Here is a 72,089-nt window from a genome sequence, read left to right as displayed (position 1 = left end):
AGCAACTCACTGGTAGAAGGAGAGTCTTTCCAACAAATGGTGCTGAAGCAATTGAATAACCGTAGGTAAAAAGGAAAAAAAAAACAACCCTTCAATCTAAACCCTACATCTTATACAAAAAATAACAAAATGGACCATAGATGTAAAAGAGAGGTGCCTGGATGGTTCAGTCAGTTAAGTGTCAGACTCTTGGTTTTGGTTCAGGTAATGACCTCACAGTTTGTGAGTCTTCACTGACAGCATGAAGCCTGCTTGGGATTCCCTGTCTCCCTCTCTCTTTCTCCCGCTGTGTGTGCACATGTGTGTGTGTGTGTGTGTGTGTGTGTGTGCACGTGCTCTCAACATAAATAAACTTTAAAAAATGTAAATCAGGAGGCATCTTTGAGCTCACTGAGTAGACACCATTGCACTGAAAAAATTTATGGACAAGAAATTATCATTGAAATTAAATGGTGGCAGACATGTCCAAGGAATATTGCTGGACATGAATCTTGTGTGGAGATGGCACTAGTGGGCAACAGAACAATATTGGAATGGTGGTAATTCAAAGAAATAGTATTATTGTGTTAGAAGCTTTGGAACAAGTATAAACAATGTGTGTGTTTACCAGAAGAAACCAACTGCTTCCACATGTCCCCTTTCCATAGCACCTGTTTTACTACAACATAAAAATCAGGCTGTGCATTTTCATATTGAACTTTTTCATTAAATAAGTGTTCATAGTAGTAAAAAAAATGTAAATGATAAAACTATAAAATTGATCAGAGAAAACATAGGAGAAAATCATCAGGACCTATTTCTTGGTAAAGAGTTAATAGAAATGACACTTAAAAGCATGATCTATGGAGCCTGGGTAGCTCAGTTGGTTAAACATCCAATTTCGGTTCATGATCTTACAGTTTGTGAGTTTGAGCCCTGTGTTGGGCTCTGTGCTGACAGCTCAGAGCCTGGAGCCTTCTTTGGATTATGTGTCTCCCTCTCTCTGCCCCTCCCCTGCTAACGTTCTGTTTCAAAAATAAACATTAAAATTTTTTTTATTTTTTATTTTTATATTTTTATTTTTATTTATTTCTAGGAGAGAGAGACAGCATGAGCAGGGGAGGGTCAGAGAGAGAGGGAGTCTCAGATTGAAACAGGCTTCAGGCTCTGAGCTGGCAGTCAGCACAGAGCCCGACGCAGGGCTCGAACCCACGAACTGCGAGATCATGACCTAAGCGAAAGTTGGATGCTCAACCGACTAAGCCACCCAGGCGCCCCTAAAAATTTTTTTAAAACATGACCCATAAAAGACAAAAATTGATGAATTGGACTTCATCAAAATTAAAAACATTTGTTCTACAAAAGGCTCTGTTAAGATGAAAAAAACCAAACACAGTCCCTATCAAAATAACACCAGCATTCTTCACAGAGCTAGAACAAACAATCCTAAAATTTGTATGGAACCAGAAAAGACCCCAAATAGTCAAAGCAGTCTTAAAAAAGAAAACCATGGCACAAAGACAGATGCTCAGATCAATGGAACAGAATAGAGAACCCAGAAATGGATCCACAAACGTACAGCAACTAATCTTTGAAAAAGGAAGAAAGAATATCCAATGGACTAAAGACAGTTTCTTCAGCAAGTGGTGCTGGGAAAACTGGACAGTGACATGCAGAAAAATGAACTTGGACCACTTTCTTACACCATACACAAAGATAAACTCAAAATGGATGAAAGACCTAAAAGTAAAACAGGAAGCTATCAAAATCCTAGAGGAGAAAGCAGGCAAAAACCTCTTTGACCTCATCCTCAGCCACTTCTTACTCAACAAGTCTCCAGAAGCAAAGAAAACAAAAGAAAAAATGAACTATTGGGACCTCATCAAAATAAATAGCTTCTGCACAGTGAAGGAAACAGCAAAACTAAAAGGCAACCAACAGAATGAGAGAAGATATTTGCAAATGACAGATCAGATAAAGGGCTAGTATCCAACATCTATAAAGAACTCCTCAAACTCAACACCCAAAAAACAAATAATCCAGTGAAGAAATGGGCAAAAGACATGGACATTTCCCCAAAGAAGACATCCAAATGGCCAGTCAACACATGAAAAAATGCCCAACATCACTCATCATCAGGGAAATACAAATCAAAACTACAATGAGATACTACCTCACACCCATCAGAGTGGCTAAAATTAACAACTCAGGGAATGACTGAGGATGCGGAGAAAGAGGATCTCTTTTGCACTGGTGGTGGGAATGCAAACTGATGCAGCCACTTTGGAAAATAGTATAGAGGTTCCTCAAAAAACTAAAAATAGAACTACCCTATGAACCAGCAGTTGCACTACTAGATATTTATCCAAGGGATACAGGTGTGCTGTTTTAAAGGGGCACATGCACCCAATGCTTATAGCAGCACTATCAACAGTAGCCAAACTATGGAAAGAGCCTAAATGTCCATCAACGGATGAAGGGATATATATATATATATAATACTCCATTGTATACTCCATATACACACATACATACACAATGGAGTATTACTCAGAATCAAAAAGAATGAAATCTTGCCATTTGCACCATGTGGATGGAACTAGAGGGTATTATGCTAAATGAAATTAGAAAGACAAATACCATATGAGGACTTTTAAGACACAGAGCAGATGAACGTTAGGGAAGGGAAGCAAAAATAATATAAAAAGAAGGAGTGGGACAAAACATAAGAGACTCTTAAATACAGAAAACAAACTCAGGGTTGCTGAAGGGATTGTGGGAGGGGGAATGGGCTAAACGGATAAAGAGCATTAAGGAAGACATCTGTTGGGATGAACATAGTTTTATACGTAGGGGATGGATCATTGGAATCTACTCCTGAAATCATTATTGCACTATATGCTAACTAACTTGGATGTAAATTTTACAAATAATAAATACATAAACAAACACATGAGAAAACAAACTACAGGGGGCCTCCTGGGTGGCTCAGTCGGTTAAGTGTCTGACTTTGGCTCAGGTCATGATCTCACAGTTCGTGGGTTCAAGCCCCACATTGGGCTCTGAGCTGACAGCTAGCTCAGAGCCTGGAGCCTGCTTCAGATTCTGTGTGTGTCTCTCTCTCTGACCCTCCCCTGCTCATGCTGTCTCACTCTCAGAAAAAAATAAAACATTAAAAGAATTTTGAAAAAAAGAAAAACTACAGAATGAGAGGAAATATTTGCAACCCATTTGACAAAGGATCTGTCTCTAGAATATATAACTCCCAAAACTCAGCAGTTTCTTTTTGTTTGTTTATTTATTTTTGAGAGACAGCAAGAGTGAGCACACAAGTGGGGTAAGGGCAGAGAGAGAGAGAAGGAGATACAGTCTGAAGCAGGCCTCAGGCTCTGAGCTGTCAGCACAGAGCCTGATGTAGGGCTTGAACTCAACAACTGTGAGATCATGACCTGAGCCAAAGTCAGAGACTTAACTGACTGAGCCACCCAGGCACCCCTCAGAAGTTTCTTTTTTTTTTTAAAGTAAGCTCTATACCCAACATGGGGCTTGAACTCATGATTGAGATCAAGAGTCACATACTCTACTACTGACTGAGCCAACCAGGTACTCCTCAAGATTCAGCAGTGTAAAAACAAACAAAAAACAACAAAAAAATACAATTATAACATGGACAAAAGCTGTCCACAGACAGTTCACCAAAGAGGATATATGGATGGCAAATAATCATGTGAAAAGATGGTCAATATCATAGCCATTAGGGAAATGCAAACAACCAAACAAAAACTACAAAAAAACAAAAACAAAAACAAAAAAAAAAACCCCAAATTCCGCCACGTACCTATTGAAAAATTGTAAATTGGGAACCCTGGTGGCCCAGTTGGCTAAGTGTTCATCTCTCGGTTTTGGCTCAGGTTTTGTGAGTTTGAGCCCCACATGGGACTCTGCACTGATGGTGCAGAGCTTGCTTGGGATTTTCTCTCTCTCTGCCTCTCCCATACTCACACTGTCTCTGTCTCTTTCAAAGTAAGTAAATAAGCCTGAAAAAAAAAAAAAGTGAAAATAAAAAAGTGACAATCCTTGGTCATCTGATTGGCTCAGTCAGTGAAGCATGATTCTTGTTCTCAGGGTTGAATTTGAGCCCACACTGGGTATAGAGTTACTTTTTTATTTTATTTTACTTAGTTTTTAAAATGTTTTATTTATTTTTGAAAGAGAGAGAGAGACAGAGCACAAGTTGGGGAGGGGCAAAGAGAGAGGAAGACACAGAATCTGAAGCAGGCTCCAGGCTCTGAGCTGTCAGCACAGAACCCAATGCGGGGCTCAAACCCACAGACTGTGAGATCATGACCTGAACTGAAGTTGGTCACTCAACTAACTGAGCCACCCAGGTGCCCCTAGAGATTACTTTTTTAAAAAAGTAGTGACAATCTCAAATCTTGCCAAGAACGCAGAGAAGCCAAATCTCTTGTACTTGTTGGTGGGAATGTAAAATAACATAGCAACTCTGGGAAATAGTTTGGCAATTTCTCATAAAATTAAAAATATATTTACCATGCTGCTCATCAGTCACCATACCCCTGGGCATTTATCCCAGAGAAATGAAAACTTACGTCCACAAAAACTGATACCCAAATATTTATAGCAACTTTTATTTGTAATAGCCCCAAACTGGAAGCATTGCAAATGTCCTTCAAGAGATGAATGGGTTGAAAAAATTGGTATTCACAGCAATAAAAAGGAACAAACTATTGTTACATGTAACAACTTGGATGGAATTCAAGGGCATTGTCCTGTGGGTGTCTGTGGGACAACCCTTCTCAAAGGTTACATAGTATGATGTCATTTATATAACTTCTTGAAATGGCAAAATTGTAGTGATGAATAACAGAGTAGTGGTTTCCAAGGGTTAGCAACAGTTGTAGGAGGATGGAGGACACAGTATGATGATAAATAATATAAGGTTCTTTAGTGGTGATGAGACAGTCTGTATATTGAATGTAGTGGTGGTTACATGAATTATACAGGTGATAAAATTGTGCACACCTGCCCACCCCCCACCCCCCATGAGTGAATGTAATAACTGCTGAAATCTGAATAAGGTCTGAAGTTTAGTAGTAATGTACCAGTGTTGGTTTCTTAATTTTGAAAATGTACTATGATAGCATTAAGATGGTAACATTAGGGAAAACCGGAGGATGGATAAACAAGAAGTTGTCTGTACTCTGCAACTTTTCTGTGAATCTAATGTTACTCCAACATTAGAAGCTTATTTTTTCTTAAACTTTTGTTTATTTAAATAATCTCTATACCCAACATGGGTCTTGAATTCATGTCCCCAAGATCAAGAGACACATGCTCTTCTGACTAAGCCAGCCAGCTGCCTCTTATTTTTATTATTATTTTTTTTAATGTTTTACTTATTTCTGAGAGAGAGACAGCATGAGCAGTGGAGGGTCAGAGAGAGAGGGAGATACAGAATCTGAAACAGGCTCCAGGCTCTGAGCTAGCTGTCAGCACAGAGCCCAAGGCGGGGCTCAAACCCACCAACTGTGAGATCATGACCTGAGCCAAAGTCGGACACTTAACGGACTGAGCCACTTAGGTGCCCCTCTTATTTTTAAAAAAGAAAGAAAATTAAGAAAAAAGTTTTTAAAATATTTTTTAATGTTTACTTATTTATTTAGAGAGAGTGTGATTGGGAGAGAAGCAGAGAGAGAATCCCAAGCAGGCTCTGCACTGTCAATGTGAGGATTGAACCCATGAACTGTGAAATCAAGACCTAAGCTAAAATCAAGAGTTGGATGCTTAATAGACTGAGCCAATTAAAAGTCCCAAGGGGAAAAAGAATTTAATGTGACACCACTAGGATACCTACTAGAATGGCTAAAATTGGAAAATAGCAGGTAGGCAAGAGTATGGGATAATACTCTTTATTCTAGTGATTTCAGTCTTAGTTTTATACCCAGCAGAAATAGACACATTTGTTTAAAAAAAAAAGACATGCTCGAGAATGTTCATAGCAGCTTTATTCATAATAGCCCAAACTGAAATCAGGCTAAATACCTACTCACAGGATGAATAAGTTGCAGTATATTTGTATAATGTAATAGTATACAACAGTATGAAGGAACCACCTACTACATGCAACAATATAGATGAATCAAAAAAGACATAATGTTGAATCAAAGAAGCTAGACATAAAAGAACTACATAATATATTATTTCACTTATTTGAAGCTTAAAAGCAGCCAAAAAGAATCCATGGTGTCAGGATAATAGATGTTCTTGAGATGGTGGTAGAAGTTGCCAGAAGAAGGCCTGCATGCATGGGACTTCTGCAGTGCTGGTGATTTTCCAATTCTTGATTTCTTGCTATTTCTTGAGTGTGTTCAGTGTGTGAAAAGTAACAGCTGTACACATGATTTGTGCACTTTATGTAAATTACACAATAAAAACTTTCCCGAAGAGCAAACTGAGACACACTCAAAACATACTTCTTAAAAAAAACTAGAATTATGACTAGCAATACCAACTGCTGACAAGGATATGGAGTAACTAAATATTTCATTTACAGCTAGTGAAAATATCAATTAGTACAATCACATGAAAAGGTGTTTGGCAATATCTATTAAAGCTGCATACACACATATCCTATGCCCCAACAATACCAGCCGATTATATATATACCCAGCAGAAATATGTACAAATGTGTACATGTGTTCTCATAAGATAGGTACAAGAATGTTTATGGCAATATTGCTCAAACCAAAACAATCCAAATGTCCTTCAATGCTGTCGGAGCTGATTAAGAGCAGTTACAGCCCAAAGTTGCAGGGAAGTGAACTCCTGTTGTGGAATCCCTCTGTCAACGGGGAATAGGAGCCAGTGGATAGACATTCCAGTCTCCTGTTTCCCCATCCTTCAGAAAACTCTGATTATGTACCTAATCTCAATAATGCACCTTTATATTGACTTTTTCTTAAATGTCTCACTCTTCCACTTCCTCAGCAGTCATTTCCCACATAAACTACACCTAAGTGTTTCTCCCAGGGGGAGCCCCAACTTCAGTACTATTATATCTATGTATAGTTCACAAACAAACGACACTTATCTAAGGTGATAGAAGTCAAGATAGTGGTTACCTAGTGGGGTAACGGTTGGAGAGGGCATGAAGGTTGCTTCTGGGGTGCTGGTAATGTTTCATATCCTGATCAGGGTGGTGTTTAAACAAGCATGTTCATTTTCTAAGTCTTCATGAAGTTCTATGCTTAAAACACATGCATTTTATATATGTGTACTTTAATTTTAAAAAAATTTTAAAGAATGCAGGTGTTGAGGGGTTGGAGAGCAACTCATTAAGGGGAAAGTGGGCTTTGTAAGGGAAACTGGAGTTACAGGGACTGAAAAGTTAATTTAAATGAGTACATGCATCTTTCTTGGATAATGCACTCTGTCATCCTTGGCAATCAGACATGGATTATTAGGGATTTATTGGAGGCATAGGGAAAGGACTGTGAAATATTACAATGAAAGTAGGGCCACTAAAATTCACCTGCAAGAATACATCCCTTGGGACAGACCGAAGGCATTACAGCATTCCTCCAAGTGTGTTGTGCAGTCTGTTCTTCAGCCTTGCTTGGCACTCAGGCTGTTTGCAGGAGTGCCTTACCCAGAACTAACCTTTCTCCACTTTGCTTTTCCCCTTCCTGTTCAGTCATTCAGCCTATTTCTAAGTTTCAGACACAGTGAAACACTTGAGATACATTGGTGAACAGTAATAGATGTGGTTCTTCCTCTCACTGAGTGCCACTCTACTATGAAAGCCATATTAATCAAGAAATCATACACATTGATGAGTGTGACTGTAATTAGTGCTACAAAGATGAGATTTCTGGTTCTCTGAGAGCCAACTGGCCTAGTTAAGAAAGGCAGGGGAGGATTCTTGGAGGAAGCAATGCTTGAGTTGAACTCAAGGATAAGAGAAGTTAACTACGGACCCAAAATAGACAAAGGTGTAGAGGATGACCATGGGGAGTAAGAGGCACAAAAGAAAAGTTAGACAAAGAAGGTTAAGGGAGCATATGGTAGAGAGGCTGGACAGATGGGCAAGGGAAGACCACTTATGCCCATGTAGACTGTAAGAAGTTTTGTCATTAAGGCAAGTAAAGCCAGAAGGGCTTTAAAACCAAGATGTGCCATGATTATAGATGTGTTTCGAAAAGATCTCTCTGACTGTTGTGTGGAAGTGACTGGAAAGGGATCACAGGCGCTGTGGGTACAGGAGGGTATTTGCAGTAAACCAGAGGCAAGTTGATGGTAGCTTGGACTGGAATGATGGAAGGTGAAGATGGAGAGAAAATAAAACAGGATTGAATTGACATTTACAAGGTTCATGAGTTTTACTAGTAGCAATACAATATGGCATGTTATTTCTTGTTTCTAAACAGCATATGTAACCATGTACTTAATATCATCTGGATACAGGGTTATACATTTTGTTAAACTTGGTTATTTTTGCTTCACTAGCATATTTCTTGTTAGGGAAAGTGGTGTGTGGCCACGTTGCAACTGAATTAGGTCTAGGAGATTCTGAAGCTAAGTACAAATATTCCTCAAGGGGAGGATTGAAGATTGCCAAAAAAGCTGCAAAAGAGGTCAGAAGTGGGGAAATGTGGCTAGGAAACCACTGACATCCAACTGGCATTGTAAGGCAGGCAAGAAGAAAAATGAGTGTATAAAGGGCAGGCAGGAGGCTGCCATCTTGGGTGGGAAAAGTTAAAACAGGACTCCTTAGATACACCGAAGCTGAGACAAAGCCACCTAAGGTCCATAGAGAGCTAAGGAAAACAAACCTTTAAGCCATTTGTGTGAGACTGAAGACTCCTTCACAAAGTGAGGGACTGTGGTACAGGGTTAATATTTTAAAAGATGTGTATCCTTACGCTTCAGTGAGTGCTTAAGAGGACAAGACAGGTTAAACTTCAGAGAGGTAGTACTGCCATGTGCTTGACCCACAGGCCGAAAGGCAGATGGCAGGGCCCTGGGTATGTAGCCAGGTTGTTACTGGGTCCCACCAAGGGAATGAATCAGGACTGTTTGCCCAGGTGAGTGGGAATGAAAACACTGACAGCAAACACCAAAGCTAATCTCCACAGGCGGTCAAATAACAGTGAGCAACCGAGGATGCTTTTAGACTTCCCACAAGGAAGGAGATTCTACTAAGGACTGCTCCTCCTTCCAAAGAGAGTCTAGCTGGAAAAAGGCTGAGGGTCAGGCCAGGATGTAGGACTTGCTAAGGACAGAGCAGACCACTGCAGCATTTCTAGCAGTTAAGCAGACAGCTTTCTGGCAACTACACCCGAGCAGCTTCCAGGACCTTGTGACTGACCCAGCTGTGCTGCTACAGAACAATTGTGGAGTCCAGATAAAGTTCTGGGAAAATGGCAGGTTGGAAGAGGAAACTAATAAAATGTAGAATCATGGGTTCTGAGTATGGAGAGGAATACTGTGAATGAGGATGGGCTGGCAACTGGCTCTAGCTTATCTAGCAGACCACCTGGCTGCACTACAAGCCCTCTGGCTGGTTAAATCCGTCCAGGAGGGCCAAGAGGGTCTTTAGGTGTCTCATTCATACCTTTCAATAAAGCAAGTATCTTTTAGTGCAGGGGCAAAAAAAAGCAAAAAGTTAGGAGTCTCCAAGACTTTATAATCCACAGGAAGATTTTTTTAAGTCTGGATGGGAGCTAGTAAAGCTGTTAACCAAGCTGGAAATGGGCAGGGGCGGGGGTGAGTTCTTAGTCACTGAACTTGATAGTAGATTCTCAGGCTCAAACTTTTTTGGGTGTCACTTATGTCCCAAATTCATACCAGAAGCACAATACTGTGGTTTTTGAGTTTGCACAGGCCAACCTGTGTCACTGAACCCCTTTCACATTAATAGATCTTTTGGGAAAAGACCAAACCTTTTTTAAGGACACTTGCAATGACATTGCCAGGTGCTTCTAATGGACCTTGCAGGCATCAAGATATGGGGTCAAAATTGTATCATCAGAGCATTATCCTGACAAAAAAATGACTTTACAAGGTATTTGGAAAGCTTATGTTGCTTGAGAGAGAAAAAATAGTTTACAATAGTAACTCTGGGTTACCTAGGAAAAGCTAAGGGGCGCCTGGGTGGCTGTCAGTCAAACCTAGGAAAGCTAAGAAAAACAAGAGGGAGAGACAATATTCTTAGCCAGGTGTTTTTCAGTAAGATGTGTTCTGTTAGGTCTATGAACCCAACCTATTATGCAGTGTACAGAATTAAGAGAAAAATTGTAAGGGTATTTTTCCTTTCTTTAAAATTTAAGAAAGAGGTACTGACATCCTAAAGTCTGTCATCCTGTTTCAGAAACAGTCATTAGTTTTTTGGGATTCAGGATGTAAGCTCAAAGATGAAATGGTATCTTTAGGTTAGCCACAGGGCTAACATATTGGTCAATGCATTATAAAATAATTTCATTACAGAAAGTTATCTATTGGACAGTACAATAGTTTTAAGAATGGTGGATGGATAAAGTTGGGCTTACTTTGACACATTTTCTTGTAATAATCTCAGAAAACAAAAGAATCTCTCCACCCCCCGTCCCCGACCTTAGGTTTTCTCAACTTTTAGCCCTCCCTACCCAGACACTTCCTCCCTTTCAGTGCTTTCTATCTATACAAACTCTCACCCTTTTGCCACTTTTAAAAAAATAAAGTATTGCCACCATAGTTTCTTAAACCACTTAAGTCCCAACTACAGAGATTTAAATTGGCCTGGAATGCACACCTGGGCATTAGGACTTTAAAAAAGCTACCTTGCTAATTTGAATGCACAACCAAGGTTGAGATCCACCAACTATAATTATCTCAGTCAAAACTGTGAAAGGTCTGTAGGAGATATTTTGCATAAGCAAATCTTGGGCTTATATTCCTGTTTTTAACTGTTTTGTCTTTTTGCATCCACCCCATTACACTATCTCTTCTTTCTATTGTAGTTGACATAAGTGGTAGGGAGGGGCCCATGCTAGCTCCCAACAGGGCTTTAACTCCCAAGTCTATATAGGTTCTGCTTTTCAAAACTGGTACTTTCAAAAAGTTTTTGGATTAACTTGAAAGTTATTTATGCAACCAGATAGGTTTTGAGGCATTCTTTATTAGGACTAATTTGATTAACTAAAGTTCAAACATGGACTTTTCCATTTCTCCTAACTCTCCTCTCTAAACTTTTAGAATTCTGTTATCCCGGTCATGTATACATCTAAAATCTAGCTTTTTCTGTACAGTTTAGTTGGCCAGATTTTCACTTTATCCTAAGGTCTTTCCGAACCATATAATTCTCCAAAAATAATGCCCCCATAGTTCTCAAATACAGTATAAATGATACCTATTCTCTATGAGACACAACATTGACAAGGCAGGTGAGGTTGTCTATAGGTACTTACCCAGCCCATACTCTGCACATTGTATGTAGCTTATTTCCTGGTCTCTCACTTCTACTTCATATCTGTGTTCACTATTAACTGGCCACAACTCATCACAGTACCTTTCCCCCTTAATCTATTGAAAACTCAACTGAATTGCATTTTCTTGATCAATGTAATCTGAACTAGGGTCCAGAAACTCAAACCCCATTTGACAATGGTGCAACTGAATCCTTCCTTCTCCCAGGCCACAATGATGAGGCTTTCTGGTTCTCTTAAAACTAATATTCATTAGTTCATCAGTGGTCATTCAGTGCTGTCACAGGTCAGCCACATGTGATCGGAACTAAGTAGTTTTCAACTGATCTCATTAAATACAAAGCTATTTCCTATTTCAACTGCTTCTACAATATTCCATCTAAGTTACCTAAAACCATCAGTTATTTGTGAAGTATAGTCTCTCTTCAGTTCCATTTCTTTACTTAGCGTATCATACCCATGGGCCTTGCTTCCCGTGGCTGCTTATTCTTTTGAATAAATATACTGCTGCTGAGTCATCCAGTAGACTCCTTTATTGCTATCTTCTTGTTACCATATGGCTGGAATGATGCCCATTTTTCTATCCCTTCTTTCCATTACATTCTTAAAACTCATTTGTTTATTCTTTGGTTTCCAATTTACCATAATCCTGTGGTGGTTCTTTGCATTTTCCTATTGTTATGCCAAGTTCCCTCCGAAAAACAGAGCCTTTAAAACAAATGCTGAATAGTAATGATAATTCTTGCAGTTTTCAGATGACACTTGAAACTACCTTAGTCAACTCCAAAGAAGTTTCCCCATTAAAAATTGGGCATCGGGTTTCAAAGCCTACGTGGCTCACAGTCAGATAAGCGTCCAACTCTTGATTTCAGTCATGAGATAGAGCCCCACAGTGTGTGGAGCCTGCTTGGGATCCTCTCTCACCCTCATCTTTCCCCTGCGTGTTCTAAAAAAAAAATTAAAACTCTTAGCTTCCAAGCTATTTTTTATTTTTTACCCTTAATTTCTTGGTATATGGGGTGAGGGGTGGGGGAAGGGGAAGACATTATTCTGAATCTTATACCCAACAAATGCATCACCATATTTTACGGTTTTAAATCTTATTTCCACTGAATAGCTTAAGGCTCTGGTCTTTGAGATTGTCACTACCCAGAATTCCCTCTAAACAATTATCTGAGTCTGAAACTCAAGCTTTTCATCCTTACCGGCACTGCTTACCTTGCTTGCTCTGCCTCTATTTCTATTGAAACTACTCCAATCTTTTCCCCTGGAACCCAAGGTAAAGTAACAGTAACTATAACCCTTCATTAGAATCTGGAACGACAGTGGCCTCTTTTAAAAAAAGTTTGTAATATCTCTACTTAATCAGACTACTAAATGTAGAACTATTTCAATCCTGTTTCCTTTACTTTCCTATAGTTTTGGCCTGAGTCTGAATTTAAAAGTATTAAAAGAACAGAACTATGATTATAGAATTCTACAGTAATGTTCTTAGTTCCAAGAAGATAGGAGTATGAAATAATTCTTCCCTGTCAAGATAAACTAGAGATCTCTTGGCATTTTATCAGTAACTCTGTGTGTGTGTGTTTTCAAAACGCATATGACCATTTCTCTAAGCTTCCAACAGTTTCTTTCAGTATTTGATTTCACACGAAATTATAAAAGACACTTTTAGGCATGGCCTAACTGGTCTATTACCTTTTAAGTACTGATGGCTAACATTATAACCTTAAACAGGTTTTATTAACATCTTAGAATCCTGACCATTTCTTCTAAGCATCCAATTTATTGTTGGGAGTTACATGCAGAAAGTGATTTTCTTAACATGAAATCACATAGGTTCAGAAAATAGGGTGGGTAGAAGTATTTTTAACCAAATTAACACACAAAAGCTACTTTTGTACTGTGGATATTGGGTCGAAAGGTAGTCCATAGTTCAGCCTTCTTTTCTGCTTTATCACTTGTTACATAAAATGATTTATGGAGTTCTAATAAATAGGACAGGACTTCTGCTCCTAGTAAGTTGGATACAAATGCCTTTGCTGTATGCTATGAAACAGCAACTTTCCTGGGGATTAAAGGTTGTGTGAACTATAGTGGTCTAAACTAACCATGGTTTTGTCCTGCTCTGCTGGAAACTGAAGTATAAAACAAACTGGACCTTTCAGGATTAGGTAAGCATCACAAAACTAGAAGCTGTTTAACAAATGATCCTTAGAAGTTTGTGTGCCTAATAATTAGTATCATGACTAAAAATCACTGCAATTAATCATACTGGCGGGGGGGGGTGGTGCGTGCAAAAATTTATATGGATTAAACCAATTTAAAGTAAATTAAATATTCTCAGTAACCTTGGGTGGTTTTTATAAATACTACAGAAGAGAAGTAAAGAAAAGAGCTTTCCTATTTTAAGTTAACAGGCACAGACTCAATCCAGAAAGCAACTGGGACTATAACAAAATAATAAAATGGAAGAAAAAAGTTTCATTCTCCCAGAAATCTGGACATGTTTGAGTCTCATCTATTTAAGGACAAAATATAGCACACAACAAAAATCTCAAAAAGGGTGCCAAATGGACCACCAAAACATTAATGAAAAAAGCATAATGTAGTTCGCAAACCTTTTCATTGGGAAACAAGAGCCATTCTGCAAAAGAATCTCCACTCCACATCAAAGTAACTTGTCTCCTTAACATAATACCCACACCAGTGATACATCATTTGAGTAGTGTATGTGGTATGCATAATGACTATGTCTCAAAAATATATCTAGTACGTTCTAGGGGTTTTGTGGAGGCCGCTGTGAAACAAAGAATTGGAAGTAAACAGTTATAAACTACAAAAATAAAAAACCAGGTTCTCTTTTTCTCCAAATTCCTGGTTTAATAAGGACTTGTTTATTTTGAGAAAAAAGGGTCCCAAACATCAGGCTGTTCACAAAAATAACCCACAGTATCAACTTTAGAAAACAAATCTTAAAGACTATTACACTACTTATTTTTCTAGAGGATGCATTTGACATGCCAACTCTCATTCACAAAAATACATTGTTACATTTGTGTTGAACAGCCCCACATAAGCACTCTTGTGTGGGGTATAACACACATACCTCTAACTCAAAGCTGCCCTCAGATGCTACTCAACTAAAGCGATTGCCTTTGCAGTTAGGGAAGCAACTATGCAGCTCATGTATGAATGGAAATAACTGCACTCCCTGCATAACAAGAGATTATTTTGGAGACAGTTGATAAAAACCACACATCCTTTTTATTGTTAAGTCATAAAGAGGTATCAAAATTAAAAGCAAAAATTACAGGGTAAGACTTAACTATTAGGAGCGTCAAGGGAAGTGAAAATGGGACTAGGCGCAGGGCAATATGAATTAATGAACATGGGAAGGACAAGGATGGGGAGAACAGTGAGATGTGCTGAAGATACTAGGGAGAGGATCTGGTGAAAATTTTGATCTTAGACAAGCGCCTAGGTAAAGAAATAATGGGACAAGATTTCTAAACCCCACTATGTGCTTAAGAGTCATCCTCGCCATTGGCGCTGTCTCTGTCATCCTCTCCTTCCTCAGCCTCTTTTTCATCATCCTTGATCAACTCCAGCTGTGAGAAACAGACACAAATAGGATGGAGTTAGAGGCACTCCATGTGTCCCTGATCCCCCCTCCACCACCTCTTTCTTTCCTTTCCCGTGGTTTTCACCTGGTCATCCCCCCGATCTTCATTATCATCATCATCCAGTAGGTCCCCCTCCTCAGCAGAGTCATCTGCACCCCCCTCAGACTCCATCTTCACATTAGTCTCATCTTTCTTCAGGGAGCTGCTGCTCTGCTCCTCTTCTGACTTATCATTCTTCATCTCTACTGGGGATGAGAAGGACAAGTCTGTCTAGGGGCAAATAATGTCCACAGGATGTAGACAATCCCCACTAATGATCATAGAACTGCAGCACAAATCTAAATCCTCCCACACAAATGCCCTTCCCAATTCAAACTCCCCAAGTGTCATATTCAATCGCTTTATATCCCACTACTCCAACATATACCTCCAACTATCTTAGGTGACTAACCCAACTTTACACCCAACAAGCAGGAAATCCATTTACCTCCTTGTTTGCTTTGTTCTTTTTCAATTTTTTCCAGGCTTTCCAGTAGAGAATCCACTTTTTGCTTTATCTGGGTCAACTCCTTCTTAATGGTCTGAAGGTCATCGCCTTTCACTTTAATACAAACAAAACTCTAGATTAGAATCAACTGTACCAGACAGAAAGCTACCAGTTGCCAAACGCACCCCAGGTAAAAAAATAAGGCTGTAGCCAGTAGGAGATCACTGGAGAGAAATAGAGCCAGGACCAAGTAATGTGGACCCTCATTTTTTTAGCTAAAAACTAAATCTAATGTGCCTACTCCCTTAGCATCAGTATTCTACTTTAGGCCCACTAAGGACCCTCAATTATATTGAAAGCATCTTTTGTACTGTTTTACTGACTTAACACATTTCATATATTTATGTATGCTTAATTAGCTCCCTCAAGTCTAGTGACTTTTTTCAAATTAGCAAGGCCTTATAATTTATATAATTTACAGAAGGCAGCCTAAATTGGCCCCTTAATCACTACCTCTCCTCTTTCATTATTTTGATAATGTAGAACCATTTGTATGAAAACTAATTAGCTGCACTAATTTCCCTATTTCAACAAAAGAAAATAGCAGAATCCCAAAACTACAATAATACATACACTTTCCAGACTTGGAAGAGGATCCTCGCTGTCCACTCTTAGAATTGAAGCCACTTTTGCCTCTGCGTGAGGTGTTTCCTGATACACGCTGGCGTTTTGACGGAACTACAGCCCGAGCAATAGGAGGAGGAGGAGGAACACGTGCTGGGTAACTATACATCCTATGGGATAAAAGGAAAAAAGAATTCCTTCACAACTAAAATTAAGTCAGCAAGATCCAACAGTGACCTTACAAAAGAATTACCATTGTCTGTTTCTTTGTGTTAATTTCATTCAAAAGGCCAGTTAAAACCTTTCTTTGGTGATCTGAATGCAGCAGCTACTTCAAGATGCTACATATACATAAGCAGATCCGATGATAGCTGATTTACCTTAAGGGATGGACATTAAAGCTTCTTCTGTACTAGGGCAGTATTAATAAAGCATTGCTTTTTATAAAGAATAGTCTATATATTGATCTTGCTCTTTTCATGTTACAATACATAATTAAACAACATCTAGAACTCACAAAACAAACATAAAAACAATTCCAACTAAAGTACTCACAAGAAGAGAGTGCCATTACTGGAGTCTGCCAACAGTGGTTTATTTACTGTTAGCCAGATCCTTAATTTTTATTACCTACACAAGTATACAGATAAATCATTACTTCTAATTAGTGATAATAGACTGAACCACATAAAACTGCCAGATTAACCAGCTCTGGCCTCTAAAAACAAAAGCCATTCGAATGTGTTCACCGTGTATAAAATGCCATGATCAATTCTAACAACATTTAAAAAGAAGATATACTCATAGTTACAAAAGGATGGAGAATATGGTCTGTCTTATTTGCTATTCACTAGTGCCTAAATCCAACGGCCAGCATACATTCAGCTCTCAAATACAAACACTGGTTGCTCAACTGCTTCTTTCATTCGAGAAGTATGACCCTAAAATTAGTAAAGAGAAAATTCAAAGTACAACAAAAAGCTTCTTACGTGGGTATCCAGATGTTTTAGAAAATGTCTACATCCCATGTCATTTTTACAAGAAATTGTAGCAGCATAAGGTGAGACATAGCAGCAGGAATAAAAATCTTCTAATTCTAGTTCTGTACCTTTTTAGTAACTAACTTAATTTCAGGGCCATTTTTGATGAAAACCACCCACCAAGTGTGTTGCTCTGCCTAACTTCAAAAGTTTAAGGAGCAAATATGATGTATTAAAATCACATAATTCATATATGTGATAAGACTCTAATACAGTTCATTAGTGGCTAGTCTCTGAATTTCTAAGTTTCCAATCCTCCTGGTAGTGAAAACAATGATTTTATACCATCTCGCAGAGAATTCTCCTCTCCTCAACCCAATTTAATCTAAAATGTTTCTATTATATTTTAACACAGCAGTATTTTAGTTTTGCCCAGGAGTAGCTATGACAGGAACATTTTCCTAAATTAAGAAAGAGCACATGTACATTGTCAAACAAGAGCAGGCACAACTAAATTTTCACTTACGCAGTTTTTAGTCAAGACCATCCTTGGGACAAAGTAGTTACTGATTTGCCATGTGAAATGAAGAATGATGTGCTAAAGGTTACTGCAGTGCTCGTAATTCTTGTTTTAAGCTCTATTAAGAACACTCTTTTAAGGGCGCCTAGGTGGCTCAGTCGGTTGGCTTCGGCTCATCATGGCCTCATGGTTAGTAGGTCCAAGCAGCTCAGAGCCTGGAGCCTGCTTCACATTCTGTGTTTCCCTCTCTCTCTCTAGCCCTCCCCTGCTCATGCTCTGTCTCTCAAAAAGAGAAAGAAAAAAAAAATTAAAAAAAGAACACTTTTTTATTTGAGAGAGAGAGAACCTGAGAGAAGGGCAGGAGGAGAGAGAGAATCTTAAGGAGGCCCAACACATACTGGAGATTCTGACATAGGGCTCGATCTCAAAACCCTGGGATCATGTCCTGAACTGAAACTAAAAGTGGGATGGCTCAATTGACTGAGCCATTCAGGCGCCCCTCAAAGACTTTTATAGTTGAATTCCAGGAAATAAGAAACTATACGATATAGAAGGTAGGGAGGTATTAGTGCTTCTACAGAGGTTTTTCTTCAGTAGACAAATTTAAATGTTAATGTGCAAGATGACACTTTAAAAAGCAGTTTCAGAAAACGATGGGGGAGTTCATCCATTTTTGGGCATGAAATACCTACTGGCCCAATCCTGCTGGATTTAGAGATCCTAACCAACCCACTCACTGTTACAAGTCTCCAAACCAATGACCATACCATTTACCTTCTTTATACTTTACCACACTGGAAACCTAACAATTTCACCAACGTAGGTAAATCGTCATAATGAAAATAAGGCAAGAAATACAGTTCTGAAGTCAAACACTCCAGTTTACAGAAGATAAACTACTAGTGTTGAAGGGCTTTTAGTGCCATGGAACTTAACTGCTGCTCAAACAAAAATGAACTCTTGAAAAACTCAAAAGATTCCTCTAAAGAGGAAGTTGAAGTAGATCTTCCTTGTAAAATCTCAAAGTGCATGACTGAAAACAGGAGGAGAAAACCGTACCTACTATGATAACCCTTCAAGGTCAAAGGGATAGGAAATAGAAAGCTGTGTATGACAGCTTCAAAAACTAGCTACAACCATTCCCGCCCCCCCCCCAAGAAAACCTTTATTGATAAAGCCCAAAGTCATTAAAGTCTTCATGAAAGTTTCACTGTTACTAACGGAAAAAGCACTAAAAACACTAAGACAGTTATGACTGGCCCCTAAAGCAGCAATCTGGACATTAAGTGTTGGTATAAAATCTAGCCAGAATAAACAGGTAATTAAAATACCATTAAAAAAATTAAAACACTTCTGATTACATATAAGCTAGCTAATTATCTGCACAGTAAGAAAAAGGTTTGAACTCTGTCCAAATCTCTAAACAAAACACAACACATCACTTATTAAAAAATAAGTTTAGAGATGTCTGTCTGGGTGGCTCAGTCAGTTAAGTGACTCCTGATTTCGACTCAGGTCATAATCACAGTTCGTGAGTTCAAGCCCTGCTTTGGGTTCCGTGCTGGGACTCTCTCCCTCCCTCCTCTCTCAAAAATAAACTTTAAAAGTTTACAGAGGTGCCTGGGTGGCCAGTCAGTTAAGTGTCAGACTTTGGTTTCAGCTCAGGTCATGGACTCCCAGTTAGTTGAGATCAGGCCCCGTGTCCAGCCAGTTCTGTCCTGGCACCATGAAGCCTGCTTGGGATTCTCTCTGCCCCTCTCCTACTAGAGCTTGCTCTCTCATAATAAACAAACTTGAAGTAAATGTTAGTGTGTTAGTTTCTACTTAGAGTCATGGTGGGTACAGAGTTTGAGGTGAGTATCTTGTCATCAACTAGTAATTACTGGAACTAGGAAGGAAAAATCTCTTTTTGGCTTTTAAACTCTACACATAATATTTACTGTTGTGTCACATTATTTTCTATGATTGCCTCTAGATCTATCCCACAGACTACAGTTACTTCTATTTATTAATTGGGGTTTTGTTCATGTCACTTTCTTAAAATCATTCCTTTTGCACATCATGGATTTGTACATATTTCTCCCTATATTTCTCTAAATTAAAGCATGTTTTAAGGTGCCTGGCTAGCTCATTCAGTGGAACATGATTCTTGGGGTCATGACTTGGAGCTCCATATATGGTGTAGATTACTTAAAAAAAAAAGTTTCAATAGAGAACATTTCTCATAAATGAGCGGTCATGTTAGATTTGGTCCTGATTAGCTTAAATAGAATCTTAACAAGATTACTCTTGTTCCTGCCTTAGTGATTTTTAACCTTAATGTGAATAGGTACATTCATAGAATTTTAGCGATTTCAGAGATGCTTGCACATTCCAAAGCCCAAACCACATATGGTAGCCTATAAAATCAGAGGTAAGCAGGGAGAAACATCATCCTGAAATCCCACTAATATATAGTAATGAAGCAGAAGAAAATACCTCCTAACACTTGAAAGAAGTTTAACATTTTTTAAAATGTTTTATTTATTTCTGAGAGAGAGAACGTGAGCAGCGGAGGGTCAGAGAGGGAGACACAGAATCTGAAACAGGCTCCAGGCTCTGAGCTGTCAGCACAGAGCCCGACACGGGGCTGGAACCCACGAAGCACAAGATCATGACCTGAGCTGAAGCCGGACACTTAACTGACTGAGCCACCCAGGCTCCCTAATTTTTTTTAAACCTTTTTGGAGGCCTAAAATATCTGGCAGTTTTTTTTCCCCTGTTTTCCTAATTGATAGTTAATATACCTAAAAATCATTTTTCATCTACGTTTTTAAGACCTGAAGGCAGGTATGGTACATTAAATAAATATATGCAGGAGAATACAGATACTTACTAATACATTAATTCAAGTTGTTTCTACTTTGTAGTGATTGAAATGTAATCGTATTAATCATGGTTTTTGAGACACAAAGATCACTTTTACATCTAGGCATTTAATAAACTTGCCTCTCCTTTTATTTATATATTTTAAGACTTTATCTTTAAATAATCTCTACAACCAACAGTGACTTTAACTTAACCTCAAGGTCAAGAGTCACATGCTAGACTAAGCCAGCCAGGCACCTCTGTAAACTACCTTACAATCCAGCAGTTGTACTAATAGGTATTTATCCAAAGGATACAAAAATACAAATTTGAAGGGATACATACACACCGATGTATATAACCACATTATCAACAACAGGCAAACAAGAGAAAGAGCCCAAGGGTCCAGTGACTGATGAATGGATAAAAATGTGGTATACACACAAACACACACTGGAATATTATTCAGCCATGGAAAAGAATGAAATCTTGGGGCACCTTGGTGTGGGCACTCCGTTAAGTAACTTTTCATTTTGGCCCAGGTCATGATCTCACGAACCATGAAACTAAGACCCATGTTGGGCTCCACAATGACAGCCAGGAGCCTGCTTGGGATTCTTTCTCCTCCTCCTCTACCCCTTGTCCACACGTGTGCTCTCTCAAAACAAACAAATGAAATCTTGCCATTTGCAATGACTTATGTATGGATAGAGTCCCTCAGAGAAAGACAAAAGCCATATGGTTTCACTTGTGTGGAATTTAGGAAACAAAAAACGAACACATGAAAAAGAAAAAAAAAAAAAAAGAGGGAAGCAAACCATGAGACTTTATAACAATAGAGAATGTAACAGGGTTGATGGGAGGCCGAGAGAAGGATAGGCTAAATGGGTGAGGAGTATTGAGGTCCCTTGTTATGAGCACAAGGTGTTATATCAATGAATTACTAAATCCAACTCCTAAAACCAATAGTATATTATGTGTTAACCAACTAGAATTTAAATAAGAATTTAGAAAAAAATTATGAAAAATTTTAAATTCATCCTAATGTAACTTTAATACTATGTATTTCTTTAAATCTCAAAGACAGCAGGCTACTGATGCGTTTCCTGGGTGGCTCAGATGGTTAACCATCTGACTTCGGCTCAGGTCATCATCTCAACTGCTCACGGCCTCAAGCCCTGTGCTAACAGTGCGAATCCTGCTTGGGACTTTTCCTCTCTCTCAAGTATAAATAAAATAAAAATGAATCAACTAGCTAAATTTTTATAATCGGTTTTATTTCTAAAGTAAGAGAATGTTTTTAAAACTTTTTATGTTTATTTATTTTTAGAGAGAATATCCCAAGCAGGCTCTGCGCTGTCAGTGTAGACCCTGATACAGGGCTTGAACTCACGAACTGTGAGAACATTACCTGAGCTGAAATCAAGAGTCAGATGCTTACCCAATTGAGTCACCCAGGAGCCCCAAAAAGAGACAATTTCTAAACCTTAGTTGCAAGTAGTTTTTTTCCCACAAATACACTACGTTGAGTCTTCTTGGGAGAAGCTTAACTGAGGTGAGTGCAACTGTTAAACATGTTTCACTAATGCAACTTATGTTTAGAGTGCTGTTTACCAATATTAAATTTGCAGTTGTACTTTGTATTCGTTAACTTTCTTCATTTTGCCTTTATCTAATGGTCCATTAAGGAGATAGATTTATAGGACAATGGAAAAACAGGAAGCCCTGCTAATTAATGATAAAGGAAGGGGCTGAAGGACAAACCAATATGCTGCACAGGATCATTTAATATATAGTGGCACCCAAACTTAAATTTTAAAGAACAGGGATGCCTGGGTGGCTGAGTGGGTTAAGCATCTGACTCTTGATTCTGACTCAGGTCATGATCTCCTACTCTTGGGATCAAGCCTGGAGGGATCAATCCCCAGTCGGGCTACACAATGACAGCACAAGTCTGCTTGAGAATTCTCTCTGCTCTCTATCCTTCCCCTGCTCACCTAGGTGTGTGCTCTCTCTAACATAAAAAAAGAACTTAAAAAAATAAATAGAAAACCATTCCGTAATTAAAGGAAAACAAAGATTACCTAACTACCTTTGTGGTTTTAAGAACACTGCCCACAGAAAAATGATCAAGGTGCATTCCTGTTTACAAAGAGAACGAATTAACAGCCCCTATATACGTGTAACCAAAGTTGTCAATGTGCCACTGGTTCTACACTCTTCTGTCAGAACTGTTGGTTTAATGTTTACGACTATTTTTGCAGATTCAAAGAAACACTAGATTAAAAATTGCTTCACTGATTTATTTGCAACTCTCCAAGAGAGAGGAAAAAATTAACACTCATTTTAGGATGCATCCAATTTTATATATTTAAAAAAATAAAAAGCTGCATCTTAAAATTACAGTGATTTGTCTTAATGATTAAATTGCAAAGCTACTTTTGCAAACCAGAGGTGTCTAGGGAAGACAATTTAAAAATTCACCATAAAACTTTCTAAATGAAAAATAATCTGAATACGTAGGTTGCTTTGGTAAATTCTTTCAGAAACAGTACTGGATCCAAAACTATGTTAAAAAAAATTTAATCTCTGTCTTTGCTTCTGTTTATGAAGCTATACATCCAGATAACCATCTTTAGTTCACAATTTCCCCAAAATTATAACAGTATTAACTTGTCAGAATCCCAAAATGTCACTTTGGGTCTTTTCCAAAGACAACAAACTGTCAGTGTTGTCCAATTCTTATTTTTTTTATAAAGCTGAAATTAAAAAACAGTGTTTATGAAAAATATGGTTTATAAACCATGTTAAGAACATGTAACCCCATTCATTTCTATATTCTCAATTTACATTCCAGGTCAAAAGGGTACACTTGTTTTGCTTATCATAAAAGTTCTTTTAAGCAGTTGTCTGGAACAGATTTGTGGTTGCTAGGAATAGGGTGGAGAAACAGACCAGATTAGAGTTTCATGGTGAATTTGTGAGAAGCATGGACTATCTATATCTTGATTATCCTGGTAGATACTGTACCTTGAATATATTATGTTAGAATTATACACTGAAAGAGTAATTTTTCTATATGCAAAATGGTATCCTATTTCTATCTTTCCATTCTTGAATTTCTTTGTAAAGTTTCTGCCCCCATCATTATCCAACCCTACCCTTGTCAAGTCACCAATGATGCCCACATTTCTAAATCATCTATTAACATTTGTAGTTCATGCCTCTACTCTTTTAATACATATTCATACAGCTGTGACACTTAAATGCTTCTGGTTTTTGTCCAGCTTTCTTTTATGACATTTCTCAATCACTTGTACTCATTCCTCATCTCCCCAGTTTTTAATAGTTGCAGTGCTCTAGATCTCTCTCTTCACTCACCCAGTATTGTGGTTTTGTGACCTACAAGCAGACAACTATGTCTCTACATAATCAACTGCCTATCTAACATATCTCAAAACATGTCCATGGCCAATCTGTGATAGTCACTCCTCAACCTAGTTTCTCCTAGGTTCTTCTGTCACTATTTCTGCAAATTCCAAGTCTCTAGTTGTGCAGGCCAAAACCTTGGTGCCATCTAATTCCTCTCTTAGCCTTCACAGTAACATGGAAGCAAATCTGTCTGTTATCAACTTCAAAACTCAAAATTTCCATGGCTACCCCCAGGGTCCTTTCCCAAATGACTGCATGTCTAGATAATTACATCAGCCACTTATTATCTACAATCAGACTAAACCTGTTAAAATACAAATAAGATGCCTCATTTCAAATCTCTCTAATGCCTTCTCCTCTCATTTCATAAAAGCTAAAGATGCCTTAACATGCTTTTGTTCAACCAACCCATCTTCTCTGAGACCATTTATTTTCCACTAAGGCATCCTGGGTGAACACAACAATGCCTTTCCTAAACTAGCCTGTAGGAAAGAAATTTGTCACAAATCACACTATTAACATGTAAAAAACCAAATCTATCTATAATCGCTAGAAAGCCAGGAGCACTAATATGCCTTTCCCGCAGTTTTATACAGACTATTCGGGAGTTTTCCTCTAAGAAAACCAGACAAAAGTAAACTGAATCATCTACCACAAAATTAAAAAAAAAAAAATCAGATCTTGTGCCTACAATGGAGGTGATGAGACTATTAGGTCATACCTGCTGTGAAGGAATTCACACAAAACTTTTCCCCTGGTAAGTTTCTCTTGTAAATACATTTTTGGTGCCATCTTAATCTATTTCCCTTCTTAAACCCCACCAATCTCACAGTAGTAACATTTACTATTGTAAAGGTCCTGGAAAAAGGTTGATCTGCCTAAATCAATCAAACTGTATTTAGTGGACCTTTGTTTCTTATGTGTTGGATTATAGTTCTTAAGGAGATTACATTATAATCTTATCCTATGTATCAATGAGTATGTACCTTCCCTTTCTTTCCTTGAAAAATGACTCATTTCTTGGATAGTCTTTTTCAATATTCCTTATAGCTTTATTCCAAAACCCCACTCAGGGTTCTCTAATTCCCTACCTGAAGAGCAGTCCTCAAGTCACTACAATTCTCCTTCTGAAACACTACTCAGAAATCATTTGTAGAACACCTGAGTGACTCAATTTCAGCTCAGGTCATGATCTCACCATTTGTGAGATCAATCCCTGTGTTGGGCTCTACGCTGACAGAATAGGGCCTGCTTGGGATTCTCTCTCCCTCTCTTCCTGATCCTCTACTGCTCTCTCAAAATAAACTAAAAAAATTTCATTTAACCAGTAATTCTGCAGCATTATAAACGTGCATTATCCAACTGAGTAGTCACTGGCCACATATGGCTATTTAAATTAAAATTTCAGTTTCTCCGTCACATTAGCCACATTTCAAGTGCAAAAAAGCCCAATGTGATTAATGTCTAACACACTAACCATGCAGGTGTAGAATATTTACATCAACACAGAAAGTTCTATTGCACAACACCATTCTAGTTTGTTGCTTATCTACTGCCTCTATATAATTTCCAAAAAGGTTAGAATTCTGTAATTTTTTTAGTCTATCACAAAACCATAATCCTTATCAACTAGCTAAAGGTTCTAGTTAACACATCTCCTATGATCACAAAGCAGAATCATTAAACTATAAAAAACTAAAAATAGTAATATAAAAAATGTAAATATCGGACACTGTATCAAGACTTACATCTATAATATATGAAGCCTTACACCTCAAGAAAACCCCAAAATGAGCAAATCTGATATGATGAAAAGAAAAATCTTTTTTTTTTTGAATTTTTTAATGTTTTATTTATTTCTGAGAGTGAGAGAGAGAGAGAACGCGCGCGTGCAAGCGAGCACAAGAGCAGGGGAGGGTCAGAGAGAGGGGAAGACACAGAATCCAAAGTAGGCTCCAGGCTCTGAACTAGCGGTGAGGACAGAGCCCAACGCAGGGCTCGAACCCGCAAACTGTGAGATTATGACCTGAGTCGAACTCGGACAATTGACTGACAGAGCCACCCAGGCGCCCCTCATATAGTTTTTCTAAAAATAAACAGATCTGATAAGCACATGAATACTCAACATCATTTAAAAGAATTTTTTTTTTTAGTAATCACCAATATCAATAGTTGTGTGCTCTTTGGACCAAACCAGCCAGGTGCCCCTCAATGTCTTTAGTTTCTAAGAAAATGCAAATCAAAACCACAATGGGATAATATTATTCAAACTTGAACTACTATAGTTAATAACACTGATGAATGGGTAAACCAAATGTGGTATCATCCATACAATGGAATATAAAAAGGAATGATGAACTAACAAATGGTACATTATCGATTAATAATGAAGTATAAAGTAGAAGAAACCAGTCATAAAAGAAAAATAATTTATGAATCAATTGATATGAAATACCCAGAATAGACAAATCTATAAATAGAAAACGGATTAGTAAACTGGCAGACCTAGGAATAGAATAGAGATGGCTGGTAACAAATAAGGTGTTTAATTTTAGCGAGACGGAAGTTTCTAAAATTAGATCATGGTCAAGACTGCATAACTCCAAATATACTAAATTGAATTGTACACTTTAAAATGAATTTTAGGGGTGCCTGGGTGGCTTAGTCGGTTAAATGTCCAACTTCGGATCAGGTCATGATCTTATGGTTCGTGGGTTCGAGCCTCGCATCAGGCTCTGTGCTGACAGCGGGCTCAGAGTCTGGAGCCTGTTTTAGATGTATCTCCTTCTCTATCTGAACTTCCCCTGGTCATGCGGTCTTTCTCTCAGAAATAAATAAAATATTAAAAAAAAAAAAGAAGAAGAAGAACGGATCCTAAAATAGAATCCTGTTAAAACAGCAGTGGCGAATTTTGGATTACAGGTCATAAAGAGAATACCACTTAACTCAGAGCCTTATTGTAGATTTTCTGACAGAGTCTCAAATGCTTCCCCTGCAAAGAAATACCTACCACCTACTTAGTAAGAGTCCAGGACACAATAAACATAAGCAAACAGCCCAAACTGAAAGCTAAGTAAAATAAATACACTGTCAAAATTTTAAGTCAGTAATACCAGATTTATGTTGAAAAGTATAGTTGTGCTAATCCATGTCTTTAATTAAAATCCTCCAGGCAACTATAACATTATCAGGGGCCCATACAAAAGATAAAACCAATACAAAGGTTCTTCCTGTGCCTTTGCTTTTCCAAGTAGCTAAGAATCCTCTTATCTCTGAATCACATGCCTTTCCAAGCAGATGGTCTAAATCAGTTTTTCAAAACCTAAATATTTCATGTGTTCTCCCTTCAGTTCTAGTGTTACTCGGGAATAAGAAAAACGGAAAAACGGAAGGAGGCAGGAGGACAGCATCACTAATCTCAAGAACATAGGGATTGGAGGTGTCCTTTAATCTGTAGTCAGTATTTCTTTGGGGCTTCAACCCACAGACCAGGAGATAATGACCTGAGCCAAAGTTGGCTGCTTAACCTACTGAGCCACCCAGGTGCCCTTGCAGTTACTATTTCTTTAACTTACTAACCAAAACCTAAAACTTCATGTGCTTAAAATAAGGGCTTAAGGGGTGCCTGGGTGGTTCCGTCAGTTAAGCGTCTGACTTCGGCTCAGGTCATGATCTCATGGTTCGTGGGTTCGAGACCGGCGTCAGGCTCTGTGCTGAGAGCTAGCTCAGAGCCTGGAGCCTGTTTCAGATTCTGTGTCTCCCTCTCTCTCTGACCCTCCACTGCTTGTGCTCTCTCTCAGAAATAAACATAAAAAGAAAAAAAAAAAGAATAAGGGCTTAAATATTAGCTTAACATGATGGTTAAACTATGACCTGTCCAGTGTTTCAAAGGAGACTCCCTTAACAACTGTACTTCACCTCTACAATTTTTCTACCAGGATACCTTCCTGGAAAAGAGCTCTAAGAGAAGTATTAACAATAAAATTGTCTCCCAAAATTCAAACTCATACCTTCCAACCTCTCTTTCATGTAACCCTTAATGGTATAATGGTAGTCATGAAAGGTAAATATCTCTGCTATACATCATTTTCTCCCTATAAAACTTACTCTCATTAACTTCAACTCAATAAATTATATTGAGACCAGTCTACGTCAGAAATTCCTGTACCTCCTTTTCCATTCCAACATTTACAATGTTACAAATATTACAATTTATGTTACAGCTTCTTAACACATCTTTTATTCCCCTCCATAAAGCAGTTCTAAGACATCTCTATCTCCAAGACACAATTCCCTAATAGACCATACAAAGATTTTTACAAGCAGCACTCTTTCCAATTATATCTGGCTGCTTCATCAAATACAACCAGGGATATTTATCACTCTGTACCTTTATTAAAGCTGTACCTTTTACTCTCTCTGCCTCAAAACCTCCTACTTAGTATCAAAGGCAAGTTCGAATGTAGCACTTTGTGAAACTACCTAGGGATGTTTAAATTTGAAGAGAGCTCAGAGCTCCAAAGGGAAACACAACTAATCTATTACAAACAATCCCTATACAAATGCAGGAAACATAGCAGCCAATATTAATTCCACATCACTGTCTTCACTGTATAATATAGTGATTGCTACGATAGTTTCTTCATTGAATAACATATCTTCCTACATGTGTTGTATTTGATATGTAAGTTGATATATTCCATTCCTCTTTCTGTTCATGGTGCGATGGAGTATTAACTTTTATAGGCCAGTCCCTTATACACTCTTTACACATGGACCATGAATAATAATGTAATGTGTGATAAGTTACTTATTATAAAGCCCTCAAAGACCACTGAACAAAAATCAGGGTCTTTTTGAACCATATCTTTTGCATACTAGGTTGTTTATTGTGTCATGACTTTTATACTATAACCTGCTGTCAAACCTGGCAAACCACTATTGCTTTCTGTGCTCCCAAGTTTCTATAGATGATTGAGAAGGAATTACTTGGCTGTCCATAACGGAGTTTTTAAAAAAATTTAAATATAGGATTCCATATGCTATATCCATATGGTATATTATATGCCATAGAATACCCCCCCCCCAACTTGTGCAACCATTACCACTGTGTAATCCCAAAACAATTTTATCAGTGACCTTGTAAGGGAAAGAAAAGTAGGACTACAACTGATAAAAATCTAAAGAATTTCAGATTTTTAAAAAAAAATGGATATGGTTGAGGCGCCTGGGTGGCTCAGTCGGTTAAGGGTCAAACTTTGGCTCAGGTCATGATCTCGCAGTTCATGGGTTCGAGTCCCTTGTGGGGCTCTGTGCTGACAGCTAGCTCAGAGCCTGGAGCCGGTTTTGGATTCTGTGTCTCCCTCTCTCTGACCCTCCCTTGCTGATGCTGTCTCTCTCAGAAATAAATAATTAAAAAAAAAAAAAAGAAAGGATATGGTTTTATACGTAAGAAAAGGCTAAATATCTGTGACACAATCAAACACATAAAATTAGAAATAAATTTTAAGAAATTGAAAAACAGGGAGCCTGGCTGGACAAGTTGGAAAAGCATGTGACTCCATGATGCTGGGGGTGTGAATTCAAGGCCCACAATGGGTGTAGAGATTACTTCATAAAACTTTGAAGAATTGAAAAAACAAATCACTTCTAAGTATTTCAAAGCAACTGCTCACATAAGGCGTTCTTCAGCAACAATTTTCCTAGAAGCTACAAGGTTCTCAACAGGCCATAACAGAAATTGCATCTCTGCCAGAATCCTACAGGTTTTCAGGATTAAAAATAATTTTTTTAAATGATTTATTTTTTGAGAGAAAGAGAGTAGGAGACACAGCATCCACAGGAGGCTCTAGGCTTCTAGTGGTCAACAGAGCCTGACATGGGGCTTGAACTCCCAGACGGTAACATCATGACCTGAACAGAAGTTGGAAGGAAGCTTAACTGACTGAGCCACCCAAGCACCCCCAGGTTTTCAGGATTTCAAAATCAACAAATAGTATGTTCTACACACAGGCAAGCCTTATGCAACTCCCCTTGTTTTATACATAGAAGCCCATGAACAGGCATCCTAAAGCAAAAACCTACTTTTAAGTATCCTACCAGAAAAAAATGTGTTGTTTAATGAATTTCTAGGTAATTCTAAACTATGTATGATAGAGTTTACAATATACATGAAACAGAGTTGACAGTGTCTGTCAGATATTAATAAATCTATCTAAAATGGTAGTTCCACATTACCAGCAATTTATACTGAAAATTCATCACCAAACCGTCCAATGCCTATAAAATTAGGAATGGTCTTCAGAACAGACAGACCAAATTCAGACCTAATACCTAATGAAAAAGGTAACCTATGGAAAAAAGCTAGTAAGAATCATCTTATCTTAATGGTGAAAAATGTGGGGGTGTCTGAGTGGTTCTTTCAGTAAAGTGCCTAACTCTTGATTTCCCCCACTTGTGCTCTTGCTCTCGCAAAAAACAGATGCATAATCTGATCACTGGAAAAATGCTACAATATTAACATTTAGTTAACTTTGAGTATTCCCGTTAAGCCAACAGGAAAAACATGTACTAAGAATTCTTTCACACTATAGTAAGCTTTAATGATGACAGATTAACAGTTTTTCATTTTTATACCCGCACCCCAAATTAAATCAGTAATATTACAACACTGCAGGGGGCAGTATTAAGGCTACAGAATTTGATCCTGTTGTCTCCCTCAGCAGACAAAATACTAAAAATATAAGTGACTTGGTTTAAGTTTTAAAGTTTGATTGCCCTACAGTTTTAAGATAAAGTATTTACAATCCTTGGGTCTTCCCAGGCAAAAATACAACACGGTTAGGGGAGGGCTCTTTAAACAAACCAAGTCACTCTAATAAAACAGTGTTAATTACCTATTTCCTGATATCTAAAGTGTTTCTTATAAAACACTCAATGCCTCCTGTATTCTTAAAATTCCTGCCAAATCAGGTTAATGATTAAAATGCATAATGCATTTATGAAGTGCTCTAGGCTCCTTCCCCACCAACACCATCATGCTGTCATCCCCAAAGGAGAAAAAAACAAAAACAAAAAAATAGAAGCTGAAATCTGATCAAGCCTACAAATGTATCCACCAATTCACAGGAAATACATTGAAACATGCTAACACCAAATATAACGACAAAATGAAGTCTGAAAAACTGATGAGATTAGAAATATTGTAAGTATAAATGGAATTGTGATGTTTATAAAAGCAATCTTTTACTGATACACCATTGTCTTTTATATATATTTGATTGGAAATGCTCCAGGACAACACACACAAAAAAATTGAAATAACCATTAAAAAGAGATCTAGAAAACAAATACTAAGCATTTCAGTATGCATTAAAACTAGGAAGACTGTTATCACACCTAAAGAGAACTGGAGTATGCTAGAGATGTCAAGTTTTTTGGGAGGAGGACTGGAGGGGTCATCCATAATTCCCTTCATTCTGATAATCCAGAAGTGTAACTTGCAGCAATTTTGCATATAAGAAATGTGAAGATCATGGTAATAAACAGGAATGAATCCTCATGTGCTAAAGATTGGGAATTCTTCACTGACTGGTTGTAAATAGTTATGATATTTCTGAGTTTATAATTTATAATGTAATTATAATGCAATTTCTTGTCTTTCATGTTTCTATAGCAACTCTATTAGTAAGCATTATTTTTTCCATATTAGGGATAAGAAAGTTGAGATTACATAGGACTTTAGTCAAAAACTTCTTAGCTGAATGTCAATTCTTTGGATTCAATTGTTCTTTCATAGGCTATCAGCTGACTCTCTACCATAAAAAATTAGAACTCCAGATCCCAGGAAGCTAGGATTAAAGCTTTAAAGGATTAAATAAACACTGTTTTAACCCCTTTACACAGGAAGATCTAGAGGTTTTATCTCATCTCAGAGCCAATATCAATCCTATCCTGCTTTAATAAAGAATCTAATATAGTTGATGTAGGACCACTATGTTGCTATGACAATTAATACAAGACTTAACCTTGTGAATATCTTCAGAATGACTTCTTAGTGTAATTTTCTCTAAAAAAATTTTTTTTAACATTTATCTTTGAGTGAGAGAGTGACAGAGTACAAGGGGAGGGCAGAGAGAGACACACACAGAATCCAAAGCAGTCTCCAGTTGCCAGCACAGAGCCAACGTGGACCTCAAACCTACGGACTATAAGATCATAACCTGAGCCCAAGTCAGATGCCCAACTGAGCCACCCAGTGCGATATTCTAACGCAATTTTCCTGACTAGTTTTCTTACACTTGACTAAACATGTCTTCTCATTATAGACCTCAGTACTGTACTTAAATCAGCTCTTTACCAGCTACTCCCTGGCTACTATATCGTCAGTCATCACAAGTCTTTTTCCATTGGCTGAGATTAGCACAGAAGCTATTACTTTTCACTGACACTCGATTAATACCAAGCAATACACCAGAGTAATTAAAGGTATTCTTTTGCCTCTTAAAAACTGAAGAATGAGGCCAATAGTGGCACGGCCACTAATTTTTAGGCTCAAAGAGCAGTGGCAAGAAATTTGAAGGTTATTTCTACAAACATCTAACTTTCTGTACTACTCCTTGCTATTTATGTCTTTTTTTCAATGAACTTATTTAAAATTCCTCAGTCAAAAAACTCTTTACCAAGCTTACTTACAGTGGCATGATAGAAATGGTCAATGTTTTCCTGCCTCACCAAGACAACTAATAGTAAATAAAACATTAGAGGACTATTCTCACGAAGAAGTTAGGATTGTACATTTTAAAATTCTCTACATACTAAATTTAAAACAGGAGTTTCTTGTGCCAGAGTCCAAGAAATTTTTTGTATTATATATATGCATATTTGTACATAATAAACACATGTCTATATATGTTAATAAATGTACGAATAAATAAATATATTAGAATTTTTCTAAAGAGTCCATGGACAAAGAAATACGGTTAAGAATCACAGAAATGAAACTACTTCCTCATGCTTTCTTATCAATGATTCTCAACATCACCGACATCAGTGTCTCTTGAGAAGCATTAAAAAAAAATACACCAACATTCAAGAATCTATCTAGACCGTATGTAGAAGAATCCCTACAGGTATAGTTGGGCATGAGTTTGTCGTTTTTTTTTTTCTTCTTTCTTTCTTCCCCAGAGTAAAGGGCAACTGCTTCAGATAAACTCAACAAGGCCTCTGTGCCATCAAGTCACCCAACAAATGATCACATTTTCAGGAGAAAAGAGATGCTCAGATCTCTCAACTGCCATTTTTTATATTATAATACCTTTAAAATATGAAAATCATCAGCTTTCAAACCATGTGTTCAAACATAAATAGACATAAAAACCTGAAGAAATCTGAGAACATACGAATTAGCCATACTGATTATGCATGAAGAATACTCAAATCACACAATCCTAAATGGCATTCAAACACCTTAACAATATAGGTCTGACCTATTTTTCCATTCTTACTCTTTCTAGCCTATTTATGACTAGCTTACCACAGCCCATATATTTCTCAAACACAAAAAATGTACATGTTCAAGTCTTTTTTTGAGTCAGTTCAAAGTGCTGACTGACTTGATTCCTTTGCCCAATTCCCTTGATATGACTCAACTCGGTTCAAAAGTTTGTCTGTGAAACATTCCCAAATGAAGAAAGTTAATTACTTTTATTCGCAAAGCCACAAATGATTTAATTGATATTCTTATATATTAATATCATACTAGTCATTAGAATACTGAAATCCTATGATGAAAAAGACCCATGAGAAATTTATACTAGATCTAGTCCAATCTATGAGCATATACCATATACTTCCAAATGATGCATAATTTAGAAAGCAGGAAACCAAATAAACCTAATTATTTTTTTAACATTCATAAAACTAATGTTATCAGAATGCTAATAAGATACTAGTATCTTTTATGTATTATGTCATTCCCCACAAACTAATTCCTGTATCATCAGATCTAAATCCATCATTCATAACATTCCATAACCTACGCCTATCCACAAATTTTCCTATTTATTTCTCAGGATGCACCAACAAATACTAGTGCTTTTCTGAAGGTGCGCGTGTGTACATACACACACAATCCCCCCCAACCATTATTCCAACCTCCCTGTCTTTTAGAAGAAAGGTGTTACCACTATCCCCAACCTAGAAGTCTTCAACATCTTTTACCTCCTAAAGCAAAATTTTAAAATGTTATTAAAAAAAAAAACAAAAACAAACCAAAAAATAAAAAACCATCTCCCCTCCACTATCCCCTCCCATCCCCCAGTTTAACTGGTCAGCATATAGCATCCCATGGGGCTTGATCCCATGAACCAGGAGATCATGATCTGAGCAGAGATTGAGAGTCAAATGCTTAACGGATTGAGGCAACACAGGCATCCGGAGTGCGTATTGTGAATTCATTTATCTAGGCTCACTGTATCGTATTTTGTATTACTTGGTTTACTCAAGGGAGACTTAGGAATCTTTTTTTAAAAAAAAAAAATAGTGTTGCTGTAATCCCCTATAAAGCAAAGCCAAATGGCAAGTATGTGATAGGAAATAATGAAGAGAACATGGAAATGCTAATTAAGTTCTATTTCATCATTTAGCAGTGAAATGAATCCTTCTCTGGCATACAAATTCAAACAAAACACTGGATATGTCCCAATATGCCCAGACAATATATACATAAACTGATTTCTTTGAAACTAACAAAAATACCACCCTTTTCTACCTCTGACGATTTGTAAGAAGGTATTTTTCATTTTGTTTATAAAAGGGGGGACACGCTGACAATCTGTTTGTTGTTCATTATAAGAAAAAGGATTGTTAATTATAAAATTGAAAAATAAAATGATTCTTAAATGGCTTTTTACCAGAATAGACAAAAGACCTTTAACATACCTGTCATAATAATCTCGTTGAAAGTCATAGTCCAAGTCAAAAGAGGAGCTGAAAAATAAATACCGAAAAGGATTAATTTGGAGCTGCTGATGTAAATTCACAACAGATGGGAAAAACAAAAAAAAAATCATGCAAAACCAATCATAACAAATAGATCAAAAGATTAGCATGGAATAATATCCAATCATTCAAACAATCATTAAAGATCCAGTCATTTTAGAGGCCACTGGACATGCAGCAGCCAATTTGCAAATTTTGGAATAAATATGCTACAATTTCAACATATAACATAATAGCTAATACAAGAGCACTGAAAAATACAACAATAAACCAAACATTCTTATACTACCCTCCTTCCCTTTCTTATTTCCCAGCTTCTTAAAACTAAACAATTCTTCTTGAAGGTTTTCATTTTATGTTAAAAATATCAAGATGCTCTTTAGTAAGTAAAAATCTCAGGGAATTCTAATAATTCTCTGGGAAATGGGCGAAAAGGAGGTATACTAATACAAGATTAATAAAGTATCACTTTTACACAAATAAAACATATTACAGTTAACCCTCCCCACATCCAGAAAACAGATAGAGAAGATGCCCATTGATGGACACAATGCAGTTATAAATAATAAAGTTCCGGACCTGAGTAGAGGGGACGGAGAAGGGTGTTCTGGTACTGACCCGTACATCTCCGCTGCAGATCGTTTCACACCTGCCTTTCCTCGGTTCACTTTTGGCTCTGCGGCCAGATTAATATCTGAAAAAGCAAAAACAAAGACAGAAACTTTAATGACAGCTTTGGGTGGGTAAGGTAGATCTTAAACTACAGTTTTAAAATGTGTACATAGTATATAAATCAATGAAGGACTAGCACTGTATCTCATCTTTCCTTATGTAAAAAGGGCTCATGAATTTTTGTAAGGCTAAGACTTTGTCCTTTGTTCTCTGTTCTGTAACAAAGAGTATTAATCACACATAAAACATCAGGTTTGTCTTTGGTACCTTCTACCCTCAGCTGCCACTAAAATAAACTCACTATTCAGAGTATATATAGGAATGAGTGAGTGACTTCAGAGATATAAAATATACAGCAGTCATTAATATGGATTGTGGTACCCTCAATGTTCAATCCCCTTGCAAATAGGATCAGCTGTAAAGATGAATAAAAACTGGTTAAGAAATACTATGCAGGGGAACCGGGGGTTGCTAATTCAGATTAAATGTCCAACTCTTGATTTCAGCTCTGCACTGGGCATGGAGCCTGCTTGGGATTCTCTCCCTGTCCCTTCCCAGGTTGCACTGTCTCTCCCTCTCTCTCAGAATTAACATAAAAAACAAAACCAAAAACACACACTAGAAAAGTACCATGCAGACTTAAAACTTCTGAGCAATCGTTAACATGAACACAAAGAAGGGAAATGAGGGAATAAAGGAAAAGTCCTAGTTTCCATATACCTCATAATTTTTAAAACACATATTCCAACATGGCCAGCTATTTACCTGACACCCAATACCTACCAAACAAGAGAATAATGATCACTTTTTTATTCTAACAAGAATACATTTGTCAAAAACCAGCTCTCCAAAACTCAGTTCATCAAATGACCAACTGAAAAACAGAGTTTTAGTACACTATCTGCTGAGCACCAGTACATTTATGAATAATCTCAAAAGAGTTCTTAATTCACTAAACTCGTTTTAATTTAACATTTGATGTTGAGAACGTGGTTTTTAAAATTTTTCTAAAACAAAAACAGAATAAACTATATATTATACTGATCATATAGTCTTATAGAATTATTTCAAGTGATACTTTAAATTATATAGTGCTGAGTAGATATCCAGAATAGAATATATATTAATAAAAAGAAACTAAAAGCTAAAACTGCATTTAATAATTCTGATTTTGGCAAAAAAGCCCCACAAAAAAACCAAAAAACCCAAAACAGGTATAGTTATTTTAAAATTCTGGCACAACGCAGAAAAGTTATGTTTCGTTTCTTAAAAACAAAAGTGCAGGGCGCCTGGGTGGCTCAGTCAGTTAAGTGTCCAACTTCAGGTCAGGTCATAATCTCACGATTCATGGGTTCAAGCCCCGTGTCAGGCTCTGTGCTGACAGCTAGCTTAGAGCCTGGAGCTTGCTTCGGATTCTGTGTCTCCCTCTTTGACCCTCCCCTGGTCATGCTGCCTCTCTCTCTCTCTCTCTCTCTCAAAAATAAAATAAAAAAAAAAAAAAAAAAGATTTAAACAAAATCTAAAAACAAAAGTGCTCCTATTCTGCCCATGAAACTAGATAGAAGCTTTTAAAATTCAACAATAAGCACTCTTCAGTGTACAGAGATCATGGATTCTATGTAAGTGCCACTAAAAGGAGCCAAAGCTCTTAGGAAAAAAGTGGCAATTTGAAATTTAGGTCAAGAAATATATCAGATGACCTGAAATATCTTGTGATGTCAGAAGTAAGGAGGTAATGAAATATTACAAGAGTAAAATATCAGGGACATAGGAACCAACTTGGTGATCCACTGGCCATAGAATAAATATTTTGAGCTCTAAAGAATGATTTGCAATGCACAAAAATATATCAATTTAAAATATAAGTTTATGGGGATGCCTGGCTAGCTCAGGTGGTAGAGTATGCAACTTTTGACCTTGGGGTTGAGAGTTCTTCAACCAAGGTTTCGTGTACAACTTACAGAGCTTACTATTTTAAGTGTATTTATTCATTTTGAGAGAGAAGTGAAAAAGAATCCTAAGCAGGCTCCACACTGTCAACAGAGCCCAATACAGGGCTCAAATTCACAAACCATGAGATCATGACCTGAGCAGAAATCAATGAGTCAGATCTTTCAGAGTCATCCAGGCACCCCTAGAGCTTTCTTTTTATAAAAAAGGCTAGAGGTGCCTGAATAGCTCAGTGGGTAAAGTGTACAACTTTGGCAGAGGTCATGATCTCATGGTTTGTGAGTTTAAGTCTTGTGTCGGGTTCCACGCTGACAGCCTGGAGCCTAGATCCTGCTTCAGATTCTGTTTCCTTCTCTCTCTGTCCCTCCCTCCCACATTCACCCTCTCAAAAACTAAACATTAAAAAAAATAATAATTTTAAAAAGCTAAAATATGAATTTATATTATTGAGCAAAAGCAATGATTATATTTAATCGCTGCTAAACATCAATTTCAAAAAAATTTATCCTGTCGTTCCAACATAAATACTATTTCAGAAAAAAAATGTTAATCAGTTGTTCATGTCACAAAAATGAGTTATGCAGAAGGAATTAGAAAACTATTTTGCAAACCCTAATGAAATACTTTGGAAATGATCATCAATGGATAATCACCATTAAGCTTTAAAGGTGATGGGAAACCTTATCACAGATTGTGTCAGGATGTAAGATCAGAACCAAAAATTATCCTTAACATCACTAAAAATGGGACCACATTAGGTCACCTGGTGTGATATAATATACAATACAGAGCATTGTCCATGTAATATTTTCACCAAAATAGTATCTGAATTGTATCAAGCCTCAAGGTCTGCACAGTCCAAGGCAATAAGCTGCTAGTCAAAATTCAGATGTATTCTAAGTATACATCCTCTTATACTTCTATTGGACGGCACTGCTCTACATCTAGCAGTATTACACAAAATAGAGGCAGAAAAGAACAAATTAATAGACACCACAAAGGATCAATCAGTACACAGTGTGGAACTCACTTCTTTTAACAAATTAAATCTCATTTTTTAAAATTAGAGGGAAAGGAAAACTCATATAAAAACATCTAAAGGGCAATTAATCAAATACATATATAGACATGGACTGGATCTTGGATTTAATCAAGTTTTAAAAAAGTCTGAGGGGCACCCGAGTAGCTCAGTTGGTTGAGCATCTGATTCTTTATCTCTGCTCAGTTAATGAGCCCACAGTTCTTGGGTTCGGCCCACATTAGGCTCTTTGCTTTCAGCAGGCAGCCTGCTCGCTTCATATCTTCTGTTCCCACCTCTCTTGGCCCTTCCCCTTTGCTCTCTTCCCAAAAAAAAAAAAATTAAAAACTCACACAAAAAGAACAAAAAAACCAATCAGTTTGGGACCAGGGTCCTCAGTTAGTTAAGCATCCGACTGCGGCCAGTTCAAGGACACTTATCTCATGGTTCTTGGGTTCGAGTGGGCCTCTGTGCTGACATGACAGCTCTGAGTCTGGGGCCTACTTTGAATTGTGTGTCTCCCTCACTCTCTGCCCCTTCCCCCACTCATACTGTTTTTCTCTCTCAAAATAAACATTAAAAAGAATAATAAAAAGAAGCTTGAGACTATAAAGGAGGAAATCTAAACATCCATTGATTATTGATGGCATTAAGGAATTTCTGGGAGGTTTTTTTTTTTTTTTTAAGGATGTGATAAGGTCAGTGTGGTTTTGCATTTTGGTACAAGTCCCTGTCTGCTGGGTATGTTGGAGTCTTAAAAAGACTTGACTCTAACAAAACTTGAGAGAAAAAAACCAAACAAACAATAGATCAAATCAAGGTTAGTAAAAGTTGGTATCTGTTAAGACAGGTGTGACATATATACACACATGTTCATTAAATTCTTCTATTTTTGTACTAGTGAATTTCCATCATAGTTAAAAAATAAGTATCATAAAAAACCTGACTTTATTTAAGATGAACTATTTTAGTTCATTTTTGCCACAGCCATTTTTAAAGATAAAGTTTTACAGGGGCGCCTGGGTGGCTTAATTGGTTAAGCGTCCGACTTTCGCTTAGGTCATGATCTCGCGGTTCTTGGGTTCGAGCCCCGCGTCGGGCTCTGTGCTGACTGCCAGCTCGGAGCCTGGAGCCTGTTTCAGAGTCTGTGACTCCCTCTCTCTCTGACCCTCCCCTGCTCACGCGCTCTCTCTCTCTCTCTCACTCCTAGAAATAAAATAAAACATTAAAAAAAAAAAAAAAGTTTTACAGATGAGTTTTCCTCTACTTAGAATATAGGACAAGTGGTTATGAAAATTTATGTATTCTCAATTACAAATGTTCCTTTTATCTTCAATGTCAAGGATTAAAAGGTTCTCTAACTTACAATATTTTTCCTTCCCAATCCATTGTGGTTGGGATTTTTAAAATAGCCATCTGAAAAGTGTTTATAAATGAAATACAATTACACTAAACTTTTATTCTAGAATGAAAAGAACTTTCATGAAATAGCCACTGCAAAACCATAAACAATCCAAAAGTCTACAAGATTGTTGAAACTTTAAAATAAATCAAGATATGCGAAGTATTTATTAAATGCTACAATCATTATGAAATGCTGAAGTTTTATATAGTATTACAGGGAAAAACACCAACATGGAAACACTTGAGGGAAAAATTCCCTCCTACGGGAAGAGAGGAAGGCAGTTAATTCAATTGTGGAACTCAATTGTGGCATTCAAGACATATGTACTTATTCTTTTATTCTTAAAAAACAAAAAGAATGGACTTCTCTTACAAATCCTTCAGATTCCCTAATATTCACACCAAAGAAAATATAAGCTATATAAAATTACTATGATTCTGACAGCAAATCTTAGCAAATGGTTAAGTTGTTAGAAAATTATTCAAGGAGATGTAATTTTACAAGACTTACATGGTAATACGTCTTAATATGTAATGAGATCTTCTGAAGTTTAGAATATAACTATTATCTGAGTACAGCTTAAATCTCATTCTCAAATACTTGAACATGTTAGATCAGAGCAGTCCCTTCTTGGGAAAACTAACACCTAAGACAAAACCACTTTGAGCTGCTAATGTTGAAATGTATTTAATAAGTGCGTTTTAAGGAGTATAACATGCTAGACTACACTTGAAGCTTCTCATGAATTATCTCAACTAACCCAAATTCCTGGTAACGCCAAAGTACAATTACCTCAGTTAAGAATAGATGATAAATTCTGAGGTACTGTTTTACCAACTGAGAAAATGTAAAGGCTCAGACAAGCTACGCAGACTGCCCAACACACATACTTCTGGAGCCCTAATGCAGAGCCCAGCAATCTGACTCCACAGCTCAAGAGTGACTAAGCTATATTGTCTTCACCTAATCATCTGTGAGTAGTAGGACACAGCCATTTAGGCAACAACTGTACCTTTTGTAATGTCATTCCTACCCTCTTGGCCTTACTCAAGACCCCAACTGAAGGTTATCCAATCTCTGCTACAGAAAATGGAATAAAATCCTTATTTCGCCAATTATACCTACAAGCCTAACATTTTCTGACTGGTACCTTAATGAAAAGGGGAGATCAAAATAGAAGCTTGAATAGAAAAAACTGGATGTGGAGGTGCCTGGGTGCCTCAGTTGGTTGAGCCCAACTCTTGCTACAGCTCAGGTCAGGACCTCACGGTTTGTGAGACTGAGGCTTGTGTCAGGCTCTGCATCAACTGCACATAGCCTACTTGGAATTCTTTCTGTCTCTATACTAGTCCCCCACATGCACATGGGCCGCTTGTCTCTCTCAAAACTAATAAACATTAAAAAACAAATGGCCTGTATTGTATGCGAATTATACAATCAATGAAAAAATTAATTCAACCCAGATCTTACCTAAAACCTGGCCAGCAATCATTCTTCCATCCTCTCCTGCCACAGCAGCCCGAGCATTTCTCTCGTTAACATACTGAACGAAGGCAAAGCCCTTATGAACAGAGCAACCCACAATTTTGCCATATTTTGAGAAGATTGCCTCCACATCAGATTTCTTGACCACAAGAGTATTGAGATTCCCGATGAATACACGGGAGTTCATGGAGCGAGGATCTGTCTTGTTGGTAACATTGCTGGCCATGGTCTTTGATGATACGGTTCTTTACAAAGCCGAAAAACTGGAAGGAAAAAAAAAGCATTCAGGTGAAAAGAAGATAAAAACAAAACACTCCTTGATTAAACTTTCTACTCTTTATTTTGAACCACTGTGACGAGAGTTATCAACCAAAAGGGCTCTGTCATAGCAAGTATCTTACTATTTTAGAGAGGAGAGCTCCTGAATGTGCATTCTTTTAAAAATTTATCTCCCTCTTCCCAGTCTACTGCAGGAGGGGGTGGGAGTCCTCTTCACAGACTACTATAAAATCATGGACATTATTAATTACAAGTGACCCTCTCTGCTCTAGTCCTGAAGCAAATATTACAACCTTCTCGTTACATTTTTTTCTTTTATATTTTTAACCTTACCCAATATTAACCTAACCATTCCTTGCCATGTATAAAGAACTCCACCTTCTTGCACATTGCTATTACTAAAACGAGTCTCAACTATTCCAAAGATATCCAAAACTCCAAACTCTGCCCACAAACCATTCTTTAGCTAGATAAATGTGGACAGCTGACACCTTCAAGTATAATTAACCTTATACTAATGAAATATATAGACCCAATTTATTCACTCTGGAAATATTTATTTCCAGGTACTTTAACTGACTTATGCCAGATACAGCTTAAGTATCAATATAAACACTTTACAGAATGTAATGACTTTAGACCTACTTTTTATGTGATAATCTACAAAATTCAGTTGGGACATTTAATAATACTAGATGATGATGATGATAAAACTAGTAGGTAGAACACTGCATGAATCAAAAGAGGACCAATAGAACTACTTTCCTCAGATTTTTTTCAAAACAAAAATTATCTTTATGTATGTTAAAAAAAGGTTTAATCATAATTACATGGAGATTCCTGATACTACCATCTTAGGTCTTTTTTGAGAAAGTTGACATTCTTTAAGCTTTTCTAACTGCTGCCCCTTCCCACTCCAACCACCAAACTGAAGATAAACCCACATTATATTCTTAAGATTAATTCCCCCCCCTTTCATCCCTTTGAAACTCCAATAAGATACCAGTCTTTCCATTACTCAGGAGAATCATGACAAACTAGTTCTCATGGATTATGTAAAAATGTATTCTAAATATACACATATGTATGTATCAAAATAGGCAGTACAACATCATTTATACAGACAACTAATATTTGGACCCTTAAAACACCTAGTCCTTTCACAAACAGGTCTGATTTTAAAGCTGTAATCACCATTTTTCCCTCCTAGCCATTCTAAGATTCAAGAAATTGTCTTTATTTTAGTTTCTAAATTATAGCTTTATAAACAGTAGCTCTTAATTTTTTTAAGACTAAACAGTAAAAATTTATGGGAGCGATTAACACACTTTCATCTCTAAGTGAGTACCAGAAAGCCTTACACACCAAAAACAAAATGAAAGGCCTAACTGGTTTCAAATATTACTGCTGGCTATTAAAGTTTATTATAAATTGGGACAACTTAAGCCAGTTTTCTGCAAATGTTTTTCATGAATAAACATATATTCTATATATTATAATAAATACAGGTAAAATCTTACTGGGGTTTAATTAGAAATTACCTGTAAGGGGAAAGATGGTTCTACACACTATCAGCACATTCAACAAGAGGGGAAACCACCAAACAATGGACATTAATATCTGCTTCAAATACACTCCTTGAACCACAGAAAAGTGGGATATAAATTAGTTTTTTCATTTTTCACAAAGATGGTAGTATACAGTTTGTACCATTCGAGAAGTAGAGAATTCATTACATATAAACAATGCCACTGGGCATTAGGGATTAATTCTCTTAAGGAACTCCATTTGGAAAGGCAGGTGAAAAACATCCAGATACACAAATAAGGTGGTATCTTTGGGTGCCACCTCTGAATTTAAGGATATGATTTTATCTTTTATTGTGATTATCTGTGGTTTCTAAATTTGCTACCAGAATCATGAATTGTTAGCAGAAAACAATGTTATGACCTCAACCTCATAGACTTGGCTAAAGTCAATGGAATAGCTTTCAATGCCTATACTCACTCTAAGGTTTTAATCAAGATATGAGCAATAATAAAGACAAGTAGACCCACAAAGAGCCATTAATCCTGATTCAAGGAACACATCTTCCAAAAAGAAGTATTACTACAAATTAATAGTTTTTCACTAAACATTGAGTATCTGAGAAGTATTAGGTACTTAAAGAGGAAAAACAGGAACAAGTAAGAATCCTCAGAGTTTACACTCTAATGATACCGCCCTTTAAAATTTTATTGAAGGGGCCCCTGGGTAGCTAAGTCAGTTAAGCATCTGACTCGTTGGGTTTGAGCCCTGTGTAGGGCTCTGTGTTGACAGCTCAGAGCCTGGAGCCTGTTTCAGATTCTGTCTCCTACCTGCCTCTCTCCCACTCATGCTCCATCTCTCTCAGTTTCTAGCAGCAAACATTAAAAAGGAAAATAAAATTTTATTGAAGTGGGAACAGACTTCCCAAAATTTTACAAACAGCCAAATGATCTCAGTTCACATTTCACCTCTGATCAAGGTACCTTACCCATTAAATCCATGTTGGGAGGTGGGGGTGTGAGTAATGGCCAATATCCTAAATGCAAAGAAACTACTGGTGGGAAAACGGAGATTCTCAGAAAAAAGCACAAACAGCGTAATTTTTGATCTTTCTGAATCCCCAGATAAAAACAACTAGATACTAAGCTTGAGTGTCAAGGTACCCCAGTGAAAATGATAAAATGCCAGGCTGGTCAGGAAGCCAATACCCCATGCAACAGCCCACATGGGGGAAATACAAAGACTTAGAAATTGAAGAATCCCCAAATATCCATTTACTTGAAAGCCAAGAGAACCGATTCTAAGAAAAGCATGCGTGAGTACAATGTACTATTGTAAAAATATCAAGGTTGCAGAGCCTCTATTAAATCTCAAAACTAAGAAGCCCCATTTGTCCCATTCCATTCTCAGTCGCTTTCCAACCTCCAAAAGTTAACTACCACTTTTTTTTTAAACTAGGCTTCAAGCCCAGCACAGAGCCCTAATCAGGGCTTAAACTCACAACCTGAACTGAGATCAAAAGTCAGATTTTCAAGGGACTTAGCCACCGAGGTGTGGCTAACCATTTTCTGTTTAAAATAATTATATCCCCTTAGTGTATATCCCTGGATATTCTTACTCATTAAAGCAAACTTGATGTGTCTTTTATGGCCTCTTTTAGGTTAAGTTCCCCTCCCATCCCTTTAACTTAAAACTTATTCTTTGAAGAACCCAGGGTATTCAACCTGAAGTTTCCCCACTATGGATTTCCTGTGATTTCATACTCTTAGTACAGTAACACACACAACACACACACGACACTGGATTTTAGTGACATTAATGCTTAAATTCTAAGGTCTTAAAATTATGGTATCTCAGGTTTATGTCTAATCTATTACTCAGAATTCATTAGAATAGTTTCCCAGTTCTTACATGGTAATAACAGCGGGACTGTGCCTCTATACGTGTAACTCAGTTTTGCTGGGTATAAAATTTACATTTTATTTCCTAAAATGTTTTTTACTTACTTCTGAATTGTCACATGTCATTCCAAAGTGTAAATCTTGTTGGCAGAGTTCTATTTTATCGACTTTAGTAATTAGAGATTTTTCTTCCTAATGAATTAAAGACTAACAGAAATGGAACAGCTCTAAATGAATATATTTGAGACTACATCATGGGTCATAAAGGTTTATACTCGAGTAATTTTTCCTCACTGGACAGTCAACCTCTCCTAGTTTTTTAAAAAAATAAGTGAACTTCTCTGACTAGCTTAAATATCAGAACCAAATGCTATAGTCTTAAAGACACACATCAGATTTCAAGTTTAAAAGCAAGGTGCAGAAAAAACAGGTTAACTTTTGCTGTTTTTAACCTTATAAATATCTACAGCTTGTTACAGTCCACATGCCTTTTGGTACAAGATTTTTAATTTCTAACAACTCAGTATTCTTATACCAGCAACTGCAGTCTTTAGAATAATCTTCACATTACTTTAGGGGTGCCTGGCTGGCTTGTCTGGGAAAACATGTGACTCTTGATCCCAGGGTTGAGCCTGAGCCCCTCACTGGGTCTAGAGATTCAACAAAAAAAACCCACCCTTACAGGAAGAGAATTACCTGGCAACTACTTTAAATAATGTGGGAATTACAATTAAATGTTTAGGTCAAAAAGCAGTATATACAACTGTATGGTTAAAAGAAGCATATATAAACTATTCACATATAAATCACATGCTTAGGAAAGATAAATATTTTAAAATATCCTATGGGTACTCTGCTTTTGTTTAATCCATATTATGACCTTCACAGCCTAGTTCCTTAAACTAGTTTATAAATTCCACAACTACTTCCATTTTCCTGACAACCAGTAGTTTATGGCACATTCTAAATGTTCCATAGTTCCTCAAAGATGAAATTAGTCTAGGAACATTCTTAAAGTTTTCTCAAAGAGGGGCAGCTGGGTGGCACAGTTGGTTAGGCATCTGACTTCAGCTCAGGTCATCATCTCATAGCTTGTGGGTTCTAGCCCCACATGGGGCTCTGTGCTGACAACTCAGAGTCTTGAGCCTGCTTCAGATTCAATGTCTCTCTGACCCTCCCCCACTCGTGCTGTGTCTCAAAATTAAACTTTAAAAAAGTGTTCTCAGTAAAATCGTTTTTTTTAAAGTTTTCTTTTTTTTTTTTTTTATATATTTCTCGGAGAGAGAGCGCGAGCGAGGGAGGGTCAGAGAGAGAGGGAGACACAGACTCTGAAATAGGCTCCACAGACTCTGAAATAGGCTCCAGGCTCTGAGCTGGCAGTCAGCACAGAGCCCGACGCGGGGCTCGAACCCACGAACCACAAGATCATGACCTAAGCGNTTTATTTCTAGGAGAGAGAGAGAGACAGTGTGAGCAGGGGAGGGTCAGAGAGAGAGGGAGTCACAGACTCTGAAACAGGCTCCAGGATCTGAGCTGGCAGTCAGCACAGAGCCCGACGCGGGGCTCGAACCCACGAACCACAAGATCATGACCTAAGCGAAAGTCGGACGCTTAACTGACTAAGCCACCCAGGCACCCCAGTAAAATCATTTTTTTTTAAGTTTTTATTTTATTTCTAGTTAGTTAACACATAGTGCTGTATTAGTTTCAGCTTTTTTTTTTTTTTTAGGTTTATGTATGTATGCATGCACGTAGGTAGGTAAGTAATCCCTACACATCATGTGGGGCTCGAATTGACAATCCAGAAATCAAATCAAGAGTTGCATGTTCTTCCTACTGAGCCAGCCAGATGCCCCACACAACTCATTTTAAGACTAATTCATTTTTTCTCAAACATCCAAGTAAATTAAAGTTACACAGAATAAAAAGTTCTTTCCTAAAATTGGTTTCAAAATGTTCCATGGATACTCGGCATCCTGTGTAATTAACTGCTAAAGATAAAGTAAATGTAGTTTCCTTAAAAGCAGAAACCAAACACAGTAAATACAATGGAAGGAAAGAATGAACATTTTCCTGAAGGTTGTTATTTGGGTGGCAGCAGTCAAAACTCTGGCACAGATGCACGTGTACATGTTTCCATATTACACACTTTATAGTTTTTAATCCCATCAAAGTATCTATGGTGTGTTTTATCTGGTAAGTAAATAAAAACTAGGACTACTCAGTTACCTTTATTGCTTTATTACACCAAAAGATCTATGTACATGTCTGATCAGAGGCTTTATACTGAAGCAATATATCCAAGAAATTTTAGTGGCAGTGAAGGACAAATGTAGAAGACTTGTGGGTATAGAAATGTTTCTATTCACTCCTGCCATTTGAATTACATGCTAAAATAAAAAATCCTAAATAAATAAAATCTTCATCTGTTTGGAATGCAAACAAACCTGTCAAATTTTATTTCAACTGTTCATTCTCAGGTTTGCACTACCCTACTCTTTGCCCTCTTGAGACCAACCTAACTTGGACTGCTAATCTAACTAAAAGTTTGGGAAATGTTTTGGGAAAGGTTTTAACTACTCCATCTCTCAAAGTCACATTAAAGGTCAAGTAAATTCTGCTGGAAAAGAGGGGCAACAAGGGGAGAGGCAGATTGCACTCTGATGTTTATATGAGAGTTTCAAATGGTCCAAAAGCTTTGGTTATTAATAAAGGTCCTGGACTTTGTTGGGAGGTGGGCCAAAATCAATTTACAACTGGAACCAAGACTTTAACTCCCTTGCTTTTATGTCTGGAACACTAGAACTGTATCTTTAGTGGAAAAGGATTGGAAAGATAAATGCTTGACAAAACTGTGCCACTTATTCAGACTGTGTTCAGTATCACAGTAGTAATATTTAGGCATATTTACTACAAACAAAAAAATCAGCAGAAAGTACACAAGCCACAAGGTTTCTACTGAAGATCTCAGCCAATCCTCTACCTGCTCACCCTATACACCTACACCAATTACATATATACTTGCTCATATCATACTATGTTACTCCAGAAAAAAAGAAGTCAAAGACAATATCTGTATGCCTTATCAGATGTCAAAAACAAAAAAAAACCCTAACTTGCCTCAGAACTCTGCCTTTTAATTTTATTACCCATTAACTACCCTATACATCAAATTTAATTAGATACAACTACCACATGACTAAGGTTATTTCCCATCTTTCTTTGAAGAATATGAAAAGCAGAGTATCACTAGATGGCAGCAATGAGTTGGCATTTTTAAAAATAGATGACTAAATCTGGGGTCTAAAGATTTTCTATTTCACACCGCCTTTCACAATTTTTTGTCTAAGTTTCTTTTTTCAATACTATAACTTTCTCTAATTAGATCATCATCTGCAGAAATTGTCCTCTTTTAACAATCCTAAACTCCTATTTTGCCCCGTTAGAAGTCACTGGTCTCTTTCAGTTCCCTCTTACATTACTCAATCTGGCCCCCCTTCTTTGTTCTCTGTTATCTTTATTACATTCAATTATTTCCCTGTGGCCAACAATGAACTGTCCATGTGTCTACAAAAACAACAGTATACTTTGTTTTCAGGACATTTCCAGGTCACAAAAAGCAATGCTGGCCATTTTTAGATAATCTATCTAACTGCTATGTCTAAACTCTAAGCTAAGAGAATACTCAAGATATTTTAAATTATAGGGAGACATAGATAATTCAATAAATGGTAGCACGTGGCCATCTAAAAACAAACTCAGTACACCAAAATAAATTATAAATGGGTCACACTTTAAATGTAAAAAATTATAAATGCAATGGTCAAAACCTGAACACAAAACACGCCAACAGTCCCAGAAAGTATAAAGAGAAAATAAAGCGCAGGAAATCCAAAACAAATCATTTAAAATAAATGTTTTAAGAAAAACATGCTGAAATTAAAAATTTTAAAGATACTTTTTGAAACTGTGGCAAAGATTATATCAGTGTTAAGAACTGATTCAGACAACTATTGATGTATGCTAAAATCACTGTCCAAAGCTTGAGTAGACATAGGATTTACTTGATCTCAAAGTATTACCAAAAAGAATACGAGTTATAAAGAGTAAAATGTACCTTTACAATGGAGCGCTAAATGCCACCACTTAAACCAAATGATCTGACATATGCCTCCTGCTGTAACAAACACATCATCTATGCAATATTCTTGGTAAAATATCTGAACCTATACATGGGGAAACAATTTCAAGTTTGTAGAAACATTACACAGCAATATAGCTGACACTCCTCAAAAATATATACACACAAACCAGGGGAAAGGAGGGACTCTCCCAGATTAAGAATGCAATTTGTGGGGGGGGGGGGGAGGAGACTGGAGGAAGCAATGTGTGATCTTTGACTGGATAGAGAACATTTTTTGCTGACTAGAGAATTTTGTTATGGACTGTACATAAGAAAATAGTAATGTTTTTTATTGGTTTGATAATTATATGATGATATATGTTACCTTTCTTCTTAGGAGATGCAGCAATGTTCAAGTTCCTAAGCGAAGTATCATGCCTAGAATTTTAAAATTATTCAAGGGGGTAAAAAAAAAACAACAACCCCACAGATAGAGAACAAACATGGTAATCTAGGCAGCAGCCACCAGAACAAGCACAAGAAAGCTGAAACAGGAATGGTGTATTTTACATGGGTGAATATAACCTGTTCCAAAGTTTGTTAAAGCTATTCTTGGCAAATGGGAAAATGATATATACCAGGTCACACACTTCAACAAGTTCCAAGAAAATAGCAAAATGTATTTTTCTTAGAGTTGCTAATATAATAACGATCATCGAATTGGATGAAGAGACACTGGCATTCCCTCTGCTATAACTAAGTAAACCATTACATATTTCTATAGGTTCCTTTGAAAATTCTTAATCAAAGGTTAAGTGCCAAGCAATAGGGAGACTATATACTTGCATTGATTAAGGAACTGACAACGTTAAATTAATTTCAGGTCATCTTATTTGGAATTGAAAATGAGAAACGTTGACATCTGTCAATTTTGTTATAGATCCCTATAACAAAAAACATTAGTTAACACCCCAACAAAAACTTGTTCTAGAAAACTAAGCGAAAAACATTTACAATATAAATCCTCTTAAACTACATATGGTAACAATTCCACATTAATAAAAATCTATAAATATATAAAATATATACCATAAAAATATAGAGGTGTAGAAGTACCTCTATCTCAGAGACAGAAAAATGGACCAAAATAGCAAAATATTAAGTGGTTATCTTTGAGTACTGATGCTTTAAGTATTTTCTTTACATGTTTTCTTCAAATCTTAATATAAGCATTTTTATAATAAAAGATTGTTCCTGTCTTTAGGTAATGTAATGCAACAAAAAATTTTAAACTGAAGGTTTTAAAAATATTCCCAGAATCTCTAAGATAAAAAAACTAAATCATGTAGCTCAACAGCCTCACAATTATTCAGAGAATGTTAAAATCCCCTTATAACAACATCCTTGCTCACTAATAATCTAGCTTCTTAAACTGCCAAAGTCAAGGATTTCATAACTTTCAAATACTCAATTTTAACACTTAGTCGTCTTTTAACTAATTTCTTTGGTTCCCTCTTTCATTTATGGTCTCTTCCTTAGCATTAAAATTTTCTTCTTTAACATAAATCATCTTATTTAAACTGTTCCCTATCCTTACCCTCTATGAAAATAAGAAAAGGTCCCATACAACAAATACAATTTAATCTGTCAATGTCCCTTTAAAGACAGTAGCAGTCCAAATTTCGTTGTTCTATGAAGAATGGAACACACTCTGAATGCTACCCAGATGCTATTGTTTCTGGTAACTTTTGTATTGTCAACATATGCAGAATTCATGAAGTTAAAACCTCTAATTCTTATTAATATAATGCTAACTTCCTATTTGGACAATTACAGTGTTGGATCTCTTTACATCTAGTATAGGGTTTTACACTTCAAATACCATTTCATCCTCTTTAGACCTAGTTCACTGCCCCTCGTTCCAGCCTGAAGTTTCAGATGCTGACTTTGTTAAGTATTAAAATATTAACAATCTCTTTTAATTACATATCATCCCTGATTTGTTCAATATACCAATGGGTCTTCCCCAAATTATTTAAAGAAGTTTAATAAGATTAACACAATTTTCCTTCAATAGCAAAGTTTTTTTATGTTACATTATTAGTTTTAAACCAATGACCAGCAAAAGGCAATCTCAACTGACAAGTGCTTCTGCATATTTTTTCTATCCTGCATTACATGATTTAGTTTTCCTAAACGTATCATGGTTAGTTTTGAGCAGGACCTGCATCAGTAACTTAAAAAATTACAAATAAAAAATTTAAGTAAACCCGGTTTTCAAAAAAATTTTTTAACCAAACTGGAGGATTGGGATTTTAGGGTCAGACTTGTTTAGATTTCGAGGTCAACCCCTATGAATAGTGTATACTACCCTTCTGAGATGCCAATTCCTCCCAAAATCAGATCATTCAGCAGAAAAATGAGTATTAGTCTCATAGGTGAGGTAGGAGGCATTAAGTACAGAAAACCTTGACATGGTGCTTGGCACATAACAAGTGTTGATGCTGCAGCTGCCGCTAACTACTGCATCATTTACTATTATTGGCAAATACCAACAAAGAAAAACATGGGCCAAGGACACAAACAAATGACTAGTAATACTAAAAGTTTGTGAAGATTTTTAAAATTAAACACCATTATAATGAAAACATAAATTAAACCAATTACCATATTTCATTTACAAAAGAGGAAAAACATTTTAATCTTGAAATGGTCATTTTTATACATTTTCTCTATGATTTGGTTCCATATTTTCAGAGGACAATGGGACTTATCAAAAGCCTTAAACCTGCTGTGCATATTCTTTGCTCAATCTCACTTCTGAGAACTCATCTGAAGCAAATAAGGATTTGGACCTATTTATAGTAAAAAATTAGAAAATAAGTACATGACAATATAGGACTGGCAAAATGAATTTCAGTACACCAATCCAATTAATACAAGCAGCAACAATTATTTAAAATGACAATGTACTGACATCAAGAGATGTCTGTCCAAGCCATTAAGGAGCACACAAGACATACAGTTGTTCCTTGAACAACAGAGGAGGCAAGGGGCACCAGCGTCCCCACTGTATAAGAAAAAATCCACACCTAACTGGACTCCTCAAAAATTGCTGACTGAAAGCCTTATCCATAAGATGATTAACATGTATTTCGTGCATGTGTTATATACTGCATTCTTATAATAAAGAAGGGCACCTGGATGACTCAGTCTGTTAAGCCTGATTTCAGCTCAGGTTATGATCTCTTGGTTTTGAGATCCAGCCTTGCATTAGATTAAGATTCTCTCTCCCTCTCCCCATCCCCTGCTCACATGCTGTTTCTAGAAATAAGAAAAATTTAAAAACTACTAAAATCCTAAGAAAAATATACTTACAGCACTGCGTATTTTTAAAAATCCACATAGGTCGACTCATACAATCCAAACCTGTATTGTTTAAGGATCAACTGCACAAATTATCTAAATTATGAAGTGTTAGACATCTCAGGATATAGTAATACTGTGAAGTTTGTAAGTACTTTTTCCTTAATTTTTAAACAACCATGATGCTTTCATAATTTTTCATTCTGCAAAGATAGATTATTGCTACCTTGCAATTTAAGGATACAATGCACAGCATGGCCTAGAACAAGCAAAGATTTCTATAAACCATCCTACCCACCAAATGGAAGTTGTAATGGTCGAGTGCTTCCCTTTCGCAAAGAGCAATTCAAAACCATATACAATTTTTAAAATTGGGCATCTCTCAACCAAATTTTTGGTTGGATATTGTGTTTCACAAATTCAAGGTATCTCATTAGTAGTCCCAACATATAGATACTTCTCTCCACATCTCAATCTTCATAATCAACTGCTGCCATTATTAAATAGCATCCATCAGTTTCAGTGTTACATCAGATTTAACGAAATAAGGTAGTGCCTGGCTGGCTCAGTGAGTAGAGCATGTGACTCTTGTTAAAGAGTTGTTGATTCAAGCCCCATGCTAGATGCAGAGATTATTTAAAAAGAAAACCCCAGCACTTTACAAGCATAGCATACTGTTCTTTTTTTAATGTTTTTTTTTTTCCATTTATTTTTTGAGAAAGAGCATGAATTATTGGGGGAGGACCAGAAAGAGAGAGGGAGACACAGAATCCAAAGCAAGCTCCAGGCTCTGAGCGTGTCAGCACAGAGCCCAACGCAGGGCTTGAACCCACAAACTGTGAGATCATGACCATGAGCTGAAGTTGGACACTTAACTGACTGAGCCGCCCAGGTGCCCCCCAAACCTATCATATTCTTAACTAGACTAACGTCTATATAGCAAAACTCCCCTTCAACAAGCATCTATTCATTCTGGGAGTGCTTTAAAAATTTTTTTTTAAATCTTTCTTTATTCTTGAGAGCCAGAGACAGAGTGTCAGTGGGAGAGGAACAGATACAGAGGGAGACACAGAATTTGAAACAGGCTCCAGGCTATGAGCTGTAAGCATAGAGTCTGACACAGAGCTCAAACTCACAGCTCAGTTCATGACCTGAGCTGAAGTTGGACATTTAACTGAGCCACCCAGGTACCACTCTGCGAATGTCTCAAGCCATTTCAAAAAAAAAAAAAAGAGGTTCCCAAATCTACAAGTATCAAGCAAGTATTAGGAGTATGTAGAAAAATGCTTTTCAAAGGAAAAGATCAACATTTCATAATTACTTCAGTAAGGTCAATAAACCTTGACTGGGAACTAAAACATCAAGAACACATGCAATATATAAAAATAATTTTAAATCCATACAGGAAGTATTTATTATTTCTGGTATAACTCAAAACCTATGTGAACAACAGTGACAAAATGGTTAAGGTGCACATAAACCCCTGACGACCAAGAGAACATTATCTTTATACTTGAGATTCATGGTTTAAATATTAGGGCTCTGTCTTAAATCAGCAATTTCCTTTAAGTAGTTCAGTAAATAACACTCAAAATGGCAACATAGTAATCTAGATGGAAAGTATATATAAATCAATCGTATTGTTTTGTACGTTTGAGTATTTTCTTTGAAAATTAGGGAGGGAATAGGTAAAAACGTTCATAAGTATTATAATCACAGATCCACACTGATCTGCAAAATTGTTTTTCAAATATTTCTCCTTTCAGCTATTACCAAGAAACAGTTCTCATTTTTAGTGTCAGTGGTATCACCGTTTATACAGTCTACCCCTTTGAAATTACTTGAATCTTAATCCTATTTATAATTTGAGTCATTATTTCAAGTTTTACACAGAAAATGGTTACTTTTTTATATTGTATTATTGCAAATTCACATACCATGATCCCCAACTTCCCCTCAAACACCAAAAAACACTCTTGCCACAATGCCCATCAAAATGTCTACATTACAAGTAAGCAATAAAAAAGGGAGTGCAAGCAGTCTAGACCAGTGCTTTTCTTTGATGTGCCCATCCGTTCTAGGAATAGGGCCATGAAATTCTGTATTTTCTATGAAACTTCCAGATTATGATGAAGGTGATGATGATGATGATAATGATGATGATGATGATGTTGTTGCTGGAGCACAGACCATATTCTAAATAGCAAACAGAAAGGGCCAATGATCCTTATTCACAAGATTTCATTTCCTTTTTATCTTGCACTGAGTTACAACAAAGTATTTTTTAGTTATAAAACTTACACTATTTTACTTTTTTTTTTTTTTTTTTTTTAGAGAGAAACAGAAAAAGCATGTGGGGAGGGGGGGGGAGAGAGAGAGAGAAAATCCTAAGTGGGCTTCATGCTCAGTGAGGAGGCCAACACAGGGCTCTCAATCCCAAAACTCTGGGATCATGACCTGAGCCAAAATCAAGAATCGGATGGTGAACCAACTGAGCCACCCTGGCACCCCCAAAATATACCTTTTAATGTCTACTATGGAGACAGGTGTTTGGAAAATCACAATTTTTCACTATTTACCAACACTGTGCCTGTTTTCTAGGTTACAGCCCTGTGGGATCTGGGAAAGCACTGAGCTGTCAAATATATTAATTTTTATACAGTAATACATACACATAATCAAAGTCACTCAATGTAACAGACTATAAATAAGTCCACTGAAGTCAGGCTGTTACTAAACGCGTTTGTCAAACTAATGAAAATATTTGTCATAAAATCTTAAATTTTTTTATAAGGAAATCTCACTTAAAGTTACTAAAACATTCTCCATCACTCAGACTTAAGCAGCCAAAACATAGGATTACACCTAAATTTGAAAACTGACAGTAAGATGACCATGTTTTGTTACCCTGAAGTCAATTTTATCACTTATGAGAATAACCATACCAAGATTCTCTCAAATTAAAAACAAAAAACTTTAATAAAAGAACTTCTCTGAGTCCAGAAAAGACCAAGCAAAAGACAATTATCCTTAATTTACTTTAAAATCGACATGAAGCAGAGGGAAAAGATGCAGGTATAGGTGAAACAAGATTACCCAAGGACCGTTAAAACTGAATCAAGTTCATAGAAATTGATTATACCCCTTTTTTATGTAAGTTCAGGAATTTTCCACAAAATTAAAAACACCAAATATACACATACATATATCTAAGAATGAAAGACATTTATAAAATTTTAGTTTTAATACTGTTCAATTCTGTATAAAAAGGAAAAAATGGGAACAACCTAAGTGCCCCAAACAGAATTCTATTTATGTAAAATATTGTTCAAGTAGGCAGGTATGTAGCTATTAAAATTTAGACTGTTATCTAATTTTTGTTAATATTATACTGTCATGAAGCAAAAGATTTTTTTTTCTATTTGAATCGTATGTGCTGTATGTATGACATGACTTGCTGAAAAGCCTAGGTGTGCACACTCCCAGAGAGTAACTTTTAAAAAAATGATAAAATTCTTCCAAATGTTGTCTATAGCCCCATTGCAGGAAATACAACAACTCATGCTCTCAAATGAGGACTCATTCCACCACACCCAAACCTATTTTTTAAAAAATTTTTATTCTAATGTTCATTTATTTAAAAAAAAATTCTTTTTTAGGTTTTATTTATTTAAGAGAGAGACAGCATGAGCAGGGGAGAGTCAGAGAAACAGACACAGAATCTGAAAACAGGCTCCAGATTCTGAGCTAGCTGTCAGCACAGAGCCCGATGCAGGGCTCGAACCCACAAACTGGGAGATCATGACCTGAGCCAAAGTTAGACACTTAACCGACTGAGCCACCAGGTGCCCTCATTTATTTATTTTTGAGAGACACAGTGCAAGCAGGGGAGTGGCAGAGAGACAGGGAGACAGAGAAATCTGAAGCAGGCTCCAGGCTCTAAGCACTCATGCGGGGCTCAAGGGGCTCAGACTGGTGAACCACAGGAGATCATAACCTGAGCCAAAGTCACTTAAATGAATGAGCCACCCACGTGCTTCCAGCCAAACCTATTTTAAAACTGCGTTCTCAACTACAGGACTGCTTACTCACCCTCTACCATAAGCCATACCTATTTACACCCAGTCACAGAATCTTAAGTTTAAGTATTTCTACAAAAGGAGTTTTAAGTTTTTAAATTAGAAAGTATTGTGTTGCTCATTATACTTCTCAGTCTTCAAACCCTAAATCCTTCTCCACCCCAGAGGTAATCAATGTTGTTTTACACAAATGTTGTTTTCCAGGTTATTTCTCTCATACCTTTACATAGAAGATAAAGTTCTTAATACGTGTTCTGATGAAAAGTGCTAGAGTATTTAGTGGGGAGAAATGTTTGAAGGGCCAAGAAAGGGAAAACATCAGTGAGATGACCTTTGAGTTAAGTGAGGAACCTAATCTTAGGAATGTCTGGGGAAGAAAATTTCAAGGAAAGGCTCAGAGATAGGATCATCTAGTGTGTTTAAGACTCATTAAGGAGGCAATGTGGCTAGAACAGAGTATACTGTAAGAATATTATTAAAGAGGGACAAAACAGATCATGTTAAATCACAGTGAAATTTTAATGCTGAAAATAAGGAGCTATTAGTTGAGTTTCAAGAAACTCCTTCAGGTATTTATTCAAGCATTACATTTCAGCAGGATCAATGTAGCTATCACACACTGGTGGGAGGGGCAAAAAAACCTAAACCTATTCCAGTTGTGCACAAGACAATGGCAGCTTGAAACTGGACCAAGCCATGGCAGTATGGGTCAGTTCTTGTTATTTTAAAGGAAGTACTGACAGGCTACTCCACAAGACCTAAGGTGAGGTATGAGAGTAAAAAGGTAAGGATGGCTAACCAACATCTGACCTAAATGACATAAGAACTGGAGTTTCACTAACTGAAACAGGCTACACGGGTTTGAGAGAATAACAAGTACCCAGTTTTGGACTTCTAAGTTGATACACTTAAAGGGAGTAGTCAGCTAGGTAATTAGATTGGCAAGTAATTCAAAAGAAGCCTAGGCTGGTGATGGAAGCATGGGAATCATTAGCTCATAAATGGTACATAAAATCATCTGAATGAAATGAAATGACCCAGGGAAGGTGAGTAAAAAGGAATAGTGGAAGGACTGAACCACAGAGCACTCCAGCCAAGTGAGAGGGGAAAAAAAGCCAGAAACAGAAAAACCTGGAAGCTACATAAAAAATGTTTCAAGGGGGAAAGTGGCTGCACTGGTTAAATCATACCAACTGGTCAAATGTAATGAGGTCTGAAGAAAGACTGAATTTGGCAACACACCCCCTAGGATGTGTATTTTTTTAAACCATAAATTATTTGACTAAAACTCACTTTTGGAATGTATTTATGTCCTCAAAAGAATACTGTCACATCCAACTATTTCATAAAATTATACCACAAAGCTACATCTACCTAAATAATTCATTACCTAGAGACACTTCATTATGCCATTTAAAGTGATATAAACATCAAAATATATATTTAGTTCAAAAGTCTTTAAAAAAATGGAGTTCCAAAACAATTTTGGGGGGGCAGTAACTTTTACCCAAGATTTCTTTTTCAGAAATTCTTCAATACGTCAAGTAAAGAACAGTCAACCTAGTGTAAGAGTTGAATTCTGTAGGCCTAACTGCCTGAGTTGAATCCATGTGTCACCATTTACCTTGTCTAACTTTGGGCAAATTTTTAAAATTCTGTGCTTCAATATTCCCATCTCCAAAATGTGAATACTACTACTTATACAAAGATGATGATTAAAAAAAGTTCAGACAAGGGTGCCTGGGAGGCTCAGGCGGTTGGGCATCTCACTCTTGATTTTGGCTTGGGTTGTGACCCCAAGGTCATAGGATCTAGCCCTCCTCTGTGCTGAGCGTGGAGCCTGTTTAAGATTCTCTCTTTGCCCTCTCCCCCTCTAAAATAAATTATTAAAAAAAGTTATAAGGACTTTAACACTGATGGTAAAGTGTCCATATTATTACTTCCAAAAGGAAAAATTGAGGGTCTACTTCAGTTTTCCTTTCAAATAGAAAAGGGATCCTATCAGATCTAACCCAAGGGAGCTGTCAGAAGTGACCAGTATTTCCTAGAATCTGATCAACCTGCCCTCTTCAAACTATTTATATCTGCTCATTAATATAGGCCCCCCAAATATAATTTGAAAACCTTGGGCAAGTAGGATTATGTGCTTTTTTAAGAGATTAACAAGATTGTGACCACTCTGATAAAGTATTCCAATTTACTGTCTTCTCTGAACTTTGTCCATTACTTACATTCCCCCTTCAATAGCCAGAAGGAAATTCCAAAGAAATACATCTCAGCATTCTCCAGTTCCTTCAAAAGACTCCTTTTGTTCCCAAGATAATCTTGGTGTTAAATGTGGCCATAAAAGGACCTATATGCTATGCTTGGTACTTGCCTGTCTTTTCAACTTTGTCTCTTATTCTATGAATTTGAGACTATTCTCCAGTAGTACTTATTGCTCTAAAGCCAAGTTTTTGCTCCCATTATTCTGTGCTTTCAGGTAGGAAAACCCACTTCCAGATCTTAATTTCAACATTAATTCCTTTAAGATCTCTTCACTGGCAGCAGCCTCCCACTTCCATATTCTAAATTTGGTTCTCTTCCTCTCATCTCATTCTGTTCTTTTCCTTCTAGATTACAAAGTGTGCAATGATCTATATTACCAAAGAGAGCAAGGGACAATAGGTTTTGTTCATCCCTATATGCCCCAGCCTAACCAGGATTTTCAGAATAGGCACTCAAATGTTTACCTGAATCTTCCAGGAACACCTCAAAAACCAGTGTTTAAATTGTTTTCTACTACTCTTACTGCTCCTTTTGTTTACCCAACATCTATCCTAGGAGTTATGCCAGAAACTTGGTAGTCATGCTGAATTCCTTGCTCCTCATTATCACAACCACCACCAAATCCTCCTAAACTTTCAGCTCTCTAATCCCAGTTTGATTTTTGTGTATTTTAATTATCTTGCTTACCACCTACTTCGAATCTCATTCTCCTCTAAGCCATTTCCACAATACTGGAATGACATTTCTAAAATTAAAATCTGATCACACCCCACGGTTGAAAATCTTTCAATAGCTCACTAATGGTTTTTAGATAAAATAAAAACTCCTTGGCAGGCAGTAAAATTTTTATAATCTGGAGTTAATTCTAAGGTTCAGTTCAGTTCCTTCTCTTAGAAGCATTTCCTGACCAGGACACCTGGGTGGCTCAGATTGGTTGAGCATCCAACTTTGGCTCAGGTCATGAGCTCATGGTTTGTGGTTTGTGGTTTTGAGCCCCACATTGGGCTCCCTGCTATCTATCAGGTAAGAGCCCGCTTCAGATTCTGTGGCCCTCTCTTTGCCCCTCCCCTGCTTGCATACTCTAAGATAAACATTTTTTAAAAATATTTTTAAAAAGACCGATTTCCTGACCTTTTAGGAGTCAATGGGGTACTCATTTTTGCATGCTTCTATAGAATTTACGTTTACCTCTTAATCACATGGTGACATTTCATTCATGTTTCCCTCACAAGTTCTTGAGTCCCTTAAGAACTATACCTTTTGGTATCTCCCCAAACTAGAACATGACCCACAAGAGAAATCTGCAAAACGAACAAGAAAGGGTGTACAGTGAACAGCAACCACACAATGACAAAGACAGAGAGTGACAGGTAAAAATAACTTTCATAGAGTAAAGGCTATCAACAATACTTGGACCCATTAAAAAAAATTCCATTCCTCTTCCATATAACCTCAAGACAGTTTAGAGCTTTCTCCCTTTCTGGTTTACTTTGAGAATGCCTTCAGTGTTCACTTTAATAGGATTTTATTCTTTTAGTACCAGCAAGGTAAGTATGTTAATGACCCTAGTGCCACACAGCATTCAATGCATTTAAAAATCATTTTAAACCTCACTTCGAAATATACTATGGCAACTCTGAAGTGAGTTATATCAAAATATTTCACTATTGTCAGTAAAATACTAGATGTTGCTAGAATTCTTGAGTCTTTAGGTACTCATTCCTTACTAGTACTCTTGGGAACACACCAGGTTCCCCAACATTTAGCTGGGCCACAAGTCATCATTGAGAGAGGTCAACCTCAAATCTTTCCTGATTTGGATACATATTAGATTTCACTTCCTGAGATTAAAAAGCCTAGCTATCCTTAAACAAAAAAACAAAAAACAGAAAAACACACACCTCCCAGTGAGATAGTATTTACTATTACCGGATGTTTCCTATGGTTTGATTCACGTTAATTTTCATTTAAGAACAGTCTAAATAGAATACAATCCACAATACAAACAAGATTACTCTGAATGACATCACTACTAATTTGCAATAATCTAAAAAAAAACCATGTAATATGCTCGTCTCTTGTCTTGTTGCTAATTAAAACAAACCATTTTCATTCTAAAATAAATGTAAACTTCAGCTGCTCTTTCCAATTACCAAAATTTCTCAGTTAATTACAAACTCGTAATTCCATTATATTTTACAAAAAACTGAGGTGGCATCCCTAGGGAAACACCTGAGACACACAAAAATCTCAACCTAAACATTTCCAGAAGCTATCACCTACACCGTATCAACTAGACTTAAAAGGGGTGTATTTCCTAGTCTTTGCAATGAAACCAAGTGGACCTCACACCTCTTACCATCACCCAGGAAGGGTGTGCATCTGTTCCGAAGGCCCCCCTGGCTCCAGGTCATCCTGGCTGCTGCTGTTCCAGGCTGGGCATCCATGTTGCTGCAGCTTGTGGTTTGTGAGGGGTAGTAGTGTACAGGAAAAGCAGGAAGGGATTTCAAGGGAAACAGGAGGAGATGGCTTTCTGGGAAAATGCCATCACTATTATAGGTGTTAAGTAGTACCACACACATTTTATTGCAGCACAGTTTAAAAATTTAACAAATGAAAGATTAAAAATAAAAAAAACAAAAATAAAAAATTAAAAATACAGACGTCCAGAGATGCTCTAAAACAGTTAAGTTAAAGATCAGGAAAAATAAGGTCACAGACTTAACAGCCAGTAAAATTCTTTCAAGCGTGGGGAAGGGGATGAGGGCAAGGGTGGGGTTGGGAGAGAAAAGGTTTATGTGATCAATCTACTTAAAAATGCTAATGCCTTCACTTTCTCTCCCAAGATGTAAAACTCCAAAGTCAATCAGGAGGCCGGAGATATTCTTACGAACATTCAGAAAAACTCGATTTTAATCCGGTTAAAAATCATCAGTGTCATTATCATCATCATCATCACCATCATAAGTATAATAATAATAAATAATAATAGTAACTAGTAACAACAATAAAAAGGAAATCAGCGGAAAGTCAGGAAAAATGTAAAAAAAAAATTGGAATAACTTACTGTAGCTGAAGATCAAAAAAATCTCACTGTAAAAAAACAAAAATAAAAATAGCCCAGATTAGAAAAACGGGAGGTGCAAAAATGTTAAGTCAGTAAAGTTCAATTTTCTTTTCTTTTTCCAAAAGCAGTTTCCACAAAAACCGCAAGGGTAAAGTTCTCAGTAGCAGACAAGCAAAGCCCTTTCCACATCATCAATCAATCTTAAAAATACACGAGGAAGTAGAGAGGTCAGTTTATGAGAGGCTAAAAGGCTCCTCCTCCTCTAACCCAACTGCTGCAGAAAAAATAGAAATAGAAATTTTAAAAATTACATTATAATCCAAGGCCCGTTTTTGGAAACAATTAAAAAAAAAACACCTGTAAATTTGCCGTAGTGCACACCAAGTTGCATCATTATATTTAAAATGTCTTTATAAAATCAGTTTTGGAATGGGAATGTGTGTGTTCTGGAAGGGTGGGGAAGGGAGGTTAAAAATCAAAGCTGAGCTCCAGTGAGTAGGGATGGGGTTCGCCTTGCTGCCCTGTGAAAGGAGAAGGGACAGATTGAGTCAGAGTTCCTCAGAAATGTTGTGCCCTAAACCCCCAAGACAGAAACATCTGTCCATTGCGTCTAACACATTTTGGTAAAGCATAACATTACACTGGGGTGGGAAAGCCTCTACAGAACCATCCCCTCCTCCAGTGACTGTCTTCACAATTCTTCAATTATCAGTTGGTGACTAAAATTTACTGAATATATGTCTATATTCCCAAAAGGGTCTTAAAAAACAAAAATCTACAATCAAATGATCATCTTGATAATCAGCAGTTTGGGCAAAGAAATTATAGAAAAACCAGGCCAAAAGAGATGAAGAAGTGAGCAAAAGTCAAATATCAAGAGTATGAAGGGGGAATGGTCTATCATGAAGATACATACTAGAGATGACATCTATTCTCAAAACTAGTAAATGACTGAACAAAAAGATCTGATAGGTTCTACATAAAGGGGAAAGATGCTTTAAATAAGAAGCACATAACAATATATAATAAGGAGCTCATCATTCTACTTAGTGACAATGGAAAAACCACAAATGAAGAAAAGATTAGAGCTACTGAATATTTAATGTCATAAAACAGGCGAAAAATAAATTGTGGTCCCTGAGGAATTTGTTTCTGTGGTCCCACTGTTTATAAGCTAGTATACAGAGCTAATTCCAAGATATGAAATCCAAGAATCTGCTATATACCACCACATTAAAAAATAACATACATGACCAGACTGTAAGATTTGCAATTAGACTGTAGGTCTTCTGAGCAAATAAGGAACTGGTTGCCCTCACATTTCAGTATTCAGGCAGATGTCAGAAAACTTAAACATTTTAAAATAAGCTTTTAAAAAGTGTTCCTTGCATCAATTATGTATCAATGACTACAGCAACAGAACAGATACTAAACCTCTAAAATTTTAACTATTTTTCCAAAGTAGCAGACCAGTTTAGGCATGACAAGGCAGTTACTTTCATACTTGGACTGATGTGTTAAATTGGATGAACTACAGTGGTGCCTGGCTGGCTCAGTCAGAGGAGCATGTGACTCTTGATCTCAGCGCTGTGGGATGAAGCCCCACGCTGGGTATGGAGATTACTTAAAAATAAAATCTTTTTAAAAAAATTGTACAAACTATAAAGAAAAGTTGTAGAAAACGTACGCTCATTTGAATATGATCTCTAAAACAGTGTTTGTGATATACGTTTATGGTGAAACTTTCTCAATTTTCTTACTTGGAGTCCTAGCCTGAACCTGGCACTCAAAATTTTCAGAGTATGTTAAGTAAATTGTGGCTCATTTACAAATAAATCCACTGCATGTATGTCACAAGACCTAAGCTTATTAAGTTAATATGAAAAGAAGCATTCACAATTCTGAAAGTCTTCCAAAATGTTATGTTGAACTGATGCGCTAGCAACTCATTCAAGAAAACAAAACGAAACAAAAAAAAAAACCCTTTAGGGCGTAATTATACCTAGATAATACTTTGTCTAACCTCTGGGAGATTTGCAACCTTTCTTCTAAAAGACTATTCTCAAAGTGAGGGTTGCCAAACAACACCAAGTGGCACCTATTAGAAATGCAAATTGTCAGGGCCTACACCAAGCCTAATTAGAAACCCTAGTGGTGGAGAGCACTGCAATCTACTTCCCACTATTCCCCTTGTTAATTCTAAGGTCAGTTAACACGGCGAACTTAATGGGGAACCTCTATCCCCTGGCAAAATAAATCCAAGATCATAACCTATCATAGTAAATACACCAAAAGAATTAAAAAACTGATCTTTTTCCCCTTAACAAACCTTAACTTTCTAATATCTAAGAGAATACACACAGTTATGCTATATCTAATATCTAATAGTACTAGATCTCACCAGTCAATTCCCTAATATATCTAATATGTACAAAATCATCTACTTCCCTGATCCCAAAGAGCTGTAGTATACATGCTAAGTATGAGTAATGCCCTCCAAACAAAACTACTTCAGAAGTAGACAAAAAAAGAGTTAAAGTAGAAAAGTTACTAATATACAAAAACTGCTTTTAATAATAAAACTTTCTGAACACTTCAGACTTCTGACAACAAATGACTTGAGTAGAAATCAGAGGTGAAAATACGGAAGATCTTAGTTTAAGCCCCCTTCTTCTAAGTACAAAACTGAAATCCCTAAGGTTTAAATTATTTGCCTAACACAATAAAGAGGGTGGATACAGAGAATAAAGTCTAGTTCTCTTAATCTCTATCACTCCCCAATTAATACCTTAGACAATGACTACTTAATATAATCTTTAATATTAAAATAATTAACTACTTCAGATTTATACCTTGTTCTTACAGCAGTCCCATTCAACAAAGTCACACGCTATATGAAACCCACTGAAGACCTCATCACAAATATAAGGAATGTTTAAATTTTCTACAGAAGGAATAGCAAAACCACCAAGCACTCCAGTGCTACGGGCATGGGAAAACACAAGGTCAGGAGACCTGCAACTTAGAATTCCTTCTTAAACTCTTCCTCTTTAGCCATGTGAAAATGCTACTAAATCCTATGTATCTAAAAACACATCTAAAATTGTTTCAAACATTAATTCTGGGGCCAAATCTTTCCAGCTGGATATCAAACTCAAAATAATTGTTTCCTTGGTACATGCTGATCCTAAGAAACCCCGTATTTCTAACACCTCAAAGCAAGAAAAGAGCCCCTGAATTAATTTCAATTCTTATCAATAACTGTTATTAAATATTAATTCTTTACATTTCTCTTTATCTGCCAACAATATTACGGTTGTTACTTAAACAATCACTACCCTTATCTCATTTCTAACAGTTCTGCAGTGATAAACTTTAGTTTTAAGCCCATTTAATAATATACATGTTTACATTTTTAAAGGGCAATGCTTCCAAACCCTTTTACAGTATCTACATAGTGAGGGAATTAACACAAATGCATCACTATTCCTGATAAAAGTACATTTACCTTCTGTTTCCTGAGATGAATTTACCCTGCAGTTTTGGTTTAAATTTTGCTTAATAATAGTTTTTGTGAGAGTAACACATTATGAAAAATAAAATCAATTAATCTTCCCCTTCCCAGAATTTGAAGGAAAAAAAAGTGATTTCTTGGTTAAGTGAATGTGATACTACTTAGATAAAAAACCTATGTAATTTTTATAAACTTAGTCAACATTTTTAGTAAATTTCTGGACTTAAAGATTAAGCATTATAATAGTTTCTTAATAAAAAATATGTACACATTTTTACCAAAGTTTAGATATTTTGGAAAAATGCCAGAATTATTGTGAATATCAAATTTTAAGTTTCTCTTACACTGTTACATTAATTAACAACTGCAGTTCCCATAATTAAGTTATTTTCTCCAAGCGCAGTTTGGAAATTTCCAATTACCGCTAGCGGTTGCTGTAATTCGGTTCTTGAAAAATTCAAATATAGTACTTCTAATACCTACTATTCCAATAGTAGGTAAAGGCACTTGACTAACCAACCTAGTGGTCAAATTCCTTAGTAGTTCCGCTACTGATTTAATATGGTCCTAGTAACCGACACTCTAAGAGTCTCAGTTTCTGTCTGAGAAAGATAGCAGTACCTACCTCAAGCAAAGTTCCACTAACTTATATATTTCAAGTGATTTGTAACCTGCAGATAAAAAGCCAGCTTTAATTATTACTGTTAATATGTAAATGATCACAATTAAAAAAAATAGAATTGAGAATAACTACTTCGAGGCCCGCCATTGCTCAGAGAAGTGTAAAATAAAGAGTAATCGGCAAAACGTTAAATCTATTGTTATATTTACTACTCATGCCCTGCGGTACGCTCCAGGATCTAAAAGGCTTGCGGTACAAGATTTACTTGGTAACCCTTACCCATCCCCCGCCCAATTTTTAAATTTAACACGAGGCATCGACACTACAGGAACTTCAACTGTATTAAGGAGCATCTGAGCATCTCGATCTTCCCTTTATCTCTCCTGGAGTCCTCATGGTCGTAGAAAATGAAAGGAAGCAGCCGTTAACACAGAAAGAGCGAAAAAGAAAAAGGACATTTCCCCCGCCGATCGTGGCCCAGAGGACACCAGGTTAAATCTACGCAAGGGCTGAGGCCTATAAAACTCTGTCCTGTATAAAACCTAATGGCCCAACGCAAACTGAATAAACGGAGGCCTAGTTACTCTACCGAGGGTAGGGTTCCCTCGTCTTCTCTCCCACACCCCTTCACGCTCCCGGAGGAACCCAGCGCCAGCCCAGCTTCCGCCCCCTCCACTTACCAGGAGGGGGGAGGGAGAAGGGATTCGATTCTGAATCTCCTACTCCCGAGTTCTACGTGGAGAAGCCAACTGCTGCTCGAGGTCGACAACGCGGCCGCAACCGCTCAGTCTTCGTCTCTTCACAAAATGGCCCCCGAGCCTCCTCTGCCGCCGAGGCGAAGGCCTAGCCCCCGCCCCGCTCCCGAGAATCCTGCTATTGGTTGCGACTTTTCTCGCTCCCGCTTCTAATTAGACAGTTCTACTGTTCTTCACAATGCTGCCCAATCACAATCAGTAGTGGGTTAGACTCTGCAGGAGAATTTCCACATGCGTGGGAGACACTAGTTTGCAAATGGCTACGTTTCCTGTCACTTATCATCTGAGAAGTGCTTATTGGTCACTGTACCTGACGAAGCGCTGGGTGGAAACTCGTCTTTGTATCACGCACAGCTTCACATCCGGGTATCTGGGAAGTCTGATTGGCGGCCGTATTCTCCAATCTCTGTTTCTTAGATCAACTAGTAGAAGGCCCGCCCAGATCTCGGAATTCCCGCGACGTGGGGGCGGGGAAGGATTAAGGGATTTCGTTATGTAGCCGCTAGAAGGATCTGCCCTAGCCTCGGGTATAGGAAAAAGGTGACGCACCTAGTGAATCCTTCACCGAATGTGGGAAAAGAGAGGGCTTTTCTTAGGCAAGGGAGCAGTGAGGACCAGGCCGCAGAAAACTAACCAGCCCTGCGATTTTTCCAACCCAAATCCCTACTCTGTTCTAGACCCGAATGTCAGCCCCCTCCTGGACAGCTCCACTTGTCAGCCTGTCAAGCCCTGCTTCAGACAACCCGTATCTCACCCAAACCAACTAACTTCCTTATTCCTTTCCACTACAAAAAATAAAGTGCTCGCTTGGCATACTAGGCCCACTCTCTGGCCTCAAGTCATCCTGCTGATACCCTAGTGCAAACCAAATTGGATTACCTCCCGCCGTACAAATCTGGTTCCTTAAATCCCCTCATCCTGAAATGGCCTACCACCTACTCCCTGGGGTCACCGCCTGCCAGTAACTGGTTATATTATAGCAGCCATGAACGCAGTCAAAATAGGTCCAGCTCTACTAAGAATGGGGGAGATTTATCTAGTTAAGGAAACGAGAATGCAGAACACCTGATACTGTGATTACATCTGTATCCATTTTAAGGGGTAAATGTATATGTGAAGGCAGTTTTATGCATTAGTTTTGAATTCTGAATTGCAGAGAGATTCACAGTGAAGCTAGCTGTTAACCTGACAAATGACAAAACAATTAACTAGCTTGATATCCTTCCTTCAAGAGAAAATAATCCATGGATTGGGAGAATACATTGCCTCACAAGCAATGCCTACCAGGGGAGGTTTGGGCAACAGCAACTTTTACATTAGAAGAGGCAACTCAGAAACTGTGCTGGGGTTGCATATCTGACCTTATACAGAAAGATCAAGGAAAAGGAAGTAAGTTTAAAGCCCAGAGTTTCCTTGACTTTTGCGGATTGGCTGACAGGGTATTCAGCATTTCCGGTCAAGCAGAATTTATAGGGTACACTTGACAGGAAGGACTCCATCTTGGATCTAGAAATTTATTTCAACATAGCTTTAGGGAGCAGGGTTTTTACCTTTTTCAGTGGTATGCCTTGTTATACTACTTGAATTTTTTGGCTATATGCATGTACTACTTTTAAGCAAATTTGAAAAGCAAAACCAAAGCATGTAAAAGATATACTCAATTACTAACAGTGATTCTCTTCCTGGTGGGAGAATTACAGGTGCTTTTTGTTTTATTAGTTGTTTTTTTGTTTGTTTACTTGTTCTTTTCTGTATTTTCCAAATTGTCAACTTTAAACAAGTAATCAGAGGAAAACATCCTACAAGAGCTTGAGGCCTCAGCTCAATTGCTAGGTTGCAACTGAAACTCATAGCGCTGTGGTCAATTTTACAGTCTTCTCTCCTCCTGGATGGTAAGTTGTTTTGTTTTGTTTTCCTTAATTTTTATTATTGAAGTATAGTTGACAATGTTATACTACTTTCAGGTGCACAACCTAGTGATTTGACAGTACCATACATAATGCGATGCTCACCATCCACAATAAGTATAGTTACCATAGAGTGTTTTTCCAATATTGTAGTCTGTATTCACTATGCTGTACTTTCCAAATCTGTGGTTTATTTCTTTTATAACTGGAAGTTTGTATCTCTTAATCCCCTTCACTTAGTTCACCTATCCCACCTACTCCCTCCCCTCTGGCAATCACCAGTTCTCTGTAATTATCTATCTCTTTATGTTTTTTATTTTTTAGATTATACATATAAGTGCAAGCATACGATATTTGCCTTCTCTGCCTGATGTATTTTACTTAGCATAATACTCTCTAGGCCCCTCCATGTTGTCGTAAATGACAAGATCTCATTCTTTTTAATGTTTTAGAAATATTCCATTGTGTGTATATGTGCATACATATCACCTTTATCCATTGATCTATGAAAAACACTTAGGTTGCTTCCATATCTTGACTGTTGTAAATATTGCTGCAATAAACATAGGGGTGGGTAGCCCTTTTCCAATTAGTGTTTTGATTTCCTCTGGGTAAATACCCAGTAGTGGAATCGCTGGATCAGATGGCATTTCTATTTATAATTTTTTAAGGTAATTCCATTCTTTTTTTTCCAATGGTTGCACCAAAAATTTACACTCCCTGTCCCCCCCAATTTACATTCCCACTAACAATGCATGAGGGTACTCTTTTCTCTTTTTAAAAAAGAATTTTTTTTTTGAGAGAGAGAGAACATGCACGCAAGTGGGGGAGGGGCAGAGAGAGAGAGAATCCCAAGCAGGTTCCTTACTGTCAGTGCAGAACCTTACACAATTTGGGGCTCCATCCAAGGAGCCTTGAGATCCTAACCTGAGCTGAAATCAAGACTGAGCCACCCAGGCGCCCCAGAGGGTTTTCTTTTCTTCACATCCTCACCAACACTTATTTCTTGTCCTTTTGAAACTAGCCATTCTGACAAGTATGAAGCGATATCTCATTGTGGTTTTGATTTTCATTTTCCTGATTAGTGCTGTTGGGCATCTTTTCATCTTTTCATGTCTGTTTGCCATCTGTACGTCTTCTTTGGAAAAATGTCTATTTAGGTCCTTTGCCCAATTTTAATTGGATTTTTTTTTAGTGTTGAGCTAAGTTCTTTTTTTTCCCCTTAATTAAATAGGCTGTATGGCCAACATGGGGCTTGAACTCAAGACCATGATATCAAGAATCATATGCTCTACTGACTGAGCCACCCAGGCACCCCTATAAGTTCTTTCTATTTTTTGGATATTAACTCCTTATTGAATATATATTTTGCAAATATGTCCTCCCATTCAATAGGTTGCCTCTGTTGTTGATGGTTTCCTTTGCTGTGCAAAAGTGTTTTATTTTGGTGTATAGTTTATTTTTGCCTTTGTTTCCCTTGTTTGAGGAGATATTATCCATAAATATGTTTCTAAGGCCAATGCCCAAGAGATTACTGCTTGTATTTTCTTTTAGGAGTTTTATGGTTTTGGGTCTCATGTTTAGGTCTTTAATCCATTTTGATTTTATTTTTGTGTATGGTGTAAGGAAGTGGCCCAGTTTCATTCTTTTGCATATTGCTGTCCAGTTTTCCCAACACCACTTATTGAAGAGATGGTCTTTTTCCTATTGTATATTCTTGCCTCCTTTGTCATAGATTAATTGACCATATACGTGTGGGATTATTGCTGAATTTTCTCTTCTGTTCCACTGATATAGCTTTGTACTATACCTGAGATAGTGATATCTCTAGTTTTTTTTTTTTCTTAATGTTTATTTCTGAGAGAGAGAGAGAGACAGCATGAGCCCAGGAGGGTCAGAGAGAGAGGGAGATACAGAATCTGAAACAGGCTCCAGGCTCTGAGCTGGCTGTCAGCACAGAGTCCAATGCAGGGCTCGAACCCACTAACCGTGAGATCATTACCTGAGCCGAAGTCAGATGCTTAACCGACTGAGCCACCCAGGTGCCTCAGTTTTGTTCTTCTTAAGATTTCTTTGGCTACTTGGGGTTTTTTGTGGTTCCACACAAAATTTAGGATTATTTGTTCTAGTTCTGTGAAAAATACTATTGGTATTTTGATAAGGATTGCATTACATCTGTAATTTGCTTTGGTGAGTATGGACATTTTAATGTAATTCTTCCAATCCATGAGCATGGCATATCTTTCCATTTGTTTATGCTTTCAATTTCTTTCCTCAATGCCTTACAGTTTTCGTAGCATAGGTTTTTCACCTCCTTGGGTAAGTTCATTCCTAGGTCTTTTATTCTTTTTGATGCAATCATAAATGGGATTGTTTTCTTAATTTCCTTTCTGCCAGTTCATTGTTAGTGTAGAGAAATGCAACAGACTTCTGTATTTAACTTAGTATCCTGCAGCATCACTGAATTTATTTATTCTAAAGCTTTTTGGGTGGACTCTTCAGGGTTTTCTCTATGTAGTATCATGTCATCTGCATATAGGGACAGTTTAATTTCTTCCTTACAAATTTGGATGCCTTTTATTTCTTGTCTGATTGTCGCAGCTAGGACTCCAATACAATGCTGAATAAAAGTGGTGAGAATTGATATTCTTGTCTTGTTCCTAATCTTAGAGGAAAAGCTTTCAGTGTTTCAGCATCAAGTATGATATTAGCTGTGGTTTTGTCATATATGTCCTTTATGGTGTTAGCTGTGGTTTTGTCATAGATGTCCTTTATTATATTTAGATATACTCCCTCTAAATCCACTTTGTTGAGAATTTTTATCATGAATGGATGTTGAATTTTGTCAAATGCTTTTTCTGCATTTACTGAGATGATCATATGGTTTTTATCCTTCGTGTTGTTATAGTGATATATCAAGTTGATTTATGAGTGTTGTACCATCCTTGCGCCCACAGTACTACTTGATTATGGTGAATTATTTTTTTAAATGTATGGTTGAATTTGGATTGCTAATATTTTGTGGATGATTTTTGCATCTATGTTAATCAGGAATACTGGCCTGTACTTTTTTCTTTTGTGGTGTCTTTCTCTGGTTTTGATCGCAGGGTAATGCTGGCTTGAGTTTGGAAATTTTCCTTTCTTTTCTATTTTTTTTTTTAATAGCTTGAAA

General features: G+C 37.1%; 1 protein-coding gene and 1 pseudogene across 11 annotated transcripts; one reads left to right on the top strand and one right to left on the bottom strand.

Moving 5' to 3' along the window:
- Positions 1–415: 415 nt before the first annotated feature.
- On the top strand, positions 416–590 carry LOC120240417 (annotated as a pseudogene).
- A 13,746-nt stretch (positions 591–14,336) lies between these two features.
- Positions 14,337–67,077, bottom strand: HNRNPC (heterogeneous nuclear ribonucleoprotein C). 11 transcript variants are annotated; one of them, XM_039245126.1, is made up of 11 exons: positions 66,936–67,077; positions 66,259–66,304; positions 62,477–62,640; positions 62,120–62,145; positions 41,495–41,772; positions 35,559–35,673; positions 34,920–34,967; positions 16,209–16,369; positions 15,576–15,689; positions 15,173–15,333; positions 14,337–15,073 (listed from the first exon to the last, which is right to left on the bottom strand). In XM_039245126.1, the coding sequence occupies exons 5-11, from the start codon at positions 41,733–41,735 to the stop codon at positions 14,990–14,992; spliced, it is 924 nt and encodes a 307-aa protein (XP_039101057.1). In that variant the 5' UTR covers positions 41,736–41,772; positions 62,120–62,145; positions 62,477–62,640; positions 66,259–66,304; positions 66,936–67,077; the 3' UTR covers positions 14,337–14,989. The 11 variants fall into 11 exon arrangements, with proteins under 11 accessions (XP_039101057.1, XP_039101054.1, XP_039101063.1 ...); XM_039245123.1 differs by lacking the exon at positions 62,477–62,640; XM_039245132.1 differs by lacking the exon at positions 62,477–62,640 and having other exon boundaries at positions 15,173–15,330.
- Between the last annotated feature and the right edge of the window lie 5,012 nt (positions 67,078–72,089).

This window comes from Hyaena hyaena, unplaced genomic scaffold (genome assembly GCF_003009895.1).
Source record: "Hyaena hyaena isolate Hyena2069 unplaced genomic scaffold, ASM300989v1 scaffold_256, whole genome shotgun sequence".
Lineage (NCBI taxonomy): Eukaryota > Metazoa > Chordata > Mammalia > Carnivora > Hyaenidae > Hyaena > Hyaena hyaena.
This window is presented reverse-complemented; position numbering and strand designations above follow the sequence as displayed.

Excerpts from the sequence above, each read along its gene's own strand:
- HNRNPC (XM_039245126.1), bottom strand. The coding sequence starts at position 41,735 with ATGGCCAGCAATGTTACCAACAAGACAGATCCTCGCTCCATGAACTCC. Across the intron at positions 34,968-35,558 it reads TCTCCGTCCCCTCTACTCAG|CTCCTCTTTTGACTTGGACT; the intron begins GTCCGGAACTTT and ends TTTATTTTTCAG. Across the intron at positions 15,074-15,172 it reads AAGATCGGGGGGATGACCAG|CTGGAGTTGATCAAGGATGA; the intron begins GTGAAAACCACG and ends TGTTTCTCACAG.